Source organism: Talpa europaea, assembly GCF_964194135.1.
Source record: "Talpa europaea genome assembly, chromosome: 1".
Lineage (NCBI taxonomy): Eukaryota > Metazoa > Chordata > Mammalia > Eulipotyphla > Talpidae > Talpa > Talpa europaea.
In genome coordinates this window covers 158,536,016-158,601,917 of record NC_140073.1, presented here as the reverse complement: position 1 = coordinate 158,601,917, position 65,902 = coordinate 158,536,016, and the positions used below count along the sequence as shown (strand labels likewise).

At 70.3% G+C, this 65,902-nt stretch overlaps 4 protein-coding genes across 5 annotated transcripts in view; 2 read left to right on the top strand and 2 right to left on the bottom strand.

The window, feature by feature from the left end:
- Window positions 1-5,927, top strand: part of THAP4 (THAP domain containing 4) — an 11,988-nt gene extending 6,061 nt beyond the window's left edge. Inside the window, exons 3-6 of the mRNA XM_084254682.1 lie at window positions 2,899-3,058; window positions 3,479-3,588; window positions 3,707-3,810; window positions 5,678-5,927. Of these exons, the coding sequence (XP_084110808.1) occupies window positions 2,899-3,058; window positions 3,479-3,588; window positions 3,707-3,810; window positions 5,678-5,797 (494 nt within the window). The 3' untranslated portion in view covers window positions 5,798-5,927. The remainder of the gene's footprint in view (window positions 1-2,898; window positions 3,059-3,478; window positions 3,589-3,706; window positions 3,811-5,677) is intronic.
- Window positions 5,928-8,021: 2,094 nt separating this feature from the next.
- On the bottom strand, window positions 8,022-13,097 carry BOK (BCL2 family apoptosis regulator BOK; the record flags this gene model as incomplete). Its single annotated transcript, XM_084254711.1, has 4 exons — window positions 8,022-8,419; window positions 9,231-9,394; window positions 11,002-11,130; window positions 12,875-13,097. The coding sequence occupies 4 exons, from the start codon at window positions 13,095-13,097 to the stop codon at window positions 8,294-8,296; spliced, it is 642 nt and encodes a 213-aa protein (XP_084110837.1). The 3' UTR covers window positions 8,022-8,293.
- A 10,161-nt stretch (window positions 13,098-23,258) lies between these two features.
- STK25 (serine/threonine kinase 25) lies at window positions 23,259-28,830 on the top strand. The gene is made up of 12 exons (XM_084254670.1): window positions 23,259-23,329; window positions 23,474-23,545; window positions 25,223-25,453; window positions 25,714-25,770; window positions 26,079-26,187; window positions 26,578-26,735; window positions 26,818-27,003; window positions 27,112-27,257; window positions 27,341-27,449; window positions 27,526-27,597; window positions 28,137-28,273; window positions 28,465-28,830. The coding sequence occupies exons 2-12, from the start codon at window positions 23,516-23,518 to the stop codon at window positions 28,502-28,504; spliced, it is 1,275 nt and encodes a 424-aa protein (XP_084110796.1). The 5' UTR covers window positions 23,259-23,329; window positions 23,474-23,515; the 3' UTR covers window positions 28,505-28,830.
- A 26,205-nt stretch (window positions 28,831-55,035) lies between these two features.
- SEPTIN2 (septin 2) lies at window positions 55,036-57,749 on the bottom strand (the record flags this gene model as incomplete). Of its 2 annotated transcripts, XM_084254736.1 has the most annotated exons (7): window positions 55,036-55,095; window positions 55,746-55,848; window positions 55,997-56,054; window positions 56,472-56,555; window positions 56,898-57,043; window positions 57,157-57,258; window positions 57,657-57,749. In XM_084254736.1, 6 exons carry the CDS (start codon window positions 57,747-57,749, stop codon window positions 55,747-55,749), a joined length of 585 nt encoding a protein of 194 aa, XP_084110862.1. In that variant the 3' UTR covers window positions 55,036-55,095; window position 55,746. The 2 variants fall into 2 exon arrangements, with proteins under 2 accessions (XP_084110862.1, XP_084110861.1); XM_084254735.1 differs by lacking the exon at window positions 55,036-55,095 and having other exon boundaries at window positions 55,687-55,848.
- Between the last annotated feature and the right edge of the window lie 8,153 nt (window positions 57,750-65,902).

Sequence of the window (65,902 nt, the reverse complement as noted above, 5' to 3'; positions counted from 1 at the left end):
GTGAGCCCAGCGCCTCCCCTTTTCCCGGGGTCCCCCTGTTAAGTTAGGTGAAGACCCAGCGCTTTGTCCCGCCGGGTGTTCTCCGAGCGCCCCCCTCGCCCACCGTGCCTGACCCGCTGGTTTCCTGCTCCCGCTTCTCTTCGCATCTCCCCTGGAGGTGCCTGCTAAAGCGCCCGCAGCACCGGGTCTGTCCCCTCGAGACTGTCTGCAGCCCTGCAGTGCCCAGCCAGGAGCGAGCCCGGGCCTTCGCCACGGGGCCGTGGTTCCCCTTCATGCCCGAGCCCCAGCGCCACCGCCAACTCGTGCAAGGGCGCGTGAGGTGTCAGGTGACAGGAACCAGTTGGGGCCTCCAACCTGAGGGTCGGGTTGATGCTGGCGGCTCCAGTCCAGGGGTGCGCCCCCCTGCCCCGGCACCCTCCCGGGGCCGTCTGGGCCTGGGGTCCAGGGTGAAGTCTCAGCCTGCTAGTGGCCTAGGGCTTGGGCTGTGTCCCCTCCTGTGAGGCCAGGCTGGAGGGCCTGGGCCGGGTTCGGGGGTGCCTCCCCCATGCCCTGCGCTGCCGAGACAGGTGTTCTTGGCTCTTTGTGGAGCTCCTGGTGTGCAGCCCCGGAGGTGAGACCAGCAGGTGGGGCCCCCTTTGACTGCAGCCCCAGAAACACCCTCATGGCGTCTGCGCGGCTGCCCCATTCCTGCCAGGTTGCCCGAGCCCCGCTGGTCACCGTGTCCGGGGGCACCCAGCTGGCCCGGTCCTGGGTGAGCACCCCTTGGGCTCACAGCAGCCTCAGGGCCCGGGGTGCCCTCCCTCTCTAACGGGGAGCGTCCCCAACTTCAAGCTCATTCAGTGTTTTCCTGCTGAAAGGCCGGGTCAGACCCCCGTCACCTCCGAGACGGGCCAGAAGCCCCTGCCCTTCGCCCCTCGGTGCGGCTGTCCTGAGCCCCGGGCTGGCCTCCGGGCCCCCGCGTTCCCTCAGCGCCCGCCCCCCGGGCCACATGGCCAGGGCCTGGCTGCCGCTTTGAAAGAGCAGCTTCCCGGTGGGAAGGGGGCCCCTGCCAGCACAGGAGCGCCCCCCCCACTGGGGTGGGCACCCTGGGAGGGGTTCCAGGAAGGGGTGGTCCCCAGTCTCACGAGGGTGCTCCTCCCTTCCTGTTATCGGCACATGGGCCTGAAGACCGAGACGGGGTCTAGAGCGACCGTGCCGGGAGGAAACAGCCTTTGTCCTGTGCCGCTGCCCCAAGCTGGCTCTGCGCCCGCCACACCCCGCTGGGGCTCCAGGCAGGACCTGCCCCCTCCTGGGAAGCCTGGGGACTCGGGCCAGGGTGCGGCGCCTCGCCCCGCCTCCTGCCAGCTGGGCCAGGTGCCGACTTCCGTGGGGCAGAGACCAGCCTGAGGCGCCTGGACGCCGAGCCCCTCGCAGCTCGGAGCCTCGGGGATGGGTAAGCCTGGCTGTCGGGGCCGGAAAGTGACCACTGGGATTTCTTGGAGGAAATTTTAACATTTTGTGTGGGCATTTTGGCGAGACCTTCACAAAAGAAAGTGAGGTCAGGAGGGAAGCCGGACGGCTGGCCCGCGGGAGGCGGCAGTGGCTATTGACTTGGGACTTTGTTTTCTGTTGTTTGTGGGTTTTTTTTTTTTAAGGTTTTTTAAATTTATGCACACAAGAGCTAGGGCACCGGCCAGAGGCGCGAGGCGGGGGGGTAAGAGGACTCCCCAGAGACAGAGCAGAGAACAGAACAGGCGGATCTACTGAAACACACTGCTGAGGGGAGCAGCGGGGAGGCAGGAGGGGTCTGCTGCGCCATGGGGGTTGCTCCCTGGCCGGCCGGGGATGGAACTCGTGCTGCAGAGGCTGCGGATGCTTCATAGTGCGGCGCTCAACCCCTTGCGCCACCAGGGAGGCCCGACTGGGACCTTGTTTTGCTTGTATTTCCCCAGTGAAGTGTGGTCCAGGCAGCCAGGCCATGCGCCTGGGGCCAGCGTGGGGGGTCTGGACACACCTGCAGGCCCACCTGGCCATAGTGTTGGGGGGAGCACCTCCCCCTACCCTCCAGGCTGCAGGGGGCGGGCCTGAGCCCAGACTAGTGGCCACCGCCCTGGCTGGGGAGCACCAGGGCCCTCGCTCCTAGAGGGTGGGGGGCCCGCTGCTATCCTCACTGCAGCTTCCTCCCCCGCCCTCGCTGACTCGGGGCACTCCCAGGGCAGCCTTGCCCCAGGAGGGCAGAGAGGGAAGGGCGCTGTGGTCTCTGGGTGAGAGGGGCCCACCAGGGCAATAGGACCCCTGGGGGACAGGCCAGGGACCCAGCACCCACGCGGGAGAGGCCGGTGGCGCCTGGGGTCGGTGCCCTCGGAGCTCACCAGCTCACCCACAGAGGCTACAGGCCGGCGCTGGAGTGTGGGGCTGCTGGGGCCCCAGCTCTGCCTTCCTTTGGGGGTTCCGTCTTCGGGAGCCACCTCAGGAAAGCCTGGCTTAGGCGCCAGTGGGCCGCGTAGGTGTAGGTCCTGCCAGGGGCAGGCAGCCATGGGGCCTGAAGTGGGAGGACCGGCTCTTCCGCACAGGGTGGAGGCGGCAGGGGCCGCGCCTTCCCAGTTCCAGGATCCCAGAGGGCAGTGCCCGGGGAGGGACCTTGACCACCGCAGAGGGCACCCTGGAATATAGCCGGACGGCCCCTGCAGTGCGAGTCCTGTCACCGACACTAGGTGGCGCCCACGCCCATGGTTGCCTTGGTGGCTGCAGGCCCCGCCCATCAGCCCCACCCGCAGCTCCAGGCCTGGCCCTGCTCTGCCCGCCACCAGCTGCGCCCACACCTGGACGGCCGGCACATGGGGCTCCCGCAGCTGCTGGTCCCCTTGCCGGGGACCAGCACGTCAGGGGGCAGACGCTGACTCTCCCCTGTGCCCACAGAGCCCCCCAAGATGAGCCCAGTGGTGGAGCCGCTGTCCTGGATGCTGGGCACCTGGCTGTCGGACCCGCCGGGCGCCGGCACCTTCCCCACGCTGCAGCCCTTCCGCTACCTGGAGGAGGCGCACATCTCGCACGTGGGCCAGCCCATGCTGAACTTCTCGTGAGTCCCACCCAGTCCCGCCCTTCAGGGTGTCAGGACGAGGTGTCACCCCGGTGCTCCCAAAGATGAGGGGCGAGGCTTCCCAGTGGGCGCACCTCCAGCAGAGCAAGGCCTGAAGGCCCCCAGCTGCACAGTCCCCTCACACGTACCTTCACCCCCCACGACAGCCCCCCACACACGGCAGCGAGACAGGTGTGCTGGGGACCGGGGGCGGGCCAGGAATACTTTTATTTTTAGTTATAGAAGACACATGTTAAGAGTTTAACCAATGAATAAACGCCTAAAGAGTTGAGCTCCGTCCCTGCTGCTTTTGGGGGGAGGGGTTCTGCCAGCACTCACGCCCCAGATGGTCCTGCGGGGGGTGGGGGGCAGCGAGCGAGGGCCGGTGGCCGCCTGGGCCCAGCTCCTGTCCGCCCGCAGGTTCAACGCTTTCCACCCTGACACCCGCACGCCCCTGCACCGCGAGTGCGGCTTCATCCGGCCCGAGCCCGATACCAACAGGGTGGCCTTTGTCAGCGCCCAGAACACAGGTACGCACCCCGGCCGTGGGGCAGGGCACCTGCCAGGCCCCTGCCACAGGACCCTGGGGGCGGGGCGGGCGGGCACCGGGCGCGGTGGGCGCAGGCCATGTGTGACCCCCACCTGCAGGCATCGTGGAGGTGGAGGAAGGCGAGGTGAACGGGCAGGAGCTGAGCGTGGTGTCCCACTCCGTGGCCAGGATCTCCTTTGCCAAGGAGCCCCATGTGGAGCAGGTGAGCTGTCCCCGCGCCGCCCACCCACCAGTGTCCTTCCCGAGCCCGAGCCGGGGCCGCGTGCAGCGCCTGGCCCAGCCGCTTGGTGGTGGGTGTTGCCCTGCTCACAAGGTCACACCCACTGGTGGGGCCCCTCCACGCACCCCCCACCCCCGCGCCCACCCTGCCCTTCCCCGCCAGGAGTGGGTCCAGATGGGGCCCTCCAGCGCTGGCCGCGAGCGGGCGGGTGTCCTGCCGAGGCCATCCCGCCCGCCCTGTGCACCCGTGTCCTGTCACCGCTTCCCCTCAGCACTGGGCGCTGGCCCCAGGCGGCTGTGTTCCACCTGGACGTGGGGGAGCTTGTTGCCCCTCTGCCTGCTGGAGTCTCGAGTCACCCCTCACGGCTGGACCCTTCTGGGGTGCGGCCGCAGAGGGGTGTCGTCGCGGGGTCCCGGGGAGGCCCCCCGGGAGGCTTCCTCTGCACCTTCGCATTTCCGTCTGCCGCGGGCACCGCCTCGGGGTCCTGTTCTGGGGTCTCTTTCTTGCGGGAGCTGGCCTGGGGCTCCCTGCTTGGATCTGGTGGTGGGGCTGGAGGCGGCGTGGCGGGGTGGGGTCAGGAGGCTCCAGGCGAGGGGCCTCCCTGTGGCCGGCCGGGCTCCTGGACCAGCTCTTGAAAGATCCGGGTCCTCTCCGCAGGTGCGCCCGGCTCTGGCCCTCCGTGGGCGGCACGTGGCCTGCAGGGCATCCCACCGGCCCGGTGCTCGTGGGAGCCCAGGTCCCTTCGGGCTCTTGCACCTCCTTTGCTGTCTTCAGCAGAGTTTTCCTGCCTCACTGGCTGGTCGCCGGCCCCGGCCGGGTGGGCTCCCGGGCAGCTGCTCCTTTGGGACATGCAGTGAGGGGAGTTGCCTGGTGCTGCCAACCTGCCCTGTGCCTGGGCCACGCTGCGGGTCAGTGGGGGTCAGTGGGGCGGGGCCCCCACGGGTCAGCAGGTTGTGTCATCGCAGGCAGGGCTCGCAGGCCATGTGGGTCCTCCTGTCCACTCAGCCAGGGTTGGTGCCCCTGGCGTCCTGTCACGTGGTGCACTCTGCTGGCTTCAGGGGCCACTGTTGTTGGCCCGTCGCCTCCCACTGGGTCTCGTCTGCTGGCTCCATTCTTAGGGTCTTAACTTCTATTTTGTTGGGAAATTTCCATTTTCTTCTCTTTCAATGAAATCTGATGCTCTGCTGACGGCAGGGTTGGCCGCGCCCCGCAGTGTGTCCCCCCTCAACTGCCCCTCTGGTCTTCTCTGGCTGTAGGTGCTTCCCTCGGTGGCCTGTTGCCCCTGGATAGGTAGGGCTGTGCCCTGGGGCTGTCTGGAGACTGGACTCCCGGGCCCTCCGGGCTCACCTTCCCTCCAGGGCGGCCCCCCGGCCTCAGGGCTGGCCCCAAACTGTAGCCGCCTTGACTCCCATCCCCAGAGCCTTGTCCTCATGGCCTTGCTGCTCCTCTGAAGTCTTTAAATAGAGCATTTGAAGGTGTCCTTTCCAGGCCCTCCGTGCCAGAGGCGGCCGGGGCACGGCAGGGCTCCCCGCACAGCGCCAGCCCTCGGAGCCCGTCCCAGACCTTCCAGGCGGGTCTCCTCACGGCGCCCAGGCCCAGGTCTGTGCACTGGGAGCAGCTACGGCCAGGGCTCTGCCGAGGCCTTGGAGCCATGGTTTAGGGTGTGGCGTGCGAGGGCCACAGGAGCGCGGGTTGGCTTGTCCGAACGGCCCCGGCAGAAGGCCTCGGCGCCTGAAGCCAGCACAGACCAGCCCTGGCCGAGGGGCTGCGCCGGCTGCCGGGTCCCGGGGTGTTTGCTGAATCTTTGGAAGATCAACCGAGTTGTTTTGTGTTTTTTGGTTCTGCCCAGATTACCCGAAAATTCAGGCTGAATTCTGAAGGCAAACTTGAACAGACCGTCTCCATGGCAACCACTACCCAGCCCATGACTCAGCATCTTCACATCACCTACAGGAAGGTGGCCCTGTGACCAGGCGGGCCTGGCCTCCGTGGGGTCCGGCCAGTGTGGGTGCACGCGGGCCTCGGGGGGCCCCAGTGTCGCCACGTGACCCTGTCACGGCGTAGAAAAACCAAATAAAAGGTCTTTATTTTTACCCTGAGCATTTTGAATATTCCCCTGTACAGCTGGTGCCGTGGGGCCCGTGGCCTCGCCGTGCCGCGCTGCCGGGAAGGCCGCTCTCCCACGCGTCTGCCGTCCAAACCTCCCGCCAGCCAGGCCCAGCGGCCGCGGGCCTGGGACGTGCTCCTCAGAGGCCCGTGGCCCCCTTGGCATCCGACGGTGCAAGCTTCCATGGCACTCACGCCTCTGCTTGTCCGTCAGGCGAGTGCACATGACGCCCTCGGCCTCCCACCGCACCTCCGCTCACCCCCACCCCCAGCACCCCGCCCAGCAGCTGTCTCGCCTCTTCACTGGGGGGTTTTAAGCAAATTCTAGTTCTCTCACCCTATTTACTTCGGGGTAACTGGAAGCCACGCAAGGAGGCACCAGGAGAGGGCGCAGTGGCCAGAGCCAGCCCCAGCCCCCAGGTTCCATGGGGGACGGGTACCCGCAGCCCCCAGTGCTCTGGCCACCTGGAGGCCCCTCGTGGGCCCGCTCCTGACAGCCATGGGCCTCTGTGTCCAGGAGCTGCATCCCTCAGACAGGACAATGACCGGCCAACAGACCGCTTGCACCTACAGCACCTGCCAGGGAGAGCGAGGCACTGACCACGCCTACCCAGGAGATGGTATTGCCCGTCAGTGGTGGATCCACACAAGCCCCCCTCGTGAGTGAAGTGCCGGTGGCTTTTTGTTTGAGGTCAGCGCGTTCTCGGGGGTCAGCCAGACCCCAGGGCTCTGTCCTGTGCCCTCCAGAAGGCGGGGCCAGAGCCGAGACCCCGCGCCCTCTGGGCTGCCATTCACCGAGTTCCTGTGGGCCTCGCGTCTGGCCTGGTGGCGGGACCTCCAGTCTGTGGGAGACACGTTTCCTGAGGCTGCCCCAGGGCTGGTGTCTGCCCATACACCGGACAGGTGGCCCCACTGGCCCCAGAGCCCGTGCCAGCCCCGGCAGAAGCGAGCCTGTCGTCACCGAGTGCCCAGTGCCCCTGGCCGGGTCTCGCGCGGGACAGGCATGTTTTAAGAGAAACCAAGCTCCCACCGGCACCATTTGCAGCTCATGTTTCAGGCCGATACGTGACCATTTGAATCCTCTGATTTTACCCCTGTAAGCACAAACTGGGCACTTCACATTGGCACCATCTGCTCCGCCCCAGGACACGCATATTTCACAGAAAAGATGCTGTTCTGGATGGATCTGGGCACCCCTGCCAGTCAGCGCAGGCCGTCCCCACCGGCGGGCGTCCCCAGGGCCAGGCCCTGGCCGGCACACGTCCTCCCGGCCTCGCTCGAGAGCCGCAGCGTGGGCTCTGCTGGTGCATGACCACCAGCTCCCGCGGGAGACCCTGGGCCGAGCCTCTGGGCCCCGCAGCCTCTTGCCAACCTGGGGGCATGGGGGCTATGCTGCCCTCTGTGAAGGGGCTTCAGGGGCCAGGCCGAGGCCCCGTTTGGAGGCTACACGGGGTCTGTGGTGACGCCAGGTCTGGGGCTGTCTGTGGAGGCGAGTTACTGCCCAGAAAGAGCACACCAAGGCTCCTCTCCCCCAGCAAGAAGCTCACATCCAGGCTTCCGGTGCCTTGTAGCCAACCATGCAGCAGCGGAGAGGCGGGCTCGGGCCCCAAAGCCGTGAGGCCACAGGGCCGTGGCCGCAGCTGCTGTGTCTGAACGGCGGGGGTTTCTCGGGCTTCTTGCACCTCTTATCCTGCAGACGTGGGGTGCAATGGCCCCGGGGCGGCGGGCCGAGCTGCTGGGCAGCCCCTGGGCTCAGCAGGCAGAAGGGCCTAGGCTTCAGAAAGGGAACCCCAGGTGGAATGGCCAGCGGCAGCCAAGAAGGGCCTGCCTGGGGCCCCGGCCTGAGTGAGACGCGGTGGGCCTTGGGGCCAGGAGGAGCCCGCAGGGGACAGGCCGTGGACGGGCAGCAGGCTCTGCTTCTGGGGGACGCGTGTAGGCTGCTGTCCTGGCACCTGGGCCCAGCGGAGCGCAGCTGGCGCTGGGCTCTCCCGCCCCCGGGCCCCAAGGAAGGACGTGGAAGCAGACAGGTGGCCCCGCCAACAGCACTTTATTGGAAGTGAGCACACCCCTCCACCCACACCCCGGAGTCTCAGCAGGCGCCTGCCCCTCTCTAACCGCAGGGCCAGCCGGGCCGCTGCCCAGGAGTGGACCCAGCAAGCGGCCTGGGGCTTCGTGCTGCCCTCACAGGGTCTCAGGCCCCTCACAGTGGGAGCAGGCACGGGCGAGCAGCCCCAGCCCCACAAAGGCTCTCGGCCCCAGAGGGGGTCAGGCGAGGGGATGGCGGGAGTCTGCCCCGCCCTCGCCCTGCAGAGGCCTCCTGGGTGGGGGCTGGGCTGTGGCCGCTGCTGGAGCCCGAGGCTCATCTTTCTGGCAACAGCACGAAGAAGGCGGCCTTCAGGAAGCGGCCAAAGCTGCAGAGGGCGGCCACCAGCCAATGGGAGCGGAAGCCAGGGTCAGTGCTGACCACACACTTGAGGACATCCGTCTGGGAGAGAAGAAGCTTGGTCAGTCAAGCTGAGAGCCCCGTGCCCACACCAGAATGCCAGGCGCTGAGGGTCAGCCTGGCCCGATGGCCCCGTGGGGCCTGAGCTGGAGGGCCGGGCAGCCCGGCAGGGAGAAGCTGCTGTGGCCCCTGTGCTAGCTCCCAGCCCAGGGACACCCGCGGCGCCAGGAGAGCACCTCCCCCGAGACCCGCGAGGACAGGGGCCAAGGAGCCTTGTGGGAGCAACGGCCACTCTCCGTCTCCTCGCCCTCCCTGCTAAGACAGGAGTCTTTCCTCGCAGCCTGGCCTCGGCCAGCGCCTCCCAGGCCACCCCGGCCAGCCTCCAGAGCGGGAGGCACCGAGGCCTCTGGTGTCCGGAGGGGCGCCGGCCCCGCCGGCCTGGTCAGGTGAGGCCACGGCAGGGTCCAGGATCAGCCGCCAAGCTCCGCGCCCACCACCCGGTTGGTTGACAGGGCAGAGGTCAGCGCTCCCGTGGGTGGGGCCGACCCCAGCCCGGTGCAGCAGCGCCCAGGGCCGTGCAGGGGGACCGCGATCCGGGCCCCTCGGGTCAGCTCTCCGGACACGCAGGGCTGGGCGGGCAAGCATGCTCGGAGGCGGTGGGTCTCCCTCCCGTGACCCAGAGGCCCCCAGGGTCGCCGCCGGGCAGGGGCGGCAGGCGTGAGGGCTGCAAGTGGGGAGCTGGGGTCGGGAGTGGGGAGCCTCGCCTGGAGCGCACCCTCGCCCCAACCACCGCCCCGCCCCACCCCCCGCCCGCGCTCACCCACCCGCCGCGCCCCACGCCCGCCGGGCTCACCCATCCTCCGCGCCGCCGCAGCCAGGCCGCCAGGCTCTTGCGCACGAACTCCCCGAGGCAGTCGACGAGCGCGTGGACCAGGGCGGGCTGGGCCTGGCGCACGCAGTCCACCGCCAGCCCCGCGGCCACCGCGTACAGCGACACCACCTTCCCCCATGTGATGCCTGCGGAGGGGGCCGCGCAGTCAGCGGGCGCCGGGCCAGCGGCCACCCGGCCGGGCCGTGGGCCCCGAGGTGGGGGCGGCTGCAGAGCGAGGCCCTTCCAGGCGAGCCCGGAGGCAGCCCCCGGCGTGGGGAGGGGTCCCGGGCACAGGGAGGCTCACGACCGCTGGTGCCCAAGAGAAGCCTGCAGCAGAGCCGAGCCCAGGCCGGGTGCCAACTCCCGGGCAGCGGCCCCCACGGCCCACCCCGCCCGGCCTGCGAGGGGCCCAGGGGCCTCTGGCCCCTGGGAGCACCCAGGCTGGGGGAGGCTGCGGAGCGGGAGCCCGGAGGCGCACCCACCACCCAGTCCCCCAGCCCAGAGCACCCGGCCCAACGCCCAACACCCGCTGCGCCTCCACCCGGAGAGGAGGGGGTGGGGCGGGGCTGCCGGGGTGCTGGGGCGGAAACAACCCCCAGTCCAAAGGAAAAGGGAGATTTAGAGCCGCAAGCTGAAGGCGCGCCCCCAGCGCCGGCTCCTGGTCACCCTCTGGCCCACCCGCCCCCGCAGACCCTGCCCCCAGCGCCCAGCACCTTTCTGAGGAGCCCACGGGCCTGAGCCCAACTGGCCAGTCTGGGCAGGGAGCGCTGTCCCCGGCCTGCACGCCCGCTGTGGCCAGGGACCTGCTGCCCACCCTGCCCTGCAGCCTCCCTTCAAAGCTGGCCGGAGACCAGCCCAGAGACAGGGCAGGCGCCGCCGCACTGCAGGGCCCAGGAGCCCGGCAGTACCTGGGATGCAGGCCCCGCCCGGCTCCTCCCAGGCACCCCTGCCACGCCCCCACCTCTCGTCCTGGTCCCTCGGCACCCTGCCCTGCGTTCCCGCTCAGGTGCACACCACAGCTCCTCACGCTGGGCCAGCAGGCAGCAGTACCTCACCCCGCCCATCAGCTGACCAGGCGGCTCCTCCGCTGCCCAGACCACGGTCAGCACCAGTGCTGGCTGCCCCTGAGGGCCCAGGACCAGGTCAGGCCGCAGGATTCTGGAGGCACCTACCCACCCGCCTGGACCCCCCACAGGAGGTCCTGGCTCTGGCAACTTCTGCCCGGGAGGTCGGTGTTAACCCGGGGGTGGCCCTGGAGGGGCACTTCCCGCAGCCAGCCGTCCTGTGTCCTGCGTCCCTGCCACACTGGCGCGACCGAGGGAGGCCCGCGGCATCAGGCCCTCCAGGCTGAGCGGTGCGATGCGCAGGGCCGGGGGCCAAGAGCAGTCTGAGGTCCCGGCCGGGAGCGGCTGCGCCGGCCCAGGCAGCCCTGCCTGGCCCAAGCAGAGGCCACGTGCCCGCCAGGGCAGACTTCAGGCCCCCTCGCCTCACAGCGCAGGGGCCCTGCTCCCACAGCAGACCGCTCCAGAAGGCCCGGCCACGCCTGCCACCTGGCCCCCCGCACCCCCACTCCGCCGGCACCAGCCCCTGAACTGGGCGCCCGCACTCCCCACCCCTAGGGCTGGACTGGTGCCCAGACAGGGGGCACCCTGCGGGGCTCCCTGGGTGGTCCAGTGAGCGGGCCACACGGGGCAGGGTCGCAGCCTGACCCACACGCCTGCGCTGCAGCCGTGGCCGCCGGGTACGGACCTACCTGCAGAGAAGATGTGGGCAGCCACGGCCAGGAAGGCGTCGGTCACCACGGTCTCGGACTGCAGGGACAGGCTCAGCTGGCGCGCCACGTTGCGGTAGACGCCGGGCCGGATCCGCTCCAGCTCGTCCCCTGAGCGGCCACACTGGTCAGCGCCGGCGACAGCCGCCTCGCCCACTGCACATAGCCCCCGCCACCTCTGGCTGAGACCCCACCCCCACCGGACCCCCCACTTCGGTCCCTGGGGACAAGGAGACAGGAGAGGTGCCCTGAGCACTCCCAGACCCACCTCCGAGGCCTCACCCCAAGCCGGCTGGGCCGGTGGGGTGGGAATCCAGGCGTGGCCCTGCTGCCGGGTGACTCACAGCCACACCGCGGGAGGCGCGTGCTGTGGGGCTGGCAGCCAGGGCCTGTGGGGATGGGCTGCAAGGGGGGCCGCCCAGGCGGGCAGCCCCGGAGCTGCCTCAGTGAACCAAGAGGCCGGGCCACTGCCTGGGCGCCCAGCACCTTCTGCCTCCAACACGCTGTGGGGCCAAGCGGATGTGTCTGGACCAGCCACGGTGGACATGCTCCCCACGGGGGAGCGGCGCGGGCCCAGCCCCGGGGACGTGGGAACCGCTCAGCCTGGCCGTGTCTCCAGCCCGACCACTCCTGCAGCCAAAGCCAGCGGAGAAACGCTGGCCGCACGCCTGCCCTGGCTGGTGGGCCATGTGCTGCGGGGCCAGCTGCATCCGTCCAGTGAACCAAGGTCCGCGGCCAGAGCTGAAGGCCAGAGGAGGCAGCAGGTTCCCAGGGCCGCCGGGCTGTTCCCACACACAGACCGGGGGCGGCGGGGGCTGGCCCTGACCGGTCCCTGGGGGGCAGCCGGGGCCTCTTCCTGTTCAGCACTATCTGTGACGCTGGGCATCTGAGCTGGGGGGGGGGGTCCAGGGGCCGGGAGACCACAGCAGACGGCTGGGGGCGGGAGGGGGCAGCTCGCCCTAGAGCAGGGGCTGGGCCAGAGTGGACAGGGCGGCAAGCCGGTTGCCGGAGAGGGGCCTTGAGGGCTGGGCCCTGGCGGGAAGAGGGCAGAAGGGGGTGGAGGGGACCGTGCACCCTGGCCTGATCCGCAGAGCCCAGGGGGCACCCCAGACTTGCTGTCCACCAGGTTCACGGGGCACTAGCTCCCCAGCAGCCCTCCAGGCTGGCCCCGAGGAGTCCCGGCTGCCCCACCCGCCGCAGGCAGGCAGGTCTATGCCAGACACGCCCGACACGGGGCCCCCGGGGTACCCCTCCACCTCAGAAGCTGGCCAGCCCCCCTCCACGCTGCCGGGAGAGCCACCTCCACCCTGCGGCCGCCCTCGCGGCCCATCTCTGCACCCAGGACGTTCCAGGCTGGGTCCCTGGGGTCCGGAGGCCCGGTCTGCTGGGGGACCCGTGTGCGGGGCCGGACTTTGGAGGAGTGGAGCTGGGCTGGCGTGGCCCCAGAAACGCGTGCCCCAGGGCACCCCCACGCCCCGCTCCGGGGTGGGCCCGGAGCCACCCAACCCCGAGGCCGTCTTGATTTGGGGCGCCCGGGGAGGCCTCGGAATGAGGGGCACGGCCGGCGGCCGCGAGGACCCATTTTCCAAAACAAACATCGAAGCGCGCGGCGCGGCCCGGCAGGGTCAGCGGGGAAGCCCGGCCGGCCCGGGCTCTTCCCCGCAGGCGCACGGGGCGGCCCGCGCGGGGGGCGCGCGGGGGCCGGGGTCCCCAGCAAGGGCGCGGGGGGCAGGGTCCGGCGCGCCGGCCCCGCAGAGGGGGAGACGCGCCCGGCGCGGGGGGCGCCGCTCGGGCCCGAGGACCCCCGCCGCCACGCGGGCCGGGCCGGGCCGGGCCGGGCCGGGCCGGCACTCACCCAGGCGCAGCAGCACGGCGCACACCTCGGCCAGGCGGGCCCCGGGCGCGGGCGCGGGGCGCTCGGGCGCGCTCCAGGCGAGGCCGGCGCGCAGCAGCCGCGCGTGCACGAACTCGCGGCCCAGCGCCTTGGCCTGCGCCACCAGCTCCTTGTCCGCGGGCGCGCGCTCGAGGGCGTCCCGGAGCTCCGCGGCCAGCACCGACGAGCGCCGCAGCACCTCCATGGCGCGCCGCGGGACCCGGGCTCAGCCGCGGCCCGCGCCGCGGGGCGGCGTCCGCTCGGGCCGCCCCGCCCCGCCCGCCCCGCCCGCCCCGCCCCGCCCCGCCCCGCCCGGGCGCGCCGCCGGGTCGCGGGGGCCGGGCGGGCGGGAGGAGCAGCCCCGCGGGGAAGCCCGCGCCGCCCCGCCCGGCACCCCCCGCCCCGCCCGCCCCGCCCGCCCCGCCCCGCGGCCCCCGGCGCGGCCTCCGCGGGCGCCGCCGCGCTCACCTCTCCCGCCGCATGGCCGGGCGGGGCGGGCGGGGCGCGCCGGGCGGGGCGGGGAGGGCGGCCCAGCCCCGGCCTCGCCCCCGCGCGAAGCCGGCCCCGCCCGCCGCGGTCCGGCCGTTCAGGCCCGCGGGGCGCGCCCCGCCCGGCGCCGCCCGTCCCCGTCCCCGTCCCCGTCCCCGTCCCGGTTCCCGTCCCCGTCCCCGTCCCGGTTCCCGTCCCCGTCCCCGTCCTCGCCCGGGGCGCGGGGCGCGCGGGCGGCTCCCGCCGGCCAGGCCGAGGCTGGGCTTCGCCTTCTATGGAGCGGCAGCCCCGCCGGCGCCCGGCTTGGGGAGGGGGGGGGGGCTGGGGAGCAGCCTGGGTCCCGCGCCCCGCGCCGCCTGCCTCGGGGGGCTCCTCGCCGCGCCGGCCCGTCTGACACGGCTTTTGTGGTTTGTCTTAAACATTCAGTTATCTCAGTATCTTTTTATAATTTATGCGTTTATAGAGCACCGGGCACCGTCAGGAGCGCGGGCGGGTGAGAGGGTCCCCCAGAGCCAGAGCGGGGAGCAGAGCAGGCAGAGGGACCGAAGGACACTGCTGAGGGGAGCAGCGGGCGGCAGGAGAGGTCCGCGCGCCATGGGGGACCCTCCTCCGGTGGCCGGGGAGCAGCCGGGGATCGAACCGGCGCCGCAGAGGCCGCGGGCAGCTTCGCAACCCAGCGCTCAGCCGCTGCGCCCCTGCGCCCCGGGAGGCCCTGAAAGTTGGGTCTTTAAAGAGATTAATAGATTTGATAACGCCCCGGAAATATATCGAGTGAGGAAAAAAGGAAACGAATTCCAGTATCAGGAGTGGAAAGAGCGCCAGCCCCGACGTGGGGGCCGCCAGGGGAGAGAGAGGGTGACCCGCTTCAGGGCAGGCGTTGGCGCGGACGCGCAGCGATTCGCCAGCGCTGGTGCCGGGAGAGGAGAAAACCTGAGCAGTTCCTGTGCCGATTAAGTCAATTTACTCTGATTTTAAATCTTCCTACAAAGAAAATTCTGGGCTTCATCGGTTTCACTGAGGCGTCCTTTTTTGTTTGTTTGCTTTTAAGGATTTATTTATGCGCACAAGAGCCGGGTGCAGCCAGAGGCGGGGGTGAGAGGCCCCCCCAGAGGCAGAGCGGGGCGCAGAGCCGGCGGACCCCCCGAAAGCCAGGGCTGAGGGGAGCAGGGGACACAGGCGGGGCTGCTGCGCCCGTGGGTCGCTCCCTGGCCGGGGCGGGCCGCGCCGCGGGGGCTGTGGCCGGCCTCGCAGGGCTGCGCTCAGGCCCGGGCCACGGGGAGGCGGCTCTCCGGCCGCTCTTCTGAGCAGTTGGAGAACGTCCGAACCCACAGCACTGCCGGAGGAGCGACCGGGCGGGCGTGTCCCAGCTCCCGCTGCGAGGCCCGGGGGACGCGGCCGGGCGCCAGGGCCCGCGGCAGCCGGGCGCGCCTGTGCCCAGGCCTGGCCCCACCTGGCTCCTGGAGCACGAAGGCCCCGCCGGCCCGGCTGCCGGGCGGAGGGCGAGCGCCCTGCGGAGGGGCCGGCGCCCGCCCGCCCTGGCGTTTCCGAGGCGCCCTCGGGTGCGGCGCTCCCGGCGCCTCACAGGTGGAAACGCGGCGCTCAGAATGGGGGGACCTCAGCGGGGTTCCAGGGCCGGCCGAGCCCGCCGGCCAGCTGTGGGGGACCGGCCGCACCGCAGCGGGGGCAGCCTGGCTGCCCGAGGGACCGCGCCCGCGGCCCCGCAGCCCCCGTTCCTGCCCCACGTCCCGTCCCCAGGGGGCAGCGAGGGCCCAGGGCCCGGGGGCGGCGGCCGCGGGGAAGTCGCGGGCACGGCTGGGCCCGGGGGCGGCGGCGGCGCCGGCCGGGGCGGCGGGCCTGGCTGCACCGGCCTCGCCTGACGCGGGTGCCCCCTTCTTCGGCCCAGCGCGGGGAGTAGAACCGCCCAAGCGCCTTTCACGAGGCGGGCAGCTCCCGGCCCGGCCCGGAGCCCCTTCCGCAGCGGCCTGCGCCGGGCGGTTGCGGGGCCACAGTGCGGGGCGCAGAGGGATCCCCAAGGAGTGACGCCACAGCCGGAAGGCTCCGAGGTGGCCGGGACCCCGCCTGGACCCCGCAGGGCAGCCGCGCCGGGGAGGGCGTCCTCCTCCAGCGCCCCCCGGGCCGCCGGGCCCAGCGCCGCCTCAGGCTCCAGCCGCCCCCGGCGCCGAGCCCCGCCCGGGGCGCCTGCGGGGCGGGGCGCCTGCCAGTGGCTGGGAGCCGGGGCTGGGGGCGGGGCCTGGGGGCGGGGCTCGGCGGAATGGCTGGGGGCGGGGCCTGCGGGGCACCTGCGAATGGCTGGGAGCCGGGGCTGGGGGCGGGGCTCGTGCGGAATGGCTGGGAGCCGGACTGGGGGCGGGCCTGGAGGGGCGGGGCTTGTGCGGAATGGCTGGGGCGGGGCCGGGGCGGGGCGGGGCTTGTGCGAGTGGCTGGGAGCCGGGACTGGGGGCGACGCCGGGAGGGGCGGGGCTTGTGCGAATGGCTGGGAGCCGGGACTGGGGGCGGGGCCTGTGCGGAATGGCTGGGGGCGGGGCCTGGAGGGGCGGGGCTTGTGCGGAATGGCTGGGGGCGGGGCCGGGGCGGGGCTTGTGCGAATGGCTGGGAGCCGGGACTGGGGGCGGGGCCGGGAGGGGCGGGGCTTGTGCGGAATGGCTGGGGGCGGGGCCGGGCCGGGGCGGGGCTTGTGCGAATGGCTGGGAGCCGGACTAGGGGCGGGACGGGGCGGGGCGGGGCGGGGCGGGGCGGGGCGGGGCGGGGCGGGGCGGGGCGGGGCGGGGCGGGGCGGGGCGGGGCTGCCCCTGGCCCTGGGGTGCACTTGGCCACTCGGGCCGGGGCAGGCTGCTCTGTGGCCGCCAGATCTTTCCGTGGGTCCCTTTAACCGTGTGCTTTTAGGAGGACAGGTTTATTCCCGACCCTGCCTTCATGCTCCTGCCCCTTTTCTCTGTGGCTTGGGGGGCCCCTGGTCCTCAGCAATCGCGGCAGAAGGGGCGCCTCTGCGTCCTGGTGCAGATGGCGACAGAAATCCTGCACTCGAGCGGCTCGACAGGAGGGGACCCACCAATGGGAAGGAGGCCAGAAGCTTCCAGAAAGTCGGAGGGCCCAGATCTCTCTGCAGGGGCGCAGGATGGGGCCACTTTGCCCAATGCCAGGAGGGGGTGGACCTGGAGCAGAGGGAGGCGGGGGGCCCTGACCAAAAAATTATAGCACCCTTGAGCCCTGGGGATGTCTCGAGAGTCCCAGAGGCAGAAGCTAAAAATGGGGCCGCGTGCCCGCAGGCGTGTGCCCGGCCAGCACCCAGCCCGCTCCAGGGCCAGCCGCTGCTCTGGGAAGAACAGGCCCGGCAGCACGGCACCCGTGGCCTGCAGCGCTGGTGCCCAGGAGGGTCCCCTCACCTGTCTCTGGGGTTGGGGAGCACGGAGCAGGCTGGGGCCAGCTGCGCCAGAGCCTGGGTGGAGCCACAGTGCTGCGGGGGCAGGAGGTTCTCGCTGGCCCTCCGGAGAGCTCACCGGGCAGAGGCGGGCCAGGGCCCTGGGCTGGGTACTGCTCCCGAGCCGCCTGGAGTTGGGGCAGTGAGCCCGTGGTCACAGGAGATGTCACTTGGGGGACCATAAGGCTCTCCGGGACCAAGGCTGCTCCTGGGCCTGCGCTCACTGCTTATTTTCCGCAGAAGCCCATTCTTCTTGCGGGAGCAGACAGTGGTGTCACGGGGCTGGTCAACGGCCTGAGAGCCAGTTCAGGCAGTGGCTGGGAGTGGACCACGAGCCAGGGCAGGGGCCACCTCCCTGAGGGTCAGCCCCACAAAGGGGCCAGGAGGGTGAACGCCAGTGTCTAGAGTCAGCCTTCCCACCCGTCTCTCCAGAGACGCCCCAGGGCCAGGCAGCACCCCGTGTAGCCCCTCATGCAGTGTGTAGGCAGTCCCTGAGTGCTGAGCAGCGGGTGTCCGGCCCCAGAGTGCCACCTGACCTCCCCGCCAGGGCCCTGGAGCCAGTAACCCGTCCAGGCGGGGAACCCACCCGTTCTCATGGGCCATTCCTTTCCCGTGGCTGGTCCACATTTAGTGGATGTTCTGGGTTTGAATCCTTGTCTTTAAAAACATGGCCGGCTCCCCTAGCTGCGCCCTCCCGCTGCACCTCTGCCCTGTGTGGGGCCTGCGGCTCCAACCACTGGCCCGGGGTCGGCTGTGGCCAGGCTGAGCCCCTGGCCTGGCGTGGCTGCTCAAATCCACTTTTGTCACATTAGAAAAATTGTACTTTTCCTCGGCCAGCTTGGCTGGCAGCTGGTCCAGCACTGCCAGTGAGGTGGGCAATTTTCTGGGGTTTGACCCTCAAGACGAACCTGGCCCCCAGCCACGTGCCCTGGGCCATTGCTTGCCCTGCTGCCCCCTGGGGACCTAGGGCGTGTGCGCTCTGAGGCTCTGCCACCCCCAGGTGGGCGCGCAGCTGCACGCTCTGACCTGGCTGCAGGCTGGGCTTTCAGGGACCCCAGCCCTTTGTGGGGGGGCTCCCCCGCACCTCCACCCCTCAGGAGAGGTGGCCCCTGCTGCCACTCCCTGTGGACACAGGAGTCAGCACACTCCCCCACCCCCGCCCCGGCCACCTTCACGGCCGTGTCCACTGGACCGGTGCAGGGCCTGCGCATGCAGCCAGAAGCCACGTCCGGTTCCAGTTCTCGGCGGGGACCCACACGCAGCCGCGCGCTTCCGCTCAGCCTCCGGTGCCCGTGGTGCTCCCAGATGAAACACCCAGGCCCTGGTCACTGAGCCTGGCCTCGCCCTGCCCACCTGGGCCGCTGGGCAGGAAAGAGTCGCCTGATGGCAGTTCATCAATTCCTAGGAAGAAGCTCACAGCCAGAGCAAATGGGCCAAGGGAGGAGGCGGCATGTCTGCCCATCTCCCCCCTCTGCCTCCCCATGGCCCCACCGCAGACCCGGCCCCTCAGCCACAGGCTCCCAGCTGTGCGCCCGGCCAGCTGCTGCCTCCTCTGGCCTCCTGCTGGCTGCCAAGTGCCAACGGCCAACGCTGCCAGTCCTTTCAAACGCCTCCTCCTCGCTCTGCGGGAGCCCCTCCTGCCCACCACATCCCCCAGGTGCAGCCAGAGGCCACCAGGTTCCCGCCCTGCCCCTCTGCCGTCTGGGCACGCCCCACTGTGTCCACCCCCACGGTCCACCAGGCCCTGTGCCCTGGGCCTGCTCTGGCTAGCGTCCAGCTCTGAGTTTCAGGCAGTGTCTTCTCTCTGAGGACTGTGGCTTAAGGGACTTGCCTGCTGTGTGCCCAGATGCCGGGCTCCAGGCCGGGTAGGGCAGCGGCTCCTCCTGCAGGTAGTGTCCAGTCTGCCCACCGTGGCTGCCCGAGCGCAACCTCCTCTACAGAAGGGCAAGTCCAGACTCCGGGCTGGCAGGAGGCACGGTGTTCTTGTCCTTTCGGCTTCCCTGAGACTTAGGGTGTGGGGGGAGCCCTCCTGCTGGGCTTGGCCCCGCCGCTCGGGCGTGGGGGAGCGGCCTGGCCAGTGCCCCTAGAAGTTGGCCTCGTGGTCTCTTTGCAGCCAGGCCAGCCGCGCTCCCTCTGTGCTGGCGTGTGGGCGACACCCAGCTCCATGTGCCTGTGGCTCGGCTTGCGAGTTCGTAGCTCACCGGGCAGATGTGGAGGGCTCGGCCTCTGGCCCCGGGGGCCCTTCCGCCTGCCCCTCGCGCCTCTTTGCTGTCCCGGGCTGCCCGCCTCTGCCCACTGACGGTTCGGGGCCACGAGTCCGGAGCCAAGGTGTTGGCAGAGCCCCAAGCGCAGAGGCCCCAGGCCTGGCTCCACATCGGCCACCTGCCCTTCCAGCCCACCCCTGCGGTTTGGGGCCGCCCCTGGATGTCGGGCTCTGCCGGGCTGCCCGCCACCTGGTCACGGGCTGCTCCTGGGCCCGGTGTGGACACCAGACACCAGCCTCAGGACTCGCGTGGGGTGACCCCATTGGGCCCCGTCCTCCCGCCAGCCCCTGTGCCTTCGTCCTGGAGCAGCACTCAGCGCTGGACACCCCGGGGCTTCTGAGGGCCAGCCATGTCCTCCATGTGCCGAGGTTTGCTGCGATGAGTCAGGTCAAGACTGGAGCCCCAGAACCTGACAGCCACGCTCCTCTCCAATTCTGGGGACCCCCGCGGGCACGCACGTGGCTGAGAGTCCGTGTTGTCAAGTGTCCGTCTGTGGGCCTGTGGGAAGCCCTGTGCCCCCGGCCGCCCCGCTCTCTGGGTCCCCCGCTACCCCCACTGGTGTCCCCCTGCGCCTCTGGCCCCTGCTCCGTGCCCTCGGGCACCCCCGCATTCTGCCCCCTCCTGGAGGATGCTGGCACAGCCCGGCCCTCCAGGTCTCGCTGCTCGTTCTCTCTGGGCCTGAGTCCGGCAGCACTGCTGGCTGGGGGAGCGCCTCCTGCGCCTTCCTGTCCTCAGACTGTGCACTGCGCTGTGTGCTCTCGCCACACCGCAGGCCGTGCTCTCCGCACGCCACACCGCCCTGCCCCGGCCTCCAGGCTCCCAGCGTACACCTGCGTCCCCGGCTGCTGCTGCAAGGCTCCACCTGGCCTGGCCTCTCTCCTGTGAGCAGGGCTGCCGCCCGCCTGTGCTTCCTGCTGTGCTGGGAATGGGGTGCCCAGCGAGCCGCCCCGCGAGGGCCTGTAGAGCCCTGTGACCAGCTGCCTCGAGGGGCAGAGGGCTCTGGGGGTGACGTCAACTGGATCACCTCCAGGGGACGGCACCCTGCGTGCCCGGGAGGCCTGTGGCCGCCACACAGGTCCTTGTGACAGGGAAGAGGGGTTGGCTCCGAGAGGCGAGGGCTGCGCCCAGCCTGGCGACAAGCGTGACCAGAGACGCCGCAGAGGGAGGCGGCCTGAGCCAGGGCTGCCTGGCCACGAGAGGCAGGAAAAGGCCAGGGCCCAGTGGCCCCGCGGCCTCCAGGAGGCAGCAGCGCCGCAGGCCCCCTGACGGCAGCCCAGCAGGACCTGACCTGTCCGAGCCTTGGTAGCACCTGCGGTCGGGCCAGGCCTCCGGCCCCCCACGCTCCAGCTCTGGGAGAGCACGGCCCCAGCATCGGTTCCCAGAGGGGAGGGGGAGGGGCAGGCAACGGCCACCTCCCCAAGGTCACAGGCCCGACAGGGTCTCCCTCAGGTTGAGACGCAGTAACCTTTAGCCCAGGGCGCAGCTTTCTCCTCCCTGTCACCCGGCAGGGCGGGGCGGGCTGTAGGTGGCTGCATCAGGGTCCCATGGGGCAGCCACCGCCGTGTCCCCAGGTGGGGTGCTCACCTGCAAGGCCTCACGGAGGAGGCAGGCGAGCAGCTGACTGGGCTGCGCCCTACGCAGGGCGCACGCAGAACAGGCCTGCCCGCCACGGTGCCTGCCAGCCTCCTGCCCACTGTGTTTCCCCACACGGCCCCTTGTCTCCGCAGTCCCCCCACCGAGAGCTGCCGCGTGCTCAGGCACCAGCTGCTTCAAAACACTCTGCGTTGTGGGCCTCCCTGGCGGTGCAGGCGGTTGAGCGCAGCGCTGTGGAGCTGTCCGCAGCCTCTGCAGCGCCGGTTCATCCCCGCCAGCCTTGGAGCAGCCCACATGGTGCAGCAGACCTCTCCTGTCTCACCCGCTGCTCAGCAGCGTATTTCGGTCAGTCTGCCTGTTCTGCTCCTCGTTCTGTCTCTGGTGAATCCTCTCACCCCCACACCTCTGGCCTGTACCCTGGTTCTTGTATAAAAATAATCTTTTTTTTTTTAAGATTTATTTATTTATTTTATGTATACAAGCACTGGGGACATCAGAAGCGCGGGAGGGTGAGAGGATCCCCCAGAGCCAGAGCGGGGAGCAGAGCAGGCAGAAGGACCGAAGGACACTGCTGAGGGGAGCAGCGGGCGGCAGGAGAGGTCTGCGCGCCATGGGGGACCCTCCTCCGGGGCCGGGGAGCAGCCGGGGATCGAACCGGCTCTGCAGAGGCCGCGGGCAGCTTCGCAACCCAGCGCTCAACCGCTGCGCCGGGGGGGAGGCCCAAAAATAAAGAAATCTTTAAAAAAAAAAAACCACTTTGCATTGTTCCGAGATCTCAAAGTCTTGGCCTGTGGCCAAAGACGTGTTTTTCTAAACATGACAGTAGAACCAGGTCACCAAAGCACACTTGGAAAATTGGGGGCCACGTCAGAAGAAACTCTGAAGACTCACAGGCTGGGGGGCTAAGCACTGGGGTGGGAGAGGGGCCCACCCCACCTGCACCCCAGGCTGCAGCAATCCAGGCAGCTTCCCTGAATTCTGGCCCCACTCCCTGGCCAGGGACACTAACCCTGGCCCCTCAGGCCTGCCCCTCGGCTGCCTGCCCCCCGGCCACCCGCCTGTGGCCTGCAGGCCCGGTGTCTCCCAGGCGCCTGTGCCGGCCCAGGCCCCAGTCCAGTCACCCCAGGAGCCCAGCTTGCAGCTTATCCCGTGGGCTCCGAGGCTGCGCCCTGGCCAGGGCATCGCGGTTCCCAGGCGGAAGAGGCCGGTGGCGACCTCCCCAGCCCGGGCGGAGGCCCACAGGTCGAGGGGTGCAGTCTGGGCCCCACGGGAGGAGAGGTGGGGACCTTCCAGCCCCTGATGGCAGGACCGGGGAGGCCTGCAAACCAGCACCCGTGGCCGTTCCCGTCTTTCCCTGTTTCCCTCCACTTTCACTGAGACGCGACTGGCCAGTCGGGCCAGCGGAGGCCGAGCGCGCAGCAGGGTGGGGCGGCCGGGGTGAGGCCAGCCAGCCCCCCCCACCGGGTCCCACGCCCGCCCGCGGACACTGACTCCAATTTGAGAGGTTCCCCTGATCCCGGAGTTGTGCATTTTAAGATTTTTAGCTGAAGAAAACACCGTAAACTTGCCCTTTTCGGGGTGCATGTGGCCTTCAGGGCCGGCCAGGCGGTGCCTGCAGGACGCCTCCGGGGACGGTTGCTCCAGGGCCCTGGTCCGCCCTCAGCGGCCCCTTTTTTTTTTTAATTTACTTATTTGCGCGCACAAGAGGGGGCGCAGGCCAGGGGTGGGGGGCGAGCGGGCGCCCCAGACACGGCGCGGGGAGCAGAGCGGGCGCCCCAGAGACGGCGCGGGGAGCGGGGAGCAGAGCGGGCGGAGGGACGGAACGCCCCGCGGGGGCGGCGGGGCCGGGGTCTGCCGGCCGGGGGGCCGCTCCCCGGCGGGGTCCAGGCGGGCTGCGGGCCGGGCGGCCTCACGGCGGGGGCTCCCCCTGCGCCCCGGACGCCCCACCGCGGCCACCGCGGAGCCTCGGCTCAGAAGGCGGCGCCCGCGCCCCGCGCCGTGGCTCCCGCGGCCCCCCCGCCGGCCCCCGAGGCCCCCCCGCCGGCCCCCCCGCCGGCCCCCGAGGCCCCCCCGCCGGCCCCCCCGCCGGCCCCCGAGGCCGCCCCGCCCGCCCCCCGCCCCCGGCGCTCGCGGCTGCGGCGCCCAGGCCGCTCCTCCTCGGGCCGCCCCGAGCCGCCGCCCCCCGCGTCCTGCGGGCGCCGGGAGCCCCCCGCGGGCCCGGCCGCCGCGGCGCAGGGCGTCGCGCGTGCCCTGCCGAGGCCGCCGCCGGCGCGGGAACCCGGGGCCGGGGCGGCGCCCCCGCGGGAGGGGGGCGGGGCGGGGGGGGCGGGAGAGGGGGCGCCCGCCGCCCGCCGCGCAGCCTGCCGGGAATCGTAGTCCGCAGGCGCTCGGGCTGTAGGACTCGGAGTCCCAATGCGCTCCGCGGCACGCCGGCCTCCCCACTCCGCCCCCGCCCCGTGGCCCGCCGGGAGTTGTAGTCCGGTGCGGCGAGGCCCCGGGCGTGCGGGGCGCGGCGGGACTCGGTGTCCCAGAAAGCCCCGCGCGGGGCCCCGCCGCCGGCGTCGCCGCCGCTGCGCTGTCTCCGGCCGCCGCCGCCGCCGCTGCTTCGCGGGCTGGGGGGCGCGGGCGTCCGCGTCGCGCGCGGAGCTGCGGGTGGGGCTCCGGGGCCGGCCGGCCGGGCGGGCGGGCGGGCGGGCGGGCCGGGGGGATGGAGCCCGCGGGGGCGCGGCGGGCGGGCGGGCGGGCGGGCGGGGGCGCGGGCCGGCCGGCGCGCAGCGAGCGGACGCTCTCCCCTAGCGGACCGACGCGGACCCCGCTCCGGGCGGCGGCGCAGCGGACATGGCCCACCTCCGGGGCCTCGCCAGCCAGGTGGGCGCGGCCGGGGGCGGCGCGGGCCGGGCCGGGCCGGGCCGGGCCGGGCCGGGGCGGGGCGGGGGCCCGGGCCGTGCCGCCGGGCGGAGGGCGGCCCCTCCGGGGCGCGGCGGGCCGGGGCGGCGGGGCTCCCGGCAGGGGCTGTCGGGCCCGGCCGGCAGGTGCCTCTCCCCGGGGCGCCCCTGCGGCGGCTCCGCGGGCCCCAGGAGGGCGCCGTGGCCGGGCGCCCGCGGCTCCCGCAGGAAGGACGCCCCCCGGCTCTTCGGGGCCGGAGCCGGGGCCGGCAGGACGCTGAGGCCGGCCTGCAGGCCAGAGGGGCGGCCCCTGCGGGCGGTCCGACCCTGCCAGGGGGTGGCGGGGTGGCTCGGCCCCGGCCGTGGTGCGGGGGACACTCAAGGCGGGGACTTCAGACCCGGCGTGTCCTTTGTGGGGGGCCCCGGGTCTTGCCCCTCGGCCGGGTCTTACCTCTCCTCTGTCCAGTGGGGCTGGGCACAGCTGTCCCTTGACCTGTCCCCCTGGTCAGGTCTGGGTCAGAGGCGCCTTCTGCACTCCTCGGGGAGGTGGAGCTGGGTGCTCAGAGTGACGGCCCCGGGCACCCCCACTGAGTCACTGGATGACGCCCTCGGTGTGCCCGGGCTGGGCAGGCCCCTGGGCTCTGGTTTGCTGGCTGCTGATGGGCTGGGGGGCGTCTGGGGGGCACCTGTGAGGACAGGAGAGGGGCACAGGCCACCTGGGCGTGGGGCATCCAGGCTGAGCCCAGCATACTGGGGCCTCCGGCGCCCACAGGGCTTCCTCGGGCCGGGCCAGCTCCCCTCTGTGCTCACGCACCTGCACCTCGGCCTAATCCACGCGCCCCCAGCCCAGGCCCGCGGCGGAGCCTGACTCAGCCAGCTCTGTAGAGCAGTGGCCGGGCCTGCCTGGCAGCCCCGCTCCCCACCAGGCTGCTGCAGGCTCTGCCTGGCAAGGGCCGTCCCTGTCACCACCCAGGCCACCTGCCTCCGGCCGGCACTCACCCCCACCCACGTCTCCCCGAGCCTGCCAGGTTGGGGAGAGGGTTGGGCACTTCTGTGGGCGGTGGCACCCTGTGCCCCCCACCACTTCCATCTCGGGGGCTTCATAGGTGGGGACAGCCTCCCTCTCTGGTGGGGCGGGGCAGGTGAGGCCCTTGGGAGGGAGGGGCCCCCTGCTCAAGGCTGGGTTAACCCTGGCTGCTGCAGGCCCCCCTGGGCCTTGGGCTCTGCACCCATCCCCTGTCACGGCTGGGGGCGGCGGCACGTGTTCTCAGGAAGCCACCACAGTCGCTCTCTGAGGTCCTCCTCAGCAGCCCCCCAGTGCTGCCTCAGCACTGACATAGCCGGGGCTCATGCTTGATCCCCTCTGCGGCCGGCCCCTCTGTGCTAGCGCTTGTGGGGCCAGGAGTCTCTGGTAGCCGGTTCCCCTGGCCAGGGCCGGGGGATGGGGGGCACCGTCCCTGCACCCACTGTTCCCTGGGGCAGCGTGTGGTCAGTGACCTACCAATGCGCCGAGGCAGACTCCCAGGGGCACAGCACCCATGGGCACCACTCTCTTCCCTACCCCCGCCACTGTCCGGGCCCATCACGGGGGCGTCGGTCAGTCTCCTGGAAGAGACACACAGCCTGGGGCGCCGCGCCCTGACCCGCCGCCCGCCCGCAGCACCCACGCCTGGACCCCGAGGAGCTCTTCACTAAGCTCGACCGCATCGGCAAGGGCTCCTTCGGGGAGGTGTTCAAGGGCATCGACAACCGCACCAAGGAGGTGGTGGCCATCAAGATCATCGATTTGGAGGAGGCGGAGGACGAGATCGAGGACATCCAGCAGGAGATCACCGTGCTCAGCCAGTGCGACAGCCCCCACATCACCCGCTACTTCGGCTCCTACCTGAAGGTGCTGGGACCACGGGGCCGGGGGGTGGGGGGCAGACGCCCCCAGAGAGGTGTGGGGGGTAGGGTCTCAGCGGCTCCCCAGAGGAGCCATATGACCCCTGTGCCTGGGCCCTCGGCCTGCTGGGCGCTTGCTGCGCAGGGCGCTGAGGCCGCAGCTGGCCTGGTCCGTGGGCAAGGCTGCTGGAGCCCTGGCAGGCGGCGCCTCGCCCTGCGGGGAGCGCGTGGGGGCGGCCGCCGCGCTGACGGGCTTCTCCGGCCCAGAGCACGAAGCTGTGGATCATCATGGAGTACCTGGGCGGCGGCTCTGCGCTGGACCTGGTGAGTGGCTGTGGGCCCGGCCAGCTGCTGTCGGCTCCAGGCAGTGCCCGGTGGCACTGAGCGCGCTGGCTCCTGTGGGCTGGGCGCAGGCTCCCGGGGGCGGCTGGGCCCGTCTCGTCTGTGCTCAGGCAGTAGAGGCGGCAGCGTGTGCTCGGGAGAGCCTCCCCACGCTCGCCCACCTGCCTTTGAAACGTCCTTTTCTTCCACGTCTCGAGGAGCAGAAGCCCCTGCCACGCTGGAGCGCGACTCCCGGGGGGGGGGGGGGGGGCTGGGCCTGCAGAGGGGCTGAGCCGGCGTCTGTCCCACAGTTGAAGCCGGGGCCTTTGGAGGAGACCTACATCGCCACCATCCTGCGGGAGGTGCTCAAGGGCCTGGACTACCTGCACTCGGAGCGCAAGCTCCACCGGGACATCAAAGGTCGCGTGGGCCGGATGCCCGTTGACCAGGCCAGCCAGGGCGGGGTGCGGGGCCGGGACACGGGCTGCACGCACACCCTTGGCGACAGGCGTCAGCGATGCAGCCACTCCGGCCGGCTGTGCTCCTGTGCGGGTGCCGCCTGCACAGCCCTGCGTGGCCTCCGGCCATGGACCCTTGGGGGAGGTGGCTGGCTGCACACACCGGGGGCATGAGGACGAGGGTGGTTTGCAGAGATGGTGCTTGGGGCCTGCCAGGAAAAGCAGGAGCGGGCCCTGGGTCCTCCTGCCCTGGCCCCCGAGCTCTGGTCCTCTGGCCACATGGGGGCCGGGGGGCTCCCAGGGGTGCTGCAGGGGGCGGGCCGGGGGTGACGTGCTGCCCTGTGTCTTGCAGCTGCCAACGTGTTGCTGTCGGAGCAGGGCGACGTGAAGCTGGCCGACTTCGGGGTGGCCGGCCAGCTCACCGACACCCAGATCAAGAGGAACACGTTTGTGGGCACGCCCTTCTGGATGGCGCCCGAGGTCATCAAGCAATCGGCCTACGACTTCAAGGTGGGGGGCGGCCAGGGCAGGGGGTGGCTGGGGAGGGGACGGCCCGGGGTGCCCGGCGGCAACACTGTGGCTGTCCGTCTAGGCTGACATCTGGTCGCTGGGGATCACAGCCATCGAGCTGGCCAAGGGCGAGCCTCCAAACTCCGACCTGCACCCCATGCGTGTCCTGTTCCTGATCCCCAAGAACAGCCCGCCCACGCTGGAGGGCCAGCACAGCAAGCCCTTCAAGGACTTCGTGGAGGCCTGCCTCAACAAGGACCCCCGATTCGTAAGCTCCGGGGGCCGAGGCCCCTGCAGCCAGTCCCAGCAGGCGGAGCCCCTGGGCGGGCGGGCCCCCATCCCCCAGGGCGTGGCTGCTGACGGCCCCACCCCGCAGCGGCCGACCGCCAAGGAGCTGCTGAAGCACAAGTTCATCACGCGCTACACCAAGAAGACCACCTTCCTCACCGAGCTCACCGACCGCTACCGGCGCTGGAAGTCCGAGGGCCACGGCGAGGAGTCCAGCTCCGAGGACTCGGACGCGTAGGCTTGTCTGCGGGGGAGGGGCGGCCCCTGCCTGGCGGGCAGAGCCCGGGAGACCGGCCTGACGCCCCTTTCCTCCTCAGCGACGGGGAAGCCGAGGACGGAGAGCAGGGCCCCATCTGGACGTTCCCCCCCACCATCCGGCCGAGCCCGCACAGCAAACTGCACAAGGGCCTGCACGGCCCCCAGAAGGTCAGGCGGGTGCGGGGCGAGGGAGGGTGAGGAACTGGGGGGCGGCAGGGGGCGCTGAGCTGGCCTGTGTCCACAGTCCGCAGAGCCTGTCAAGAGGCAGCCGCGCTCCCAGTGCCTGTCCACGCTGGTCCGGCCTGTGTTTGGAGAGGTGAGCCTGGTCCCAGGCCCCCTGCCTCCATAGGCGGGTGGGCCCAGGCCTTGGGCTAGGCTGGCCTGGGACAGGGCTGGCCTGGGGTGCAGCCGGTGGCCGACTGCCCAGTGGGTGCAGGAACCCTAAGTCGCCTCGGGCCTCAGCAGCACTCTTGGGGCCCAGGGCGGGCGCTGACCCCTGTGGGGCCTCTGGGCACTGGCCAGAGAGGGCGAAGCCCTGGTACCCTCCTCGGCTTGGCGCCCGCACTCCTAGCTGTGATGCAGAGCAGCCGGGAGGCGGTGGAGGCCGGTGGGTTCTCCACTGGCTGCTGAGCTTGGGTGGGGGCGCTGCTGGATCCCTCTTGCTGGTATCCAGACCTGGGCTGCAGTGCCCTGGTGTTTTCCAGGACCCTGGGCCTGAGTGGTGGCCTGCTGCGGTCAGCTGGGCCCACACCCTGGCCTGGCAGAGACCCTCCTGTAAACGCGCAGGAGACGCTCGGGGGCGGGCGGGGAGCAGCCAGCCGCGTGACGTGCTCTGCTGGCCGGGTCTCCACACAGCTCAGGGAGAAGCACAAGCAGAGCGGGGGGGGCGCAGGCGCCCTGGAGGAGCTGGAGAACGCGTTCAGCCTGGCCGAGGAGTCCTGCCCCGGCATCGCCGACCAGCTCATGGCGCAGCTGGTGGAGCGAGTGCAGAGGTCAGGCCCGGGCACTCTTTGAGGGGGGGCCGCGCTCTGCCCACCCACCCCAGGGTCCCCTGTGATCTGCCCGCCCCGGGGTCCTCTGCACACTCCCCACCCGCCTGGGGGTCCCCCGTGCCCTGCCCACCCGCTCTGCCCGCCCGGTGGTGCAGACATCGACAGGGCAGTGACAGACCTGTCCCTCGCAGGTTTTCGCACAACAGAAACCACCTGACCTCTGCCCGCTGAAGCTGCGCCGGCGCGCGGGGAGGCGGCCTCACCGCCAGGCAGCGGCTCGGGCCGCTGCCCCCGCCACTCCCCCCTGGCTGGGCCCGGACCCCGCAGAGATGGCTGCCGCGTCCTCTCCAGCCCTGGCGCACAGACTGTCGGGCGGCCGGGCCCCTCCCCCCTGGGCCGGGCCTCCGCTGCAGGGGCGTGGGGTCAGGCGCGGCCTTGTCGCTGCCCCTGTCGTCCGGGAAGCTCTTGGAGCGCCGCTGAGGTCAGGGCGCCCTGGTTTGTGCAAGTTGTTGGCTCTGCCACTCTCAATAAAGGCCGGCCCGGGGCCCTGCTGCGTGGGCGCGGCGGGTGCCAGACCCAGAGGCGGCGTGCGGGGGCCTTTATTCAGCCTCGCTCTGGATCTGCGCGTGCCGGCCCGCGGTGGGCCGCCAGCGGGCGGGCCCTTGGCTCCCTCGTGGACAGGCGCTCACGGCTCCTGGGGGTGGCCCTTGGGGTCACCTCCCTCCGGTGGGGCAGGGCAGGCGGCGCACGGTCACTTGCAAAGGCGGCCCTGGCGGGAGCGGAACACACAAAACTTGGGCCACAGCTCAGGGATGTGCTCTTTGCGGACACGTGGCCACTTCAGTGCCCGTTTGGGAGCCCAGCAGTGGGGGCTGGCCAGGGTGGTCATCCAGGATATGCCCGCGCCCCTGGCGCCCAGCGGGGCTGGTGGAACAAGTGGATGTCGGCAGAGACCGCCCAGAGCTGCTGCCCATGGGTACTTCTGTGATTTTCCGGCAGCTCCACGGTTGGCCAGGCTGGGCCTGCCCCGTCCCTGCTGAGGGCCCTGGGGGAGCCGCCCAGTTCTGCCTGTGCTGCTCCTCAGGCCCCCGCAGCCCAGGCACGCTGTGAAGCAGGGGCCCTTGTGGGGTGGGCGACGCAGAACCCATCCCTCCGCCCTTGTGTGCTCTGGCCGCCCTCGGTCCTGCAGCGCGGGTCCCTCTGCTGCTGCGACGTGACACGGGGCCATGTGCTGCCGAGCCGCCGGATACAGGCCAGGCCGCCCTGGGCTCTCCCCGCCCGCCCCCGCTGCAGCCCCAGGACCCTGGCAGGGGGACGCCACTTGTGTGTCCACGTGGGCCTGGTTCAGGACGGGAGCCCCACCTGGCCCGGTGTGGCGGCGAGAGCCCAGGGAGGCGCCCCCTGCAGGCACGTGCTGGGGCCAGCAGCATCAGCTGCAGTGAAACGGGGCCGGACACGCGGCCTGAGCAGCAGGCGGTGAATAGGCCCGAGAGCCCCGCGCGAGCCACGAAAGCAAGGAATGGGCGCCCTGGGCTGGCACTGGGGTCTCCCGGCCAGTGCCCTGCTGCCCTCTGACGGACAAGGCGGGTCCCGCCGGTCAGCGCAGGGGCCCCACAGACCCAGCGTGTCCTGTGCTGGTCCCGAGCCCCCGGGGCCTGCTGGGCCTGAAGTGACCACAGTGGCCATGGCAGCGAGCAGGCCAGGGGAGGTGGGGGCAGCGCAAGCTCAGTAAAGCACTTGGGGGCCTGAAGGACACTCGGGAGGGCCGTCCCTCCCCAGAAGCCGCCCTGTGAGCAGAGCATGCCCACCATAAAGGCAGCCTCGGGGTCAGGGAGATCAAGGGGGCCCATCGGATGCCGTCCCCCAGAAACACCTGCGCCCGCGGGCCGGTGAGACTCAGGTTGGCGTTTCATGACATGGGGGTTGCTGGGCCAGGGCAGGGCAGGGAGGGGCCGCTGGCTACACCCAACCTAAGCTGCTGCACTGGGGCTTGGAGAGGGCCAGAGAGACCTGTCTGGGGGGACGCCAAGTCTCGGGCTGTGCCGCCCCCGACAAGCAGCAGCAGCAGCAGCACCTGACGGTCCCCACGGAGTCAGCCTGAGGGGCCGGCCACGTGGCCCTCGGCTCAGAACTGGCCGCGCGCTGGTGTCTGCTGGCTTTGGGGCAGGGGCCGCGGGCTCCTCGGGGAGAGCGAAGGTGGACATGGCGCCTGCTGCCCACCAGAGGCCCTCAGAGCCGGTCAAGTCGAAGGCAGGGCTGAGGCGCAGGGACACGGGCAGGGCCAGGGGCGTCTGAGGTGCGGGCAGCTGACGAGAACGTGGACAACCTGGACCTCGCACGGAAACTGTCCTGATTCCATCGAGTCGGCTCCAAAACCCGCAGATGGAGGAAGGACCCGCAGAGCTCGCGCTGGCCTGGCTGGTGGCGCGGGCACCGGGCGGGGCTGGCCACGCCTCAGAGCTGCTGCCGGCGCAGGACACGCAGCTTTCCAGAGGGTGGACACTTCAGGGTGGACAGAGCTGTGGTCGCGGTGGGGCCCGGCCAGCCAGCTCGGGGGCATTGAAGCTGGAGACGGGGTGCCGGCGGGTGGGGTCCTGCGGTGGGCGCGTGGGGCGGGAGTGCCGTCTGGACGAGCCACTCGCGGCCGGGCGCGGAGGCCTCTGTGCGGCCTGGGAGGGCAGGGGCCACCTGGGGCGCCGCGGGGAGCCCCTCCGTGGACGGCCTCTGCGAGCACGGGCAGGGCCGGGGGCGCCCGGGGGTGCAGGCAGGGAGGGGCCCGCCCGGGGCTGCTGGCCTGAGAGGCTGCACCTGGGCGCGGGGTGGGGGTCGCCCTCCCGAGCCCTGGTGCCAGGGCGCGGCCGTTCCCCTGAGCGGGGCGCCCTGGGCGAGGACACGGCCGCGCCCCCTGGAGTGGGGGGCATGGGTGCCGCGGCACATGCCTGGCGGAGAAGGGCCCAGGCGTGGCCCGGTGCCCTCCTGCCCTGGGGCGCCCTCCCCTGGGGGCTCCCTCCGGCCCACCCCCACCCCCGCCGCTGGGCACGGCTGGCGTCCTCCCTGACCTCGCTGCGGCCCCGCCCCGGCGCCCCCCCACAGGGCAAGGACCCCCCCCCCCCGGTGGGCGCGGGGGTCCCGGGGGCCGCACTCCATGGCGAGCCCCTCCCAACCCCAGGCCACGCGCTCGGGTCCCGGACCCCTTGGCCACGAAGTGGGCCTTGCGGGCTGCCGCGCCCCGGTACCCCAGGGGACCCACGCCGAGGCAGGGGCGAGCCCGCCGCGCCCCTCTCGGGCCTCCGTCCACGGGGGTCCCTTCGAGGGAAGCTGCTGCAGGGGCGTCCCAGGGTCAGCTGCCCTGGGCAGCCCACGGCCCGGCGCCCCCCGCGGCTTCCCTGGGCTCCAGGGCCAGCGGGAGGGGACCCGGTGCCCAGCGCCACGCCCCACCGGCCGCTGCAGGCCCAGAGGAGCAGGGGCGCCGGGCGGAGGCCGCGGGGCTTCCAGGGGTCAAGGGGTCAGTAAAGGGGTCAGGGGTCAATAAAGGCTGGGCCGAGGTTTGGGGCCCAAGGACAGAAACTGCCACTGCCTCTGAGGTCAGAGGTCAGGTGCGAGGGCCGCAGGGGTGTTTGGGGCTGCGGCGGGCGGGCGGGCGGGCCCAGAGTCCACCGGGCCACGCACCAGCTCCCCACACCCCCCTTGCAGCCTCTCCCCCAGTGTGGGGCTCCCCCACCCGCTGGGCTTCGCCCGGAGCCCAACAGGCCCTGGGCCCCGCGTGTCCTGTGGGGGGTGCAGGGGAGCCCCGAGAGAGCAGCCACAGGGGCCCGCGGGCGCCCACCAGACACAATGGCGCGCGGCGCAGAGGGCCGGCGGGAAGAGCGCAGCTGTTTCGGGGCCAAGTCGACCAAGACCCCAAGGACGCGGCAGGTCGGACACTGCACTGCCAAATCCAAACCCACAGGCCCCCCTGGGGCGCGGGGTGGGGGTCGCACTGTGAAGCTATGGGCAGCCCCTGCGGCCTGATTGCGACCCCCGGCCAGGGAGCTGCCCACACGGCGCAGCAGACCCTCCTGTCCCCCTGCTCCCCTCAGCAGCATGTCCCGGGGGGTCCGCCTGTTCTGCCCCCCGCTCTGTCTCTGGGGAGCCCTCACCCGACCCTCTGGTCCGCACCCCAGTTCTTGCATGCGTAAATAAATAGACCTTCAAAAGAACTCACAGTGAATATTTTCTTACTTTACTGATAAGTCATTAAAGCCCTGGATTAGTACAGATCTGGGATGGACACGCGGAGCGTCCCAGGAGCGACCCTGCAAGTACTGGGCACTGGCTGCAGCAGGGGCAGGGCGCAGGCCGGGGTCCCCAGGCCACGGGGGGCACAGTGACTGGCCCCAGGCCCGGATAAGACTTGCGAGACCGCAGAGATTACAGCTGGGGAAACGCCGCAGGGGCGGCTCCTCCACGCCCCACGCCGCCCCCCACCCCCGCCGCCTGGAGCACACACCCCACGGGAAAGCCAGCCCTCCCCAGAGCACCCAGCGGTGCCCCCACAGCCCGCGCCCGGCCGCCACCCAGCCCCGTCCCACCCCGGACGCTCACACACAAACAGGAGACTGAGCGGACACCCTCCCCTCGTGGGGCGCGGCTGTGCCCACCCTGGGGTGGCAGCCTGGGTGGGAAGGGATCGTGGCGCCCACAGACCCGAGACTCAGCCCAACCCCAGGACCCTCAGGACGGCGTGGCCTCCGGGAAGGGCTGGCACGGGGCAGATGATCACCGGCGCAGCCCTGGGCTCCCAAGCACCCCCACATGACAGAGCCCCCGGAGGAGTCCGCCGGGACGGGGTTCTGAGATGCTGGGGCGCCCATTTGGGCAGGGAGTGCGCTGGCATTGGCCGGGGGCACAGGGACCCCGGGAGGCGGGGCGCAGGCTCCCTGCTCCTCTTCCCGCTTCCACATGTTCTGAAAACTTTGCAAAATGAGAAGCGAGAACACCAGCTCCGGGAAGCAAAGCTCCACTGGAAAAACTGCAGCGGGTCCGCGGCTGCGGGGGGCGGGAGGCTGAGCGCGGGAGGCCGTGGGGTGGGAAGTCCCGGGCCTGGGCTGATGGTGCCCGGCTGGCACCTGGAACAGCGGGCGGCCGGGGTCACGCAGCGCGGGAGACCCCTAAGGCGTGAGGCGCAGCCAGGGAGCGTGGCGGGGGCGTGACCGGGAGACTGGCCGGGTCTGGACCGCGACATCCTTTCTCGTGTCAGCAAAGCTCGGCCTGAGAGGCAGCTGCGTCGGAGGGTGCAGCGTGTCCCGGAGGACGCGGGGCCCTGGCGGGGGCGGTGCACCTTCCAGGCCGCACACCGAGAGATTCGGCGTCTAGTGACCGACGCGGGGCGGGTGTCAATAACAGAGTCGTGCCGCAGCCGGGACACCCGAGCCCGGGGCCGAGAGGCCTGCGTCCCGGGTCCCGCTTCTGTAAGCCCCACTCCATGTCTGTCGGGTCTTCGTTTCTCGGCCCTTTCAGTTCTTCTGCCCGAGTCTGCTCACGGGCGCCGGTCCCCAGCAACGCAGGGCAGCGGCCCTCGGCAGGCACGGCGGATAGAGGGGCCCGGGGCCTCGGAGTGGCTCTGGGGCCGCACGGGGTCCTTGTACCCAGGGCCTGGAGGTCGGGGTGTCGCTCCGGGCTGCATGGCGGGCATGGCCTGGCCGGCCACAGGGGCCCCAGAACTGCCTGTGCCCTCCAAGGCCCTGCCCGGCCCATACCCTCCACGTCCTTGGCTGGCGCCCGCCGCCGTATCTCAGCCACCAGGCACCCTTCCCAACGCGATTTGGGTTCTGTGGGGCATCCTGGAGACTCTGGGCAGTGAATGGAAAAATCGGGGAGGCCCCCGCCTTCCCAACCCTGGGTGGTGTCCCCCTAGAGCAGCACCAACGAGGCAAGTCCCTCGGGGCGCCCAAGCCAGGGCTGGGGGCCAGCGGACAGGCTCTGGGGAGAGCGGGGCACAGAGACGGGGCGCCCAGCGGCAGGTGCGGTCACGGGTGACACCCGGGCGCTCAGGAAGGGCTCTGCTCTGGCCCCTCTCCTGCAGTCAGACTCTTCAGCTTACTCTGGAAATCAAAGGCAACCGCCTCCCCGCTGGTCTGTGCAAAGGGGCCGCCCAAGAAGAGGCTCACGTGTTGGGGGGACTCGGCCTCAGCACCCCAGGAGTCGCTGTCTGGGCTGCTGGAGTCCTCCGCCGCGGCAGGCGGGCGGCTGAGCTGCTCCAGCTGGTCCAGGACATCGCAGAACTGGATGGCGCAGCTGCACTGGGAGTGCACGGAGCAGGCGGGGCGGGCGGCCGTGGAGCTGGCCTCGGACGGGGCGGCCGAGCTGGGTGAGTGCGCGGAGAGCCCGCCGGGCAGGGGCAGGGTGCTCAGGGAGCTGGCCCGCGAGCCGTTGTTTCCCAGCGAGCTGGTCTCCGAGGGGCCCAGCAGGCTGTGCATCAGGCTGGCCCGGGCCTTCACCTCCAGGAGCTCGGCCGTGTCCGCGGGGTGCATGCCCCCCCCGAAAGCCCCTTCCTCCTCGGACTCAGAGTCGGCCTCCGAGGAGCCGGGGTCGGGGCTGGGCCAGGAGGGAGGCCCCCGGGGGCGCGAGCGGCCGAGGGGGGCGGGGAAGGCCCCGGCGTGGAAGGCGATGTCGGCCGGGTCGTCGTCAATGAATTCCTCCAGCACCTGGAGCGTCAGCATCACAGCAGGGCCCAGCCCACGGCCGGCCTGGCCACCCCGGGGCGCCCCCTCGGCAGGGGACGAGCCCACGGGGCCACTGGCCTGCCATCCTGCAGGCCCCCGGGGGCCGCCCCCCGGCTCCAGACAAGCCCTGACACCGTGGCTGGGGGCCGGCGGGGCACAGCCGCCATCGGGGCCTCCGGCGCCAGGGCTCCTCTCTGCAGCTGGCCTCCCGAGGGCGGGGAGCGCCCCGGGCTTGGGAAGGGGGCCGCCAACGTCCGTCAGGCTGGGCTGGCCTGCAGGGGCCGCACAGAAGGGGCTGCTGGCTGAGGACGGGGGAGCAGGCGTCGCGCCCTCGGTGAGCAACATGCTCTGGGGACGGAAATGAAGATGAGGCGCGTGAGAGCCGACGCCTCCGGCCAGCGCTCCTGGCCCCGCGAGCCTGGCCCCAGCACCCGCTGGCCAGTGCCCCTCGCCGAAGCGCCTGGACGCGTCTCGGGGGCCCAAGCGCCGCCAGGGAGGGGCGGCGGCCTGGAGGCTGGGCGGGGGCTGGGGGCGGGGCCCGCGGGGGACTGAGCCGCGCCTTTCAGAGGCGCCTCCTGGCCGCCCACCACAGAGCCCGCCGCTGCTTTGAGGTCACTGGACGGACGTGTCACGGTGGGCACCGCACAGAAAGCAGGTCCCCTTCTGTGCCATACTGTGGGGCCACCACAGACCTGACTGAGCAGCGGGCGGCCATGTCGGCCTCACCCTCGGCGCCCCAGGAAGGAGGCGGAGGTGCCGGGCACGCGTCTGCCCTCCCACCCCGACCTAGGGCTCGCGTTCCCATGGGGACGGCGGGGACTGACCTGCCGCGGCACCTCGGCCGTCGGAGCGGGGACGGGAGTCCGCGTCCTGCTGCGTCTCCTGCAACAGAAGCCCGTGAGCCGCGCCGGCTCCGCCCTCGGCCGCCAGCGGAGATGGGCCAGCCAGAGGACAGCGCAGGGGAGGGAGCGGCCGCACCGAAGCAACATGGCCACGCGGAAGGGCCCACCCAGGGCCCGACTCCAGGCGGCGTGAGGTGGCCCGGGACCCTGCGCCCTGGCCCCCGCCCCCTGGCCCTACTCACTGGACCCCGGGCCCTGACCCTGGGGCCCTGCACCCGGGGGCACGGAGGCGCTCCGGGCATGGAGGCGAAGCAGGACAAAACCCGGGACCTTCGAGAGCCAGACCAGCCCACCCAGGACACGCCCGTGTGCCTGAATGACCCGCACACAAGAAATGTGCTTAATACGCCGGGCGTCGGCCCTAAACGTGCCGCGCCTCACCTCTCATGGGGGGCTCTCTTGGCCCCAGCGTCCCTGACGCGGTCCACCAGCTGCTTCTGGGTCCTGCCGCTGCGGACAGAGGGCAGGTGAAGAGCCAGGAGGGACCAGCAGGCCCCGCGCGCAGGCCGAGCAGCTCTCAGGCTGGTCTCCGGGCCACCCCGGGCCACGCACCTGTATCTGAAGGAGGAGCCCCTGCCGAAGAGCACGACCCTGGCTCTGGGCTGGGGCTGCTCGCAGAGCCGGAAGAAGCTGTGGTGCTCCACGCAGGCCTTCCAGAAGTTCTTGCAGGCGTCCCTGCTGCCCAGCAGGAACTCCAGCGTGTCCTGGTGAGGCCCCTGGGGCAGAGTGTGGGGTCACCAGGTCACAGGCACGGCCGAAGCCCCAGATGGCCCCGTGCCGCTCCTCTGCTCGGCCTCAATACCTCCCTGCCCCCCCCCAGGGCAGGCATGGTCCTGAGGAGCAGAGCGGTGTCCCCCGAGCGTGGCCGGTGCTGCTGGTACCTCCCTCCGTCCAGGGACAGCCTCCCCTAGTCCCTTCTGGGAGCCCAGCAGGGCCTGAGTGGCTGCCCGACCCTACCCCTGCCTGCGCCCAGGCCCAGCTCGCAGCCCCCGCCGCATCTGCCCCCCAGCCCCGACGGCCACTCGTCTCAGTGAAGCCACAGCGCTCGGGTGCTGGTCACTGAGCCGCAGGAGGGACGCACCCTCTGACAGCGCCCCCACGGGTCACTGCAGCCAAAGGGGCGAAGCACGGGCCTGTCCACGCGGGGCTCTGGCGGGGACGGCCCAGCGGGTGCCCAGTGCCCGTGCCGAGACGGGCCATGAAGGCCAGAGGCACGTGGCCCACGCGAGCTGCTGTGACTGGCGCCCCCTCACCTGGACCTCGGGATGCAGCTTGACCAGAAACCGCCTCCTCTTGAAGCTCAGCTTGCGGACCCGCGCCCAGTTGAAGGTGTTGATCTTGGTGGTGTTCTGGGGGGACAAGGGCCTGAGTGGCAGCCGCTGTGGCTGCCCGCCCGCCGGGGACGTCTTCTTCAGAGGGAGACTGTCCACTGCTCTTTACGGAGTGAACTCCTGGCGTGTCCCCAGGCCTGCCCTGCCAGGAGGCGGGGCACCCACCCCAGGAGTGGGCACCCCGAGGACCCCCGAGCACTGGCGACCGCACACAGGCCGGGTGGTGGCGGGAGGAGAGGGGTTTCCCGGGGGGAAGGTGAAGAAAGCCAGCCCACTAGCTGCCGGGGGCTGCCAGCCGCGGCGAGGGGGGGGCCCCGCCGGGGTCACATCCTGCCACAGGCCGGCGTCGCTCAAGAAAAGAGAGCTGAGGCCTACAGGGTGCAGCAGAACAGAGACCCAACTCCCCGGCCTCCCGCCACGCCCAGAAACGTGCACGCAGAGGTGCGCGCCCACGTCGCCTGTAGGCGCACAGGTGCCCCCCTGGCGTCTCCCACTGACGCGCCACAGGCCAGCAGGGAGCGCGGTGGGACGCCTGCCGGTGGCCTGGACGAGCCCAGCCCTGCGGCGGGCGGGACACGCCGCTCGGGCCGCGTGCGCGCAGGAGCTCGGCCTCTCCTGGTCAGCAGCAGGGCCAGGAGCGGCCCTTGTCCCAGTCTCGCCTCGTGAGGACCCTTAGGACCTGCCAAGGCTGAGCTCGGGGGACATTCGATGAAGGGCCAGGGCGCACGGCGGGCGGGTCCCGGCGGCTCGCGCAGCTTTCCCAGAGCGTCCACTGAGGGCACACACCCTGGCCGCGCTGAACGCCGCCTCTTGGGCACATCTCCCTCCTGTGGCAGCCGAGGAGCGCTCTGAGCGGGGTGCCCAGGGCCCACAGGACAGGTGAGGTACGGCCGCACCAGACCACGTGCCTGGGCAGGGCCGCCACCCACCTGGAACACGAGGATGCCCGCATGGGCCACCGCCAGGTGGATCCTGGCGCCCTCCCTGTCGGAGGCGGCGTGAAGGCGCACCCCGTACATGGCCAGCTTGCGCGCGATCTCCAGTACCTGGAAGTCGGACTCGGCTGGCGTCTGGCCCCTGTAGGAGACAGCAGGGTCACAGCCGCCTCACCCCGTTCCTGGGGGGCCCCACGCGCCACAGAAGCAAACAGGGCAGCACGCCCAATCTCGGCGCCCAGCACACGGCCCCTGCGTCTGCCTCGGGGGGGGGGGGGTGATGTGCTCGGTGCCCACTGGACGCCAGCCGAGGGCCACGCCCGTCAGGGGAGGCCTGAAGCCACCGCGCGGGAGCCCACCGTCCTGCCCCAGACCTGATCTGGTGAGTCGGGTGGCCCCAAGGCGTGGTGACGCCACCTGGCAGTGGCGAGCCACACACCGGCCACCTCGGCCGGCCCAGGAGACCGACCAGAGCGCAGAGCTGCTACCAGGAGGCGGAGGGCGCCAGACCTGCCCCACCTGCAGGCTGTGGGATGGAGTCTCGGAGCCCGAAACCAGCACAACTGCAGGTGCGGCCCCCCCCCCCCCCGGGCGGCCAGCAGCCCCGCCCAGGTGCCCGGGCCAGGTCCATTCAACGGGGACACGTGGGGGGTGAGCCCGGCCTCCCTGCGGCCCTCAGCTGGGTGATCCGCCTTCTCGGCCACACAGCAGAGCCTGGAGGCACCTGGGCGAGGGTGCGACTGTGGGCAGTGAGGGCCGTCCTGGTGGGAGCACAGGAAGGAGTGGCCCCGGGATCCAGACTCGAGTTCTTCTTGCAGGCCCCGGGCCCTGAGGCTTCTTCAGGCTGCCAGGGCGTGGCCCTTGGGGTACAGCCGCAGGCTGGCAGGGGCGGGGGGTGCCTGGCTCCTCCTGCGGAATCCGTCCCGGCAAAGCCAAAGGAGGCAGACTGGAGAGACTGGAGACATCTGAGATCGGCCTCAGAGGCGCTGGCCTCCTGGCATGTCCCTGGGCTGGCCTTGGCCCTGCGTGGCCTCCTGGGGCTGTGGCCGGTCCCTCAGGGATGCCTGGGCCCCGCCTCGGCCAGCCCCGCTCTGCCTGGCTCTGCCGGGTCTGGGCCCTGAGCCTGTCCGAGGCTGGGACAGAAGCCCCAGAGGACCCTGGCCAGGCCCTGGGCCCCACTCAGTGGGGGTCTGAGGGGCGTTCCGGCAGCACCGCCTGCTCCCCCAGCCTCTTGGCCCTGGGCCCGCCTCCTCCCACCAGCTGGACTGACCCGGCTGCCCTAGTGTGCAATGAGGTGGCACCAGCGGCAGGCCTGGGGGGGATGGTGAGCTCTCCTGCCCCAGGGACTCACGCCAGCCGGCGGTGGAACTCGAGCACCGTCTCCAGAGCTCGCTCCTGGCCGGGCAGATACGCGTTGGCTCTGAGGTGCGCCCGATCCAGGGCCTCGTTGTAATCCCCTATTTCAGCTGAAGGCAGAAAACCACGGTTAAGTATTTTCACTTCTTAATAAAAAACACAAGTGTGTGTACCTGAAAATACATACAAGCCAGAAAATTGACCCTAAGTCTGGAGCGAAAGCACACGCCCTCCCACACCAGGCCCACGCGAGTCACGCCAGGCCCTTAGCTATGAACTAAGAGGCAGTTGACGCTCTCCTCCCCCTGCGCTCACCCCGGACACTCACCCTGCAGCAGATGGGACGTGAGGAGGGCGGCCGTGGTGTCCGAGCAGACCAGACGCCCCTCCAGGAGGTCCCTCTTCAGCTGGAGAGCAAACAGGTACCTGGAGGGGAGCACCAGGCACCACGAGGTCACCTCCACGGCCCTGGACTCTGCCCAGCCCGAGCCCGGTGGCCTATGGGCGCTGGGCGGGCTGTGCCGGCCTTGACGCCCCGGCTCCAGGGTGCCTCGCACACTTGCAGCACGCTGGCGCAAGCACGAGCCGCCCCCACGTTGCCAGGGCAACAGCCAAGATGTGATGCCGACAGCGCTCAAGAGGCCGACAGGCTGAGGGTACCTGGGGCTGCCTGGGGCCTGGGCTGCTCCTGTGGCAGACTCTGCCCTCGGGGTGCATGACCAGCACCAGCGCCCAGGCGTACCGCACCCCAGCATTTCAGGGGGCGGCGAAGGCTGGCCGGGCGTGCAGCAGAGGGGGCCGCCTGGCTGGCGCCAGAGCAGGGAGGTCAGTCTGCGCTGCGGACACCACACCTGGGCGCGGGGTCAGCTCCGCGGGCCAGCGAAGCAGACCGTCTGCTTTTGCACTCGCTGCAGTTGGCGGGAGAGCTTCTCTTCTCCTACCACAAACGTGCACTGTCTGCCGACGAGGGAGGCCCGGCCCGCGGCCGGCGCCAGTCTCTGGTTCCTGGAGTGTCGGGGCCCTGCGCCCACGAGGCCGAGCCCTGCCTCAGCGTCCTGGCCGAGAGCGGGGGACCTCGGGCGGCCTCCCCGCGCCACTCCCCTGCCCCCCGCCCCCGCCGGCCTCTTCTGTCTCGCCTGATGCTGGGTTCTGAGTGGTTTTCATCCTTGGCCGTCAGAGTGGGACGTGCGAGGCAACCAGAGCAACGCGAGCCCCGCCCGGGTGCGGACGCCCCCACCACCTCCGGCCCTTGCCCCCGCGGACTCTGGATCCCGTGCCCCCATCCCACCTCTGCACCCACCTCCTGCCCTCTGCCCGGTGGCCCTCCCCGCCCAGGCCAGCGCTCGGGTCTGCGCCAGGCTCCTGCGTGCCCGGAATCCGGCGCTGGCCCCCTCCCTGCCCGCGCCCACGGGCCCTGCCCACCCACCGAGTGTGCTCTTCCTGCAGCTGGCCAGGGTCCGGCGGGAAAAACTTCACGGCCAGGCGCAGCGTAGCGTTCTTCAACCCTGTTGGGGAGAATTTTCAAGCTTCTCAGGGGCGGTCCAGTGCTGGGTCGGCGGTCTCCCCACTCACAGGCACCGAGCTGCACTCCAAACGCGCTATGACGGATCTTTCAGGGCCTCCCTGGGGGCGCAGGGGTTAAGACTCTGTATCCCCGCGGCCTGAGTTCAATCCTGGCCAGGGAGCTGCCCACAGGGCATGGCAGACCCCTCCTGTCTCCCTCCGCTGCCCTCGGCAGGGGGTTTCAGTGGATTCGCCTGTTCTGCTTCCTGCTCTGTCTCTGGGGAGTCCTCTCACCCCCTGCGCCTCTGCACCCCAGCTCTTGTGCGCATAAAGTAAATCTTAAAAAAAAGTCTTTCAAATGAGACATCGAGGTATTTTTTATGCATGAAATTCCAAGACCCTAAGCAACAGTCTCACACGGTGAAAAATTCAGACTTTTGCATTAAGTAGGATCTCAGTGAGACCCGAAAAACAAGCAGGGGACTGCCCGTTAAAAAATTTAAATATGGGGCCTCCCCGGGGGCGCAGCGGTTGAGCGCTGGGTGGCGGAGCTGCCCGCGGCCTCTGCGGCGCCGGTTCTATCCCCGGTTGCTGCTCCCCGGCCACCGGGGGAGGGTCCCGCAGGGCGCGCAGACCTCTCCTGCCGCCCGCTGCTCCCCTCGGCAGTGTCCTTCGGTCCTTCTGCCTGCTCTGCTCCCCGCTCTGGCTCTGGTGACTCCTCTCACCCTCCCGCGCTTCTGACTGTGCCCAGTGCTTGTATGTATGTATGTATCAATCAATCAATCAATCTTTTAAAAAAATTTAAATATATTTCCATCTATATATTTTAGGATTAAAAGGCGAGGCAGAGGAGAGGTGCTCATGGCGCGGGCGGTGGCGAGGACCACTTCTTGGCAGTGCCCTCTCGGGCTGTGGCGAAGGCCAGCGCTGACCGGGACAGCAGGAGAAAGGGGTTTTCAAAAAGGGCCCGTTGGCTAAGACGGGACGGCTGCCTTCAGGGCCTTAGCTTGTGGGGGTGACAAGGAAGCTTCCGCACGTTCCTGTCTCCCCGATTCAGCGCAGAAGAGGACCCCGGTGAGCGCGGGTGACCGGGGTAGCTCTGTCTAAAGCAGTGGTGACGCCGGTGACCGAGTCGCAGCCGGGCCTGTGCTCAGGCATGGGCACTCGTCCCCAAGGGCTAAGGGGAATTCTTTTTTTTTTTTTTTTAAAGATTTATTTATGCTTCGAGAGCTGGCACAGGCCAGAGGGGTGGGGGTGAGAGGACCCGCCAGAGACAGAGCGGGAGCAGAACAGGAAACACACTGCTGAGGGGAGCAGGGGGGCAGGAGGGTCAGCTGTGCCTGTGAGTCACTTGGGGGCGGCAGCCGGAGGCGCTGACTTTAACCCCTGCGCCCCCAGGGAGGCCCCTAAGGAGAATTCCTACACTAAAAAAGTCTAGTCCGCTTGGAGGAAGCGCGCAGGGGTGGGTGAGAACCAGGCACCTCGGTGACAGACTCAACACAGACGGGGCCGGGCGTCCCGCCTCCGCCGCGGCCACGCTGTATCACAGGGCGGCGTCCACCTTCCACCACGAGGGCCTCGGCGTCCTGTGCCGGCCCAGACGCCCAGCGAGGCCCCAACGCAGCGGGCAGTGGCCGAGCCGCTGGGCCCAGGCCTGCGGAGCCCCTCCCTCGGCAGCCCGGGCTGCGGCGCCCCAGAGCAAAGCGGGACTTACTTCGAACTTGCCTGGCCACAGGCTTCCCGGGCTCCAGCCACACCTGCAGAGGGAGGGAGCGGTGAGGCCCAGCGGCCCGGCCCGCCCCTGGGCTGCTTCAGCTTCTTTCAGAGATGCGGGTGCCCACGGCCTGGACCTCAGACCTCAGACCTCGGAGCCCCGCAGCGGGGGAGGGGGTGCTGTCTGCGGCCACCACACTCACCCAAGAGCCCCGCGCGTCCTGCAGCTCCAGCCCGAAGTACTCGCCCTCCGCCAGGTTCAGCCGCTTCCACACCTGGGTCAGCAAGGCCTGGCCGCAGCCCTTGGGCTGTGAAGGGGTGCGGAGGGGGGCAGGGGATGGGGACAGGAGGGCCGGGTCAGGAGGGGGCGGGGCGAGAAGCGGCAGAGGTTAAGCTGCGTGGACAGGAGGACACAGGCCGCGCACAGAGCCATTGCTGGGCGGAACCAGGCATCGTCGGGCCCAGCAGCCGCCGTGGGCCGTCCTTTGCGTGCGCAGGTGTGAGGACAGAGCCGAAAGCCACCCCCCGGGGCCAGCTGGCCGCAGAAGCCCTTTCAGTGGCTGGTGGAGGTGCTCGGGAGGGGTCGGACCCGGCCGCCCGGCGTCCCCAGTGCAGCCCGCCCTGTGTTCCCGCGGGCCCGGCTGCGCAGGGGCCTCTGGCCAGTCCTGGCGTCCCTAACACCTTCGCTTCTACCTCCGATGCGCAGCCCCCCAGGGAGGACCTCGTGGTCAGCGCCCAGTACCTACCGGGCACCCACAGGCGCTGCCAGGGCGCAGCACCCTCGGGCGGGCTGACGCCCGCAGCTGCCCTTCCCTGCCCCGCCTTCCCGGCCGGCTGCGCATGCAAGTCCTGCTCCAGCTTCCCCATGAAGCGCACGGTCACGGCTGCTGCCTGCAGGGCCTCGCCTGCAGCCTCCCCCTGGGCTGGCGACACCTGGGGGGGGTCTCAGCTGCGCCCAGCTGCCTCCCGGCAGGCCCCATCTGCACGTACCCACACCGAGGTCACCCCGAGTTCCCTCCGGAGGACACCCCAGTGGCCCGGCATCGAGTGCCTGGGAGCTGCAGCGACACTCACTCCGGACCCTTGCAAAGGTGACCGCATCTTCAGAGGCATCCATTCTCGGGCACACTCCGCCGCCCCCAACCCCCTGCGCTGTCCCCGCACCCCAGCCTCTCTGCTGCCCCACCCTCCTCCTTGGCTTGGCTTGGCTGCGCCCTCGTCTCTTTCCCAGGCTGGCGGGTCAGGGAGGGCACTGGGGGGGCCGCCGGAGGCCGGGGTCCTCTGTGTCTGGAGCTTGGGGTTTTCCTGCCATGAGCATCGCCTGACCTCACGCCCTCCCTGGCCTGTGGGCCTGGACCTCCACTCCACTAGGTGGGGGCTGCTGCCCCTGCCCCCAAAGCCTGGGGAGCCCTCCCCACGCACCAGGTGTACTCGCCCCTCCCGGGGCTGAAGCTAGACCGTCCCAGGGGCTGCCCCCGGAGGGTGCTGCTGAGGATGGGCCCAGGAAACTGGGAACGCTGGGGCTGTGGTAGGAAATAGAAGGAGCAGCAGAAGCACCCCCAGGGTTCACTGTGCGGGATGCAGCATTTTCAGGTCTTCAGCAATTCAGGGTCAGCGATTTCGGCCCCCACCATGTGCATCTTCCAGAGGCTGGTGCGGGCTCCGAAGGACGGGGGGAGGCATCCGGCGGCCAAGCCCGGAGAGCAGGGGTTCGGGGCTGTGCTGCTGTCCCGGCGGAGGGGAGGCCGGGCGGGGCCCCCGAGCTGCGTGTGGCGCTGTCGGGCTGCTGGGCCGGCGTCTGGAGTGTCCCTGTCCAGGGCTGCGCGGGGGCGCCCAGCCGTGTCTCCTGCTGTCTGGTGAGGTGGAGCCGCCTGTTGTGTGGCTGCCGCGCTGGGGCCGCCGTGCCAAGTTGCGGCTGTCTTGGGAGCCTTTGTGCTCAGGACTTTAAAGCACTGACCACGGCTTCGGGGGCGGGAATCGGCCATTTGCGGCCTCAGTCTCTGTTCCCCTGGCTTGTTAAATTAACCCCGTGTTGCTGCTCTCGGAGCTCGCGTGGTCTGCGCCTGTGCTCGGGTGAGGCGCTCGGATGTGACCGGTCAGCTACCTGGGCACGTCCCCGGCCAGTGCCCCCACTGCCCGGGTCAGGCTGACAGCTCGGGGGCAGGCCCTGCAGCCCCAGCGTCTCCAGCCTGGATGCCTCATGGAGGCCGTGGGGGCGGGGCAGTGCAGGTGGGGGGGCGGGGGGGCACGCCAGGTGGGGGGTGCGGGCGGCACAGAGCAGAGCAAGTCCCCGCCCTGCGCGCGGGCGGTGCTCCTGAGCGCCAGGTCTGCAAGCAGCGGCGGCGGCGGGAGCAAGGGCGGCTGTCCGTCTTGGTGAAGGAAGAGCCTGTCCCGGGCTTGGCTGTGGCTCCTGACGCGCTCGCGAGGAAGCCAAGAGGCCAGGGGCCTTCAGGAGCCGGGCGCCCCGGCCGTGAACGGAGCCTTTCAGGAGAGGCTGGTGCCGGGTGGGGCGCACGGGGGGCCGACCCTGTCTGGGGGTGCAGCCCCCACTTGGCTTTCAGGACAGTCCGAGGCGCTGGGCTCGGGGCCGTGGGTGGGTTCTGGACGCAGCGGTTCTGCATGCCGGACTTTCTAACCGTTTTAATTATTATAAAGTCGGGAGCCCGTGGGGCTGTGTGGGCACCCGAGATCTTCCCCACGTCATTTTTTTATTTATTTATATAAAGATTTATTTACTCATGCATACAAGAGCGGGGTACAGGCCAGAGATGTGGGGGTGAGAAGACTCACCAGAGACAGAGCGGGGAGCAGAAGAGGCAGACGGACTGAAACCCACTGCTGAGGGGAGCAGCGGGGAGGCAGGCGAGGTCTGCTGCGCCCTGTGGGTTGCTCCCTGGGTGGGGATGGAACTCGAGCTGCAGAGGCTGCAGACAGCTTCGTAGTGTGGTGCTTAACCCCTTGCGCCACCCCCGCGTCGGTTTTTAAAGCCCCCGTGACCCTTGCGCGGGCATCCAGGCCCAGGACAGGCCGGCGGCCGCCCCTCGCTGGGCTGGCCAGTGAGAGTGGGTGGTCCCTTCTGGGTGGCCTCCAGCTTTCCCTGTCTCTCGTTTGCTTTTTTTTAACTTCAAATACGAGGTGTCTCACGATACCCCAACGCTGAGGCCCGGGCTTTGATGCAAAGATCTCGGAAAAACCAACAGAAGCCCAAACAATTGGACTTGAAAAATGGGCGAAGGCCTCGAGCAGACACTCCTCTGAGGAACAGAGCTGACGGCGAGCCCGGAGTGTCACTGTGCACCCCGCCCCCCACTGCCACTGCCCCCCGGGCCTCCACGAGGCAACTCATCCAGGCTGGAGACGCCGGGGCTGCCGAGAGAGACCAAAGGAGGCCATGCAGGACGCCCAGCCAGCCGTTTGCCGCGCAGGCCCAGGGAGGCCAGTGCTGCCAGCACCTCCCACTGGCCACACTGCCTCCTGCGCAGGGTGGGCAGATGCGTGAGGCTGGTCAGCATCCCTGGACCGCACAGCGGGCTGCTCCGCCGCAGAGGGGGTTCTGCAGGGCGGGCAGCAGGACCCCAATCAGGAGGGGCTGAGCGCGGGCCAGCGGCCGGGCTGGCGACCACAGTGAGAAACGAGGTCAGAGGCGGCGCAGACCCACGCGACACGCCCCAGGGCGCAATGGCACAGCGGCCGCTGGCGAGCACCGTGCCCAGACACCGGGGCTGTCATTACCAGAGACATGAGAGACACCGCGGGGGAGGTGGGGTCTGCAGGGGCACATGGTCCCCATGAGTTCTGGGCCCTGAGGCCCGGTCTGTGCCTCCCAGGGGAGGGGACGAGCCACGGGCATCCCCTGCACCCCCCAGGCGGCAGGTACCCGAGGGCGCAGGGAGGGATGGAGGCGCACCGGGAGCTGCTCTGGAAGGCTCCGTCGCAGGAGGAGGGGCTCCCGGGACCCCCAAACCTGCCCACCCCAGGCGGTCCCGCCGCCCGCTGCATCCTGTCAGCCCTTCGCCATGGAGCAGGCCCAGCGCCGGGACCTCAGGGCTCAGCACCCCACCCCACCCCCACCCAGCGGGAACACGGGGAGGGCCGGGCGGGCAGCCTGGGAAGAGCCAAAGCAAAGCCGAGTCAAGGCAAAGGCCGTGGCTGCTCTCCCGTGTCCCCTCCTGTCCCCCGCACGCCCCCGGCCAGAAACCACCAGCCTCTTCACGCGCCCCTGTTCCCACGCCCCCCCAGGCCGGGTCCCTGACCCTCACCCTCCCCACCTCCCAGGCAGAAACAGAGCTCCAAGGTCCATGCTGGAGATCGGGCAGCTCCGGGCTTGTCCCCACTTCTGGGGCACCCACCCTCCCTTCTGATCGGTCCATTCAACCGTGCTGGCGCCCAAGGGGGCTGCCCACAGCAGCAGCTGTTGTGGGACCTAGGTAAGCCCACCACGTTCTTCTAGTGGTTCTGCTGCTTAAGTGGCAGGAAGAAGAAGGCCAGCTTCGCCCTGCAGGCCACACCGTGGTGGGTCACTGGCCTCGGGACCAGGAGGAGGCGGGGCCCGCAGGGGTGGCCTGCCCGCGCTGCCGTTGGGGCTCCCACGCACCTCACGGGACCCACGGGGCCCCGTCCGGGCCGGGTCCAGGACACATACCTACTTCCCAGGCTTCCCAGGACAAAACCAATAGTTTTGGGGCGTGTGGGGCATGTGCCCCCGACTGCAGCTGACGGATGAGCTGAGGTCAGGCAGCAGCAAGGCCCGCGGCAGGTCACTGTCCGTGTTTGGGCTGCTCGCGTGGGAGAGTGAGTGACGACGTCTGCCGGGGCGCTTTTTGGAACGCGGCTACGGCGTCCTGGCAGGAGGAAAACACCCGCTTTCCTGGGAAGGGCGACTGTGCCACCCAGCGGGCTGGTGTGACGGGCGACAGGCGCCTCCCCACCACCGAGCCTGGGGAAAGGGAAGGGACGCCCACGGGGCGCGGGGTCAGTGGACGCAGCCAACAGTCATGCTGGTGGGGTCTGCAGGGGCACATGGTCCCCATGACATGCTCAGCGATGCTGGCCGCAGGCCCCGCCCCACCCAGGGGCTCCCCACACACACCCAGGGGCCCCCAGCCAGGTGCAGAAGCAGCTCTCCTCCCAACGGGCAGCGCTCGCCTGCCCAGCCTGGCTGACCCACCTGCCCCGTAGACCTCGGCCCCGAAAGGAGGGCCTGGGCCCAGGGCTCTGCCTTATCCCTGGAGCAAACCCAAGCGTTTCAAAAATAAACAGGGCCTCCCTGGGGGTGCAGGGTTCAAGACGCAACCTATGAAGCTGTCCGCAGCCTCTGCAGCACAAGTTCGATCCCCGGCCAGGGAGCTGCCCACAGGGCGCAGCAGACCTCTCTCTCCTGTCTCCGCGGCTCCCCTCAGCAATGGGTTTCAGTGGATCTGCCTGTTCTGCTCCCCGCTCTGTCTCTGGTGAATCCTCTCACCCCCCCATGCCTCTGGCCTGTACCCCTGTTCTTGTATGCATAAACAAATAAATCTTAAAAGTCAAACATTTACCAGAACGGGCAGAGCCAACGTTAATAGGCCTGATAAAAAGGAAAGCAAATCAGTCAAAGGCATCTTGAGAGCAAAGGGCTGACTAGAAAATAACTAAGATCTCGACTTTCAAGAAAATTCCTGCAGGGCCTCCCTGGTGGCGCAGGCGGTTGAGTGCAGCGCTGTGAAGCTGTCCGCAGCCTCTGCAGTGCTGGTTCCACCCCTGCCGGCCGTGGGGTAGCCCACATGGCGCGGCAGACCTCTCCTGTCTCACCCGCTGCTCCCCTCAGCAGGGTGTTTCAGTCAGTCTGCCTGTTCTGCTCCCCGCTCTGTCTCTGGTGAATCCTCTCACCCCTGCACCTCTGGCCTGCACCCCAGCTCTTGTATGCATAAATAAATACATAGATTTATTTATTTGCAGAAGCGCTGGGCACAGTCAGAAGCGCGGGAGGGTGAGAGGACTCACCAGAGGCAGAGCGGGGAGCAGAGCAGGCAGACTGACTGAAACACACTGCTGAGGGGAGCAGCAGGCGGCAGGAGAGGTCTGCGCGCCATGTGGGACCCTCGCCGGCGGCCGGGATCGAACCGGCGCTGCAGAGGCTGCGGGCAGCTTCGCAGCCCAGCGCTCAACTGCTGCACCACCAGGGAGGCCCAATAAATAAATCTTTTAAAAATAAATAAATAAATGGTATCAAATTCTTCCTGAGCTGAAAAGGTCCCCAGCATAAGCCGTCCCCGAGGCAGAGGGGCGCGGAGGTGTCCGCATCTGGCGTCTGACGCCGCTCACCTCTCCCTTGTTCCTGAGCAAGGCCCCCCCTCCCCGCGCGGCTGGAGCCCGAACCCAGGGTTCAAGCCACCCTCACATCAGTGCCTGTGGGGTGGGGCGCGCGGAGGCCGCAGACCACCAGCGCCTGGACTTCGCCTCGGGTGCCGGGCGCAGTGGCCACGGGAGACAGCGGGGAGGCTGCTGGGGGGCCCCAGCGGGTCCTCTGGCCAACCAGCCCGCACTCCCGGCAGAGGCAGGTTCCCGGCGCTCCGCCCCAGGGGCTCTCTGGCCTCCCTGAGCCGGTGCCCTCAAGCCGGGCGGACGCCAGACGGCACTCCCCCCGCCAAGAGGCGCACCCTCTGCCTGGAAAGCCCCGGCCAGCACTGGGGTGCCGGGAGCCCCGGCGAGGCAGCTGTGGGACAGTTCTCAGTGCGGCCTCGCCCGCCACGCTGACCAGCTGTGGACACTCTGGAAGTCTCGGAAGAAGCAAGCCCTGGTTTTCTCAAGCACCACAGGCCAGCCCCTCGGAAGCCACTTGCTCGGGGAAGGCGCCTGCCCAGGTGGAAGTTAAATGCTCCCCCGCCTGGTTTTCCTTGGGAAGGACGACTCACCCACCCCAGGGACGTTCTGAAAGCAGGTGCCGGGAGCCGCCCTCCTTCCCGCCTGGCCCTTCCTTTGTTCTTCAGAGACAGGCTGCCCGCCCTGCCCGGCTGCAGCCCCGCGCTGCTCTCCCACACGGCCCGAAGAGGTTGGGGGCCAGCCAACCCCCGAGACCTCTGGCCTCTTTCCTGCAGGTCCATCCAGCCCCAGGTGAGACCGGAAGCGCCGGCCCTCAGCCGGTCTGGAGCTCGCAGGCACCTGGGAAGCGGGCGGACCAGTCCCTCGGGCGCAGGGCCCCGCCCGCACCCCGGCCTCGAGGAGAGCCAGGCGCACCAGGCAGGGCTCAAGCTCATCCCCGGCCTCCCTCGCCACCAGCACGCCACGGCCTTGCCCACAGCCCAGCTGCCCTGGCTTCCCGCGTTGGCCGCCGGCCCCCTGGACGGTGCCCCCAGCCCAGCCCACCGCCCTGACTTCGTGGCGGCGATGGCAAAGCGCCTGAAAACGTGCCTTTACACCCGCACGAGAACATCAGGAAGAAGAGGAGGTGCTCGGGCGCCATCTGAGGATGAGGGGAGGGTTTTTAAAGACACTGGGAGGCCGCCTGGCATCAGGACGGGTGTTGAGCGAGCCTGGGTGCCCGTGGACCTCCGCCAGCTGCCCTGGGCCCACCCCAGGAATGTTTTTTCTGACCTGGAGCCGGAGCTGCCCCGGCTCCACCTACACGCCCCGCGGAGGGCAGCCCCGCTGGGCGGCTCAGGCCAGGGTGCCGGGTCGTGGCCTCTGCGGGGTGCTGGGCACCAGCGTGTTCCAAACCCAAAGGGCGGCGGAGCCGGTGGTGGCCTCCACGTGAGGGCAGGTCAGCCCGACGGCCCGCAGAGCCTGGGCTGTGGACACGCGAGGCCACGCTCCTTACCTCCACGCCGAAGGTCTCCACCGAGCCGTCCAGCAGCTGGACGCTGAGGAGCAGGTGTCGCTCCCGCTCATGGGGAGCCCCGGGCTCCAGGGTGTGGGCGCCCAGGTGAGGCCCCGGCTTCGGGGGCAGGGCGCGGTAGGTGCCCGCGGTGTCCCCCATCCTCCGCAGCTGCAGGTGCGGGAAGAGACAGCGGAAGGTGATGCCGGCTCTTCAGGCAGCGCCGCCCTGCCTGGCTCCCAGGTCCCCGTCCGAGAGCGGCGCAGTGACCAGGGCTCCCACGCGGCGGGTAGCGTGGGGCGCGCCCCAGCAGCGGCCTCTGGGCGTAGGCCCCACCCCAGGGCTGCAGGACGACAGCGGCCTCCGCTGTCCTCGGCCCGGCAGCCTCTGTGCCCGCGGGGACAGGCCTGTCGCCCCGCTCTGCCCCCGCCGCCTCTGCAGCCGAGAGGCCCCGGGGCCTGCGGCCAGCCGGGAGGGGCCCACCGGGGGAGCGCACGGGCCGGCCGGCCCAGGGCTGACGAGCCGCCCTGGGGCAGGAGAGTGTCCTCCCGGAAGGCCACTGGGCCTGGGCCCGGGAGCCGGTCACGGAGGGGGCGAGCCACAGGGCCCCGCCCCGGCCGTCCCATCCCCGCCCCTCCCATCGCCCCCGGCCCGCCGCCTCCGGCCCCGCAGGGCGCTCAGCCTCACGCCTCGGGCGGGCGCCCTGGCCGGAGGGGCGGGGCGGGGGGTGGGGGGCGCGGGGGGCCCCGGAGCCGTCAACCGCAAACTACCTGGCGGCGGGGGGCGGGCGGGGCGGGCCCTGGCGGCAGCCGCGGCCGGGAGTGTGTAAACCGGGGTCCCGCCCCGCGGGCCGAGCCCAGCGCCCGCGGAGCTGCCGGCGGCGCGCGCCCCCACGGGCTCGGCGCCTCCCAGCCGCGGACCCGCCTCCTCCTAACCCGCCCGCCCCAGACGCGCCTTCCCGGGGCCGCCCAGCCGTCGGGGCTCCGCCCGGGGGACGCTCCCGCACCGCGCGGCCCGCCCCGAAGGCGGGTCCCCGAGAGGCTCGCCCTGGGGGGCAGCGGGAGCCGGCAGGCGGGGGCGTGGGGCGCCGGGCCGCGTCCGGCACAGGGGGCCGCGCTGCCCCCGAGCCCGCGCCGCCGCCTCGCCAGGGCCAGCGGGGGCCCGACCTCTCGCCCGGCCCCGGCCGGGCCGGCCCGGTGGCAGCGCCGCGGGCGGCAGCCCCGGGATGGGCGCCGCAAAGGGGCGCGGGCAGGGCGAGGGGCGGAGGGCGGCGGCCAGGGGGCGGGGCGCCCGCCCTCGGGCCGCTGGCTGTGGCGCCGCCCGCGCAGGGCCGGCCCGGGCAGACGCGCCCCGCACGCAGCTCGCCCTCGGGGGCGCGGAGCTTCCATCGCGGCGGCAGAGGCCGCGCGAGCCCCGCCGCCGGCCACGGCGCACCCGTCGCGCTGCCCGCCCGCCCGCCCGCCCGCCCGCCCGCCCGCAGGCCCGCGCCAGCCGCGGGGGACGGAGCGGCGAGGACGGGCCGCAGCCGGCGGCGAGGCCGCGCCCGTGAGTCCCGCCGGGCGGACCGGGGCCCCTGCGCTGCGAGGGGCGGCGCCCTGGCCGCGGGAGGCCGGGGTCTCGGGCGCGGGGGCCGGAGGGACGCTCCGCGAACAGACAGCCCGGCCCGCGGGCCCCGGCGAGGGTCGCCCAGGGACCGCCGGCCCCGCCCCCGCCCGCGCCCGCGCCCGCGCGGGGCCTGCGGGGCCACCCCGGGGCGCCGGCCCCGCGCCCGGCCGCCCGCCCCGGCCTCGGCCGCCTGGGGTGGGCGCCCGCGGGCGCGGCCGGCCTCGGTGCAGCCCGGCCGCCGGCCGCCCGTCCCGGCTCCCGCCCCGGCGAGCCCGCCCGCCGCCCGAGCCCGCCGGCGCCCGCGAGGGCGGCGGGTGGGGCCAGGCCCGGCCGCCCGCGGAGCCGCCTTCGCGGCTCTCCCCACGCGGCTCCCGGGAGGGCCGGCCGGGCGGGGTCCCGGCCGCAGGCCGCCCGCCCGCGGCGCCGCCTCCACGCGGACACTCGCGCCCGGCCGGCCCGTCACCCCGCGGGACACTCGCGCCCGGCCGGCCCGGGCCCGGCGGGCGGCCCGGCCCGCGGCCTGCGGAGCACAGGCCCCGCCCGGCCCCCCCGCCGGGCCCGCCCCGCGGCCTTCGGGCCGGCGCTCTCGCCTCCGCGGGGCGGCCGTGCTGGGCGCGCCGGGCCTCGCCCCCGCCGCCGGCCTCCGGCTCCGCGCCCGCCCGCCGCCGCGAACTCACCGCCGGCCTCCGGCTCCGCGGCCGCCCGCCGCCCGCCGCCGCGAACTCCCCGGCGGCCTCCGGCCCCGCCCGCCCGCCCCGCCTGGGGCCCCGCCCCGCCCCGCGGACGCGCCGCCGATTGGCCTGCGCCCCAGTGGGCGGGGCCCGCCGCGCTCGCCTCGAAGAACGCCGGGTTCTGGTTGGAGGACGGACTGGGAGGGGGCGGGCGTGGGCGGGCCCGCGGCGTCTCGCGCAAACCTGCGGAGCTGATCGCGCGGGGCGGTGGCTGGGGCGGGGCTTGGCCCCGGGGCGGGGCGGGGCTTGGCCCCGGGGGCGGGGCCCGGCCGCCGGCTGGGTCGCCCGCGCCGCCTGGTCCCCGATCGCTCCCCTCCCGAGCCCCCCGCCCCCGCTCTCCCCGGGCTAAGGGCGGGCGCCCAGGCGCGCGGAGGTCGCGCGGCGGCGGGCAGCCCCGCGAGGAGGGCCCCGGGCCCCCAAACTGCGACGCTCGGGGACGCGGGCCCCGGCCCTCAGGGCTCCGGGGGCCGCCCGCCCCGGGATGGGATGGGCGGGCCTCACGCCGAGGGGGCTGCGGCCTGCAGGCCCCTTGCCCGGGGTGGCCCCGAGGGCAGCCCCGTGGCCCCCGAAGCTGCACGGGGTGGGGGGGAAGCCCAGGGCCAGGCAGGACGCTGGAAAGGACGGACCGGCTGGCGCTTCGCAGCCCAGGAGGGGGCGGCCGGGAGGCAGCAGGCGGGCACCCAGGTCGGGCGGTCCAGTTCCAAGGAAGGTGCTCCCCCCAGGGGCAGAAGCGGCCGCTCCGGCACGGCTGCGTTGGGGGCGCCCCTGCAGCCCCCGCCTCCGGCCTCGCCTCCCCTGAGTCCAGCAACGACGGCCACTCTCCCGGCATCCGAACCATAGTGCTTTATTAGTAAGTGTAAGTCTCAGTGGGTACAAAACCGTGGTGTAAAACGCGTTTTCAAAAAACATTTCTATAGGAAAACATGACCCCCAGTGAAAGAGCAACGACCACCAGCAAAGGCCTGTATTCGGGATTGAGCAGGAAAGAGGAAGCCCAAACCCACAGGGGCTTGACAGTGAAAGAGCAAAACCTTCGCGGGGGGGGGGGGGGGGGGGGGGGGGAAGGGGGGGAAGGACCCCACGGGCTTGAGCCCAGCACCAGAGGGACGCGGCCGCCTTGGCGGCCGCCAGAAGCCCATGAGCCAGGGCCCTCAGCACTGGGCTCCCGGCCAGGCCTCGGGCACAACTCTCGCCGAGGACACTTGCGCCTGGACCCCAACCTCATTCTCTGACCCAAACACAAACCCGCCACCCACATCTGCGGCTTGGGCCTCTCCGCCTCGCCCTCCCGCTGCAGGAAGCAGGGAGCGCTGGCCCTGAGCCCTGGGGTTGCCCTCCCTCCTGGGGTCCAGCTTCCCACCACCAGTGGAGATGCTGAGGGGTCCCCTGGGGGGCACCAGGAGGTGGGGGACCGAGCACGGACAGGGTGGCCTCGGCCGGGCAGAGGCCCAGGCCTCGCCCGCGCCAGGAGGGACAGTCACACCCGAGGACCCTCGCTGCCACTGTCCCCGTGGAAAATCGCTCGGGAGGGAAAGCCCAACCCAGGGCAAGCCAGGCTGAGCCGGCATAGGGGTGCGGGGCAGGGCTGGGCAGGAGCCATGACCACAGGGCTGATGGCACACACCCCCAGGCAGCGTGAAAACATAGCCCGGCCACCTGCTTCCAAGGGGCGCGTCTAGATTTGGCAGAGTGACCCCAGTGGGCGGGCAGGTGAGAGGTGGGTGCGTGGGGCCCAAGCACCAGACTCAAGCCCTTCCCCACGCCCCTGTGGGAACTTGGCACCTGTTCCCCGCCTGCGGGTCTGAGAATAACCTGATTCTGGTATCACAGACTCCATGAGGCCCAGCCAAGCACCCATCATTAGAAAAGCTCCTGGAGCCTGGACACCGGCTGCACGTGGGGGACCTGTGCAGGTGGCCACAGGGAGGGCTCTGGGGGGGGGTGTCACAGGACTCTGACCCACCACTCGGGGACCCCCGGGCTGGTCGGGATGTTCCGGTACATACCCGGAAAGCACTGGCTGGTCGGGGCGGTCAAGGCACCATGGCAGCAGGGCAGGGGGAAACTGGGCAGAGAAAGTCCCCATCGCTGGGCACAGAGTGTAGCACAACCACAAGTACAAAGGTTAAGACTTCATACAAAGTAACACGTCAAAAGGTTAAAAGTTAAATTCTCAGGCACTGCTGTGGGATGGGGGGAGTCCTGGTGCAGCTGCTCCTCAAGGGAAGCCTCTTCCTCCGGGGCTGGGGCTTTCTGGAAAACGGAGACGGGCAGCTTTAACGGGCAACAGCACAGAGCGGGGTGCTGAGGTGACGCTGCTGCAATCGTGCACACGAAGTTCAAGGGGAGCAGTGAGGCTAGAGGCAGCGTGGCCCCATGGCTGCCCCGAGGCACCGGCCCGTACCTGACCAGCCGGGCGACCAGCAGCCGTGCTGTCCACCAGGCAACGGCAGCCCCAGCCTGACTGCAGCTCCTGAGGCTGCACCAGATGGCGGGTGGTTGGGGCACGCAGATGACCCAGGCCCCCACTCCGCTGGTCGCCAGCGTCCCTCGTTGGGGAGGACTTCAGCTCAGGCTCTGGTCAGCCCTCCAGTGTTGCTAAGCCTGGGGCACCCATGCCGGTGGCCCCCACCTCCCCAGGCCCCTGGGGCGGGGATGGACTGGCCTCCGCCTGGGCCTTGGAGCAGCCCAGCGAGGCTCTGGGGCCATGGCAGAGCTGGGGGTGGCCGGGTCCCCTCCACAGCACCCCTCCTTTTGGCCCCCACAGGCTAGGTCAACAGGCTTCCATTCCCCTTCAATAAACATCCAACTAAACGGCTAATAAAAGACCCTCTAACATGCAGCTTCCCTTCTGCGACAAACGTGCCGGCCACGCTCCCCCCAGCCTGGCCCACCGAGCTCACCTCACACGTGGTGCCCATGCACCCCGCCGTCGCCATCACCCCCCTGCATCTGCGCCTGCATCTGCGCCTGCATCCGCGCGATCATCTCCTGCATGCGGCGGAGCTGAGGAGCGACCGGGGTCACGATGGGGGCTCCCCCAGGCCCCACCCGAGCCCACCAGGCCCGTCCCCAGCTAAGGGCAGAAGCCCCGCAGCCCTGCCATCTGCGCAGGAGCTGCGCACGCACTCCCGGAGCCCGGGAGCCCACCCACCTCAGCCTCCTTCTCCAACAAGATCTGATCTTTATTCACATCCTCGTTCTCCGCTTTCCTGAGTTGGGAAGAAGCCAGTCACCCTGGGGCACGCAGTCACAGTCACGCGCCCGATGACCCCAGAACCGCCCGTTTTCCTGATCAACGTGGACGGGAGAGATAAGAGCAGGGAAGAGGACACACAGAGGCCAGGCGTCCACCGTGCCCATTGGGACTGGCCACTGCCACCCCTTGCACGTGGGCATAAATCCCGCCAACCAGGACAGCCCCGGCCAGGCGCGTCCGTGCACGAGCACCCAGTGGCGGCGCTTTGCAGGCCCGACCCAGGCGGCAGCATATGGATGCCGTCAGGATAGACAGACGGCGCCTGCACCCTGTAGAGGGATTAGCGAGCTGGGGTGGGGCGGGGGAGGGCTGGGGAGGGGGGTTGGGACATGACAGCGGGGCTGGGACATGACAGCGTGCCAGGTACAACCTGCCGCCTCTCTTCAGCCTCTCAGAGCGGAAATTCTCGTAGTGCAGGTCCTGGGTCACCTCCTGCAGGTCCTGCATGTGGGTGCTGAGAGCGTGCTTGTGTGAGCCCCGCATGGAAGCTGCAGCCCCAAGACGTGGCGCCAGAGCCTGCAGGTCGGCCCAAATGGCCTCCGGAGCCCCCTCCACAGAGGAAGGCACCAGGAGGGCGGCGCCAGCACCCCGCGCCCCCGAAGAGCAGCCGGGGATGGGACTGGGCATCCACCGCTGGGCCCAGCCTCCCAGCTGAGGGCTCCGCAGGCCACCCGGCAGCTGGGCCTCAGGACCCGGGCGCGCATCTGCTGCCCAAAGGCAGCCCCTGCCCACCGGCTAGAGCACTCCCCACCCCATGCCCCTGCCCTGCATGAGCGCAGCCCCCCAAGCGCCTCACATGAGCATGGTCCGCAGCTTCAGGAAGTCGTTGTGCTCGGGGTTCTCCACTTCCACCACGCCCCACGGGTACAGGCGCCCCCGCACCTTCTTGCCTTTGGCTTCGATCAGCTGGTTGGATCCGACCACGGAGAAGGGAATGCTGGCCTGGGGGGCAGCGGGCAGCTCAGACCAGCGACCCACACCCCCAGGGTGCCGCTGCATGGCCATCTCGCCCACCCCTGCCGCCCGGCCGGCCGTGGGGTCCCTGCGGGCCCGACCTTCAGAAGCCTGGTCTGCTCCTTAAAGTCCTCATCTTCGTCCGACTCTGCGTCAGGCAAATGGTAGATCTTGATGTTATGTTCCTCGATCTCATCCAAAATCTGGAAGAACAGCGAGGCCAGAGGCAACTTCGGCAACCCCGGAGCCCTTCAGAGGCTTGACCCCTCAGCGGTCGCCGGGAGCCAGCCGCCAGCAGCCCGAAGGGGAGGTGCCTGGGGAGTGTCCGCAGCAGGCATGGAGGTGTCACGGGACCCGGGTGGCAGGAACCTTGGTGATGGGGCTGGAGCAGCCAGAAGCAGCGAGGGGGGGGCCCCCAAGAGGGAGCCCGGACTGGCACAGGCAGGTGGCTGAGGGGAGCAGGCACTGCCGGGGGTATAGCCGCTTGCCCCCATGGCCTTCCATAGTCCCATGCACCCCTTACCTTCACCCCTGCAGCCCAGGGGCCCCTCACCCTCTGGCTGCCCTGGCCTTGAAGCCTGGGCCCCCCCACACCCCTCACCCTCTTCTTGAGGCGCTCCCGCTCCTTGAGCGTGAGCGTGTCCGCCTTGGCAATGACCGGCACAATGTTGACCTTGTTGTGGATGGCCTTCATGAAGGCCACGTCCAGGGGCTTCAGCCTAGGATGGGGCGCAAGGCCGGAGTCAGGGGATGCCAGGCCTGGCCCTGCCCACCCCGCCCCACTGTGAGCACCACCCACCCGTGCCCGAAGGGGGAGAGAAAATAGAAGCAGCAGTGCACGCGGTTGTCCACGATGTGGCGCCGGTTGAGGCCGCTCTCGTCATGCAGGTAGCGCTCGAACTGCTCATCGATGTAGGAGATGATGGTCTTGAAACTGTGGGTGCGGACAGGGCGAGGAGTTGTGGCAGCGGGAGGGGGGCGGGGGCCAAGGGAGGGGGATGGTGGGGGGGAGGCCGAGGGTGGCTGGGGATGGCAGAGGGGCGCACCAGTCCCTGCAGTTGATGGCGTCCCCGTAGCCAGGCGTGTCCACGACGGTCAGGCGCAACTTGACGCCGCGCTCCTCGATCTCCACAGTGGACGCCTCGATTTGGACGGTCCTCTCGATTTTCTCTGTTACAGACATGGGGAGGATGAGACTCCAGCAGCCCGCAGGAGGACTGCCCCACTCCCCCGCAGGCCCCCAGGAAAACTAGGCCCCCCACTCCGCATGGATTCCCTCCGAGATGAGGTCAAGGACCACCCCCCACCACATGCTCCTTCCTGTCCAGAGCCCGCGCGGCCGGGCGCACCTGCGGCCCCGGGGATGGCCCTCTCTGGATACAAGTCCGTCAGGAACAGGCTGTTGATGAGTGTCGACTTCCCCAAGCCCGATTCACCTAGGAAGGAAGAGGGGTGAAGAGGCCTCACTGATGCCGCCGCTCACCGACCCCCCACCCCTCCCCAGGGCCAGCTGGGGCATCACCCTGGCCAGCCGCTGCCCGCACAGGTACTGCACACCCCTAGCTCCACAGGCAGCCCCAGCTCATCCTAGTGGGACGTGACCAGAGCGGGCGCCCGGCTCCCTCCCAGCTGCCTGGTGAGCCTACCTGCTGGGTCAGCCTGGACCGCGCCCGCGCCCTCGGGCAGGCCTGCTGACCGCTGGGCCCCTCCCCCGCGTCAGCCCATGCCCCCAGCATCTTTCATTCGCTTTAGAACCAGCTCGTCCAGCTTAACAACGTGTGGGCCTGGGGAGCTGAGTGGACCCGGCCCAGCCCGGGAAGGACACCAGTGAGTTGCCGGGCCCCTTCCCTACCACGCTGCTCATGAGCTGTTTGGGGATCTCTTTAAGCTCGTTTTTTTTTTGCTTAGTTCTAAAAATTAAAAAATTTATTCTTGCGTAGAAGAACTGGGGTGCAGGCCTGACAGGATCCCCAGAAGCAAGAGTGATAAGCAGAGCGGGTGAGCCCTGCAGGATCGTGCAGGCCCCGGGGCGAACAGCCTGAGGCTGACTCCGGCACAGGGGTGGGGGCACAGCTGCTCATGCCAGCAGCTCTGGGGGGTTTCCTGGCTCCTGGCCTCAGCACATGCCCTCGAGAAGGACAACGTCCTCGTGGCTAATGTCTGGTTTTGACCAGCCCTGATGGGCTCCGGTTCTGCCAGCCTTTCTCAGGCGCTGCCATAAACACTCTGTGCCCGAGCCCAGCCTTCCGACGCCAGCAGGCGGGGGGCCAGACGGGGGCATGTGGGACACAGGTGGGGCAGGAACTGTGGTGGGCCTGCAGCCGCCCAGGCGGACGCCGCCCTCAGACAAGTCTCCCTGACGACTCAGGTCTCGCATTCATCCAAACTGGGGTTGTTCAAGGCACAAGACCGCACCCAGGCAGCATGAAGGGCTCTTGGCCACCGAACAAGGGTAAGACGAGGGCCCCACTGCCTGGCGCACCACCGAAGAGGGTCTGGTGAGTGGTGCCTCCCCACCTGAGGCCCTGCCTGCCTGCCACGGGCCCCTGGACTCTGCGCCCTCCACCCGACTCCAAGCCCATCGCCCCGCATGCCCTGCCCTGGGGTGCAGACCCCACCCCCACCCCCCCAGTTTTCTTCGAGGTTGCTCGGACACAGTCGAGGACAGGTTTCTCGCAGGGTCACCCCTTCCTGGGCGGCTGCTCCGTGCGTGGAGACGGGGCAGGACTCGGCCCCACACGCATGTCCAGCCCCTCGCTGTTGCTCCCCGTCCCCAGCAGGGCCTTCAGCAGGGTGACCATGGCCTCCGACTTTGCCGTGTCCACTGGCCACTTGGTGGGTCCGCGGGGCAGACACTGACTGTCCTCGGACTCTATGTTCCAGCAGCGCCGACAGTCTGTGAACGTTCTCGGCCCCGCCTCTCCACCCAGGCCACCCAAACCACCCTCCTGGTGCTGACACTCACTTGCCCGAAGGCATCCAGAGGCGGCTGGCCTGCACCCCTCCCAGCGCCCCCACTTCCCCTCCATGTACCCCACACATCCAAGGTGGTCCCCAGGGCCGCGGGCTAGGCTGTGCCTGTGCCGAGGAGCCACGGGCCTGGCTCAAACCCAAGTGGCCACCTTGGCCGCTGTGCCTTCCCTATGGCCCGGGTGTCTCTGGCGGCGCGTCCAGGTGCAGTGGCTGGCCTGCTCGGACCCCAGCGGCTGATTCCCACGGCCCCTCCACGCCCAACTCTCGGAGCCCCGCGTCCCGACCCGCGCCGTGGCAGACTCAGCAGCAGGGACGCTCACCTCCTGAGAGGAGCGGCAGGCTCTAGCCGGGCAAGTAGTTTATCGTACATCAGCTTAGCCCCAGGGTGTCCAGGGCTCTGTCCCCATTCAGACAGCCCTGGGGCCAATTTGGGGCCCTCCTCGTCCAGGACATCTTGGGGCTCTGGAGGAATGCCTCCTGGCCACAGGCTCCCCTCGCTGGCCGGACACCCATGCCGCCCCCCAGTGCCGGGTGGACTCCCCATGCGCCCCCCCGGTGCTGACCCAGCCAGCCATGCGTCTAGGGCGCCCATGGGTCCCCAATATAGGCTTCTGTGGATCTCCCTACGGCCCTGCCATGGCCCCAGCTGCGATGGCCCCTCTGGCCCCGAGACCATGCGTCCAGCGCTGTGCCCAGCAGAGGCGGCGGCTCCAGGCGCCTGCCCGCCCACAAAAGGGGGGCTGGGTAGCCAGAAAGGGTAAAGGAGGTAACCGGGAGGGAGAAGAGGGGGCGCAGGAGCAGGGACGTGTGAAGAGACCGTGCTGGTTTCCGGCCTAGGGTGTGCAGGAGACATGGAGGGACATGGGAGAGCAGCCATGGTGAGATGCATGGAGGCCTTTGGCTTAGCTTGGACTCTTTCCTCCCAGGCTGCACGCCCTGCCCTGAGGGTGAGGGCCTGAGCCATGGGGTCCTGCCCGGGGCCTGCTGTCTGGGGGTCAGCCTGCCCGCGCGTGTGGAAGCGCCACTCCCCGTGCCCCCAGGCCCTCCCCGGCCCTCGCGCACCAGGGCGCTGTCCCCACGCGGCAGGCCCAGAGCTGGGGCTCGAGTGAAAGGGCTTCATCACTCACTCATCAACCGGCCCTAACGTAATGGGAACGCAGAGGCCTACGCCAGCCACACCGCTGAGCTGGGTGTCAGGATGAGTCTGTGGCAGGCGCCTGACGTGGGCCGCCTGCGTGGTGACCGGCAGACCGAGTGTCCCCCCAGCACCGCGCTAGCCCCCACAAACAAAAACTACTAGAAAAAACGCGGTGGCAGGAAAATCAGGATTATTCTCTCCCGCCATGTTTCCTCAGAAATTTCTACTTTCATCGCCTCAAACTGCTTGATTCTGCCAACAAAAGAGCTTTCCCTCTGCCACTGGCTCCGGGGGCCAGCAGCTTCTTACCAACCACCATCAGGGTGAACTCAAAGCCCTTCTTCACTGATTTTCGGTGAACTTGATTGGGAAGATTTGCAAAGCCCACGTAGCCGGGAGTTTCCGGATTTATAAACTGAGTCGGTTGTTGCTGAAAAAGATTTTAACAAAGAAAAATAAACGAGGAAACGGCTTATTACCGGGAACATAACTGCCCCGGGGACAGACGGGGACGCTGCTGGTTAACCGCATTTCTAGAGTCGCTTCCGCCCGCAAGCCAGCGGCACCCCGAGGGCACGTCTGTCTCCCGAGACGGAGAGCCAGCCGTGTTCCCCGGCCCACGCGACCCAGCGCGGCCGCCCCGACGCGCCACAGCAACACGTCGGAGAACCCCGCGCTCAACACAACGAGCTCTATTTCAGCTTCCGGCCGGACGCCACGGCGGGGGCGAGGGCCGCTCAGACCCAGCACTCTGAGCCGCCGCCACGCGCACACGCTCGGGCGCTAAAGCCGGTCTCCCGGTGCGGCCAGCGTCTGCGGGTGGGCGCCGCACATGGAGCTTCAGACAGGAGAAACAGGCCTGGCCCTAAGCCCCGCTTCCTCGGGGTGCCTCTCCAAGCCCGTGGAACCCTCGTGTCTCTCGCGTCTGCGGGCAGCAGGAGCCGCGCCTGGTTAGTGGGGATCCCAGAGGAGACCCCTGGCCAGGGCGCCCGTCAGTGCAAGCTCATGCACCGGCTGCCACATACGCAGGGTGCACACGTCCCCACGGCAGACAGACAGACGCCTGCCCCGGGCGTGCTCGCTTACCTTGGACATGGTCAGCGAATCTCGTCTACCTGTGGAAACAGACAAGCGCGTGAGCGGGCTTGTGGCCGGGGCTCTGATGCACCGCGGCTGTCCCTGCCATCACGCGTCATGAACCAGCCAGGAAAAGACCTGCCCGGGGCCCTCCTGTGCGCTGCTAAGAAGCCGGGCACGGCATGGGGGTGGAGTCTGCCTGCTGGCATTTGGTGCAGAGTTGGGGGCGCAGGTGCAGTCTGCCTGTCTCACCCACCCCACCACAGAGCTGGCTAGGTAGCCTCCTTCACCTTCTCCCTTCCTGTACCGAGCATCCTGGACGCGCCACCCAGCCTCCCAAGGAATGGAAGGCGCTCCCAGCACTGGCCCCCAGGGGCACTGCCTCTTGCGGGGTGGGACGGAGTGTCGGGGGGTGGTGCCCTGGGCAGGGTGGCTGGCAAGGCCCAGGGACCCAGCCCGCTGGGAATCCACAGACTCCGACACTCGGAGTCGACAGGTGGCGCAGCGGTTAAGCGCTGGGTTGCGAAGCTGCCCGCAGCCTCTGCAGCGCCGGTTCGATCCCCGGCTGCTCCCCGGCCACCGGAGGAGGGTCCCGCATGGCGCGCAGACCTCTCCTGCCGCCCGCTGCTCCCCTCAGCAGTGTACTTCGGTCCTTCTGCCTGCTCTGCTCCCCGCTCTGCTCTGGTGAATTCTCTCACCCTCCCATGCTTCTGACTGTACCCAGTGCTTGTATAAATAAATAAATATATCTTTAAAAAAAAAAAAAAAAAGAAATTAAAAGACAAACAAGCCGCCACGAGATGACTGCGAAAAAAAATCAAGCATCTTTCGAGAGAATTACAGCTAATGCGCCAAGGGTGGTCAAAATCACCTCCCTATTCTTGGGCGCCCTCAGGCCACCAGACGTGCACGAAGCCGGAGCAAGCGGGCACAGACGCGAATGTGGGCTCCGGACACCCTGCTGCTGACCGGCCAGAAGCGGGAATTTGGCCCTCACGATGTTAACGAAAACAACCCAGAGAAGAACTGAAATTGAAAAACTATGAAAAAAAATAAATCCAAAAATTTGTTCCTTGATGCAAATTCCTCCCAAGCCCCATCGTGGAAGGACAAGCAGACGCAGAGCAGCACAGCCCGAGGCCAGGGAGGCCGTGTTCAGTCCCGGCGCAGGACAGCAGAGCCCATGCCCAGCAGGACCGGGAGTCCCGAGCAAAGCCCAGAGCACCGCAGGATGCGGAGCAACAGCCCAAGAGGAAAAGGGGCCGGGACCCATGGCCCAGAGCTGACTGCGTGCCAGCGCCACCCCCGGAGGGCCACGTGGCTGGGGGACAGCACAGCGCTGGTCACAGCCCCGCGGGGCTGCTCAGGGAGGACTCGCTGGCAAGCGGCCTCCAGACATAGCCCAGAGCATCCCAACGCATGCGAGCAGGAAACCCCTGTGATCAGACGCCAGAGAGGCTGCGGGGGAGGCAGCTCCGACCGGCAGGCCCTGGAGACACCGGGCACCCACAGGGCAGGAGCCACGCCCACACCCCAGCCCCGGGGCCCACACTCCCCTAAGCGCCTGTTCTCTGTGGCCCATGTGAGCCAGGACCGCACCGAGCTTTGGAAGCTCAGGGAGACGCAGCGAAACAGCCATAGGTGCTGTTCGTGCAGATGACCCGACGCGCCCCGGACACTTGACCGTGACTTAGGAAGGATCCCAAAGAGACTCAGCAGGCTGGCTGGGCGGGCGCAAAGGGTGCGCATTGGGGTCTGCCGGGGAGGAACCTCTGACCGGGACAAGCCAGCTGGGCAGGCAGCTACGAGAGGAGCCTGAGGGAATCCGGCCATCTCCCTCCTCCCCAAATCAAGAATTGGCCGGGCATGAGCCCACTGGCGCCGCCCAGAGTGTGCTCCCCCCCCCACCCCAGGAACGGGGCAACCACCGCAGGGTGGAGCTGAGGCCCGGGAGGCGCCTGGAAGCTGCGTGGGGAGGATGGGGGTGGCTCCTCCACCAAGGCCGCTGAGGGACACGGGAGAGCGGCTGTGGAGAGACCCGCGTAGGCGGCTGAAGCCTTTACCCTAACTCAGCTTTGCTTTGGTTCTTTCCTCCCAGGCTGCCCGCCCCGCCCTCCCTGTGTCCCCACTGGGGGTCCGGGCCCTGGGCCGGCTCTGGGCCCTGCTAGGCTGGGCGGGCCGCGTCCTCTCTCCGCCACACGCTGTTTCCACTCAAGTCCTTTCCTGCAGACCTTCCTACGCAGTAGTGTTTGTCTCAGCACGGCGGATAGCAGGACCCACCCAGAGCAGGCAAGGGTGGGGGTCCCGGAGTGCCCCGCAGGCTGCCTGCTAACAAAATGACTTTCAAGTTTACCCGAGAGAGGAATCACATTGGGGAGGGGGATGCTGGCCTCAGGGCAGGCTTCGTGGGCCTGGCCCGGTCTCCCCAGCTTCACTTCCCTGCTGAGAGGGCGCTAGCCCTGAGCCGTCCCACACCCCACTCCACAGGATTCCCAGGAGAAGAGAAGACCCAAGCCTGTCCCCGCGTGGGGTGAAGGGGGCAGCTACCTGCGGAGCCCTCCAGGCGCCCCGATGGCCCAGGCCCCAGGAAGGAGGGATCCTCCCTCTGATGCCTCTCCCCCTCGAGCGGGCCTTGGGCTCGCCCCTTTCCATGCCCCAGTGAGGTAAGGCCGAAGTGGGGGGCGCACGGGCTGAGATCCTGGTCTCCAGGGAGACCCCTGACCCGGCCTTGACGCCAGGCGCCTTGGTGAACTGAAACACGGGTGTAGGGTATCGAGTCCCTCAAATCTCAGGCATGTTGTCGAGTGAAAACTTCATCCTTTCAAGCTCTGCGCATCCTAGACCCAAGGAACCGCTCAAAGGCGGTTTCTCCCGCAGCAAAGACCCGCACAGAGAAAGCGCTGCGCAGCGAGAAGCCAGGAGGCGCTCCCGCGGCTCTGCTGGGCCCCCGCCCCCGCGCCCCGGCCGCCTCTCAGCTGTGGCTGATCTGGGGACAGCGAAAGCGGGCTGGACGGCGCCTGCCGCGCGTCCCGGGCAGGGCAGGAGGCCCCGCGGCCCGCCCGCGCGGGGAGGCAGGGCGGCCCGGGCGCGGGGCGGCAGCGGGGGCTGAATGGCCGCAGCGGCGACTCGGCCGGGGACGGGGCCTCCAGGACACGGCGGCGCGGCCCGCGGCGCGGGGGGGGGGGGGCCGCAGAGCCCCGGGCGGCCCGAGGAGCCCGGTCAGCCCGCGGGGCCGCGGCAGGGCGGCTCGGCGTCGACGTGGAGGCGGCGGGGGGGGGGGGCCGGAAAGGGCGAAGGCCGGGCTCGCGGCTGCCCGGCGGGTCCCGCCCCGCGGAGCTCCCGCCCCGCCCGCCCGCCCGCCCTCCCCGCCGGGTCTGGCCGCGGCCTGGGAAGGGGCCGGGCGGCGGGCCAAGGGCCCGGCCGGGCCGCACACCCCAGGCCCGGCGCGGAGGCCCGCGGGGGTCCGGCGGGCGGGGGTTAGGGGCGGCCAGCCCGGCGGGGGGTGAGGGCCCGGGCCGCGGGGGCGCGCGCGGGGGGTGAGGGCCCGGGCCGCGGGGGCGCGCGCGGGGGGATGCGGGCCCGGGCCGCGGGGGCGCGCGCGTGGGGTGCGGGCCCGGGCCGCGGGGGCGCGCACGTGGGGTGAGGGCCCGGGCCGCGGG

Coding starts and splice junctions, on each gene's coding strand:
- STK25 (XM_084254670.1), top strand. CDS start 23,516: ATGGCCCACCTCCGGGGCCTCGCCAGCCAG. Junction 27,004..27,111: donor TCAACAAGGACCCCCGATTC/GTAAGCTCCGGG, acceptor CCCACCCCGCAG/CGGCCGACCGCCAAGGAGCT. Junction 27,598..28,136: donor TCCGGCCTGTGTTTGGAGAG/GTGAGCCTGGTC, acceptor GTCTCCACACAG/CTCAGGGAGAAGCACAAGCA.